The sequence below is a fragment of the Borostomias antarcticus genome, assembly GCF_949987555.1.
Source record: "Borostomias antarcticus genome assembly, chromosome: 14".
NCBI classification, from domain to species: Eukaryota; Metazoa; Chordata; class Actinopteri; order Stomiiformes; family Stomiidae; genus Borostomias; species Borostomias antarcticus.
Window position 1 is genome coordinate 18014006 of NC_140247.1, and position 72089 is coordinate 18086094.

The 72089-nt window shown below is 45.9% G+C and overlaps 1 protein-coding gene and 1 long non-coding RNA gene across 2 annotated transcripts; one reads left to right on the forward strand and one right to left on the reverse strand.

Moving 5' to 3' along the window:
• Positions 1-5565: 5565 nt before the first annotated feature.
• On the forward strand, positions 5566-17165 carry LOC311317463 (EF-hand calcium-binding domain-containing protein 9-like; the record flags this gene model as incomplete). The annotated part of the gene is made up of 8 exons (XM_084448545.1): positions 5566-5701; positions 6646-6744; positions 6880-7028; positions 10099-10275; positions 11090-11169; positions 11271-11301; positions 15512-15519; positions 17081-17165. 8 exons carry the CDS (start codon positions 5566-5568, stop codon positions 17163-17165), a joined length of 765 nt encoding a protein of 254 aa, XP_084304671.1.
• A 16357-nt stretch (positions 17166-33522) lies between these two features.
• LOC311318095 lies at positions 33523-57016 on the reverse strand. Its single transcript, XR_014630790.1, has 6 exons — positions 56913-57016; positions 34276-34346; positions 34091-34147; positions 33915-33986; positions 33738-33790; positions 33523-33561 (listed from the first exon to the last, which is right to left on the reverse strand). It is a non-coding gene; the product is annotated as an uncharacterized lncRNA (long non-coding RNA).
• Positions 57017-72089: the final 15073 nt, after the last annotated feature.

A 72089-nucleotide genomic window follows, 5' to 3' on the forward strand; every position in this document is an offset into this window, starting at 1 on the left:
CGACTACACAGTGTCCACGTGAAAACAAACAAACACATTAAATCAAATACATAGCAGTAAGACTCTGTAGATGGTATAGACATTCCTCCCTAGATTCTTCACTAGGTTCTGGGTAGATTAGCTAGCTAGCTGTGTGAATCTCTAGGTAGGCTAGGTCAGTGGTTCTCAGAGTGAGGGTGGCGACCCCCTGGGGGGTCGCGAGATGGGGATGGGGGGTCCTGAGATGATGCGGGGGGGGGGGGATATTATGGTTAATATCCTATTAACCATAATTGTTACAAAAGGTAAAAACAGTATTTACATGAATAATACAGCTACTGCTATTGTAAAATATTACAATAGATTGTGTTCTTTTGTTGTTGTTGTTATGCCTATTAGTGCGTGTGCGCAGACATTTGCATGCTTCAACCACCTCCGGGTATAGAGGGGGTCGCAAGTCTCTGGCACCGTTATTTTGGGGGTCGCAGGCTGAAAAGTTTGGGGACCCCTGGGCTAGGTTAGAGGTGTAGGGCAGCATAGGGCTGTGTTTTTGTTTGGGGGGGGGGTCAGTTGGGGCAGGCCGAAATGCCACAGCATGGCACTGAGAGTCATATGCACAAAGTTACTGAGTGCATCCAGCAAAAATAACATACTTGTTTGGTAATCTGAAAGTTTGGCGCCATTCATTAGATAATAAGATGAATATAACATGAATGGCAATCGGTTTAATTAATACAATTTTAAATATCTAGTAAAAGTTCAGTTTTACAGTAGAGCATGTTTTACAGTTCTCACATTTTACATAGTACAATTCCATCAATTACCCAAATAAATAAATAAACAAACGCATCAATACATTTGAAATGTAGTTATGATAAGACAATAAATAGTAATAAAATACGTTTAATTTTTCATTCTTTTTTGTCCAACATATATATAAATATAATATAAATATTCAAGTTTAGTCTTTGTCATTGTGGCTGTGCGGCCTGGCTGGAGTGTTGGCAACAGGCCTACTGAGAGACACGCTTGCCCTTCCTCTCTGGATGTTTCCTCTTCTTTCTTTGAAAGAAAAATCACATGAAACTTACAACAGGATTAACTGTAAAATGATCACTGACCAGGCCTCAGAACCCAGTTCAGCAGAAGTATGTTTTAGTACCATTGTCATGCATTGTCATTGCGCTGCTGTACATCTACGGTGTATTTGAGTGAATCCCCTAGAGCTGGATAGCATCGACAATTGTGTGTAACATTGTAACCTAATATGTGATAGTTAAACAGAGACTGATGATAGGTTGTTTCTCACCTGTATTGGCTCCAGTCGCTCCAGTGTGAGTTACAGAGTGCGTCTTGGGCGCGGACACACAACACCACCCTCCGTCTGACTGACCACTGGTTCCTCTCTGTGGTGTGGGTCTGGGGGAACACACACACATTCAGCCCCCCCACCAACACACACACACACACAGCCCCCCCACCAACACACACACACATACAGAGACAGCCCCCCCACCAACACACACACACACACACACACACACATACAGAGACAGCCCCCCCACCAACACACACACACACACACATATACAGAGACAGCCACCCCACCAACACACACACAGACACACACACACACACATACAGAGACAGCCCCCCCACCACCACACGCACACACACACACATACAGAGACAGCCCCCCCACCACCACACGCGCACACAAACACACACACACACACACACACACACACTGAATTTCGGACCCTATCAATTTTATGCAAAAACCAGTGACCGAATATTGCCCAGGGGTCTGAACTAGTTAATGCTACGTTGTTACATACATGTTGGTCGTCTAAAACGGTTTCAGGGTTTCTTGAAAAAAAAAAAAAAAAACCTTTATCAAATATTGAGTAACGTAAGTGTCCTCACCTTGTCTCTTTGTGTGCACGGCGTGTCACACGTGCAGCCTGGCTTGACCTCTCTGACCTGGAAGGTGAGAGGGAAGAAGGACCTGGGGGTGTTCCAGGAGCCGGGGTAGCTCCACTCTACACAACTCTCATTCACCTTCTGGAAGATCACTCTGTCTGGCTTCACTGGAGAGAGAGAGGGAGAGAGACAGAGAGAGAGAGACAGAGAGAGAGCATGCAATTCAAGAAATATTAATATTGAGATAATCAAGGATGTCTATTTGTATGTAAAAGATAAATATGACAAGATGACATGCTCAATTAACCACATACTGTACTCATAGTCACTCTACACCTAGACATAGACATAGACAATCTTCATCATCATCGCCATCATCATCCTCATCCGTCTCAGGCGTTTCTCACCTATCTCTGATAAGTAGAAGCTGTGTTTGTACTCTTCCACGTAGTAATCGTTCCTGAGGTAGACCGTGAGGGCGATGCGCTCTGCCTCCTCCACGAAGAGGCAGTGCGTCCTGTCCAGACAGGAGATCCCGTGTCCAGTGCCGTCTAACCAGCAGCTGACCCCTCCCTTTGCCGAGGAGCACGTCCACTGCTGACCGCTCTCATCCACAGAACAGGAGCCGTCGTCGGCACCACCGCTGCACAAAGCCATCGCTGGGATCACTACGATGTTTCACACACGTTCCGAGGCTAGTGCAGATGTCTGTGGTCAACTCTCTAATTGATTTGTGGTGGGTTTGAGGGGTTGGTCAACGTACCGGGCAGCTCTGACTAGAACGACCTCTCCGACCCGCTTGGGATGCCATTCCCAGGAACAGCGGAACTCCCCGCTGTAGTTCTGGGTGGAGCACTTCAGATAGTCTGGTAATACACACGCACACACACACATGCACAGAGACATGCACGCATGCACACACACATACACACATGGACACACACCCACACACACACGCACGCATGCACACACACGCGCACACACACAGACACACACACGCACACCCACACACAGACAGACACACGCACACACACACACAAGGGAAAATCACATTAGGGTGATGATACTGTAGTTGACGAAAGAGATGATAAATCAGACATTGTTTTTTTTTTTCCTTCGATGTGTGGACAGGGCCAGGTACTCCATGTAGCCAGGTACTTGTAGGGAAATATGTAGATAGATGAGGGTCATTCATTGGATAAGTGGATAAGTTCAGTATTGTACAGTATGGCAGGCAGGAAGGCACAGTGGCGTCTAGCCGTACCTGTGTCTGACTTGAGCAGAATCTTGTTGGCCGCCTGCTCCTTGACCAGCAGCACGGTGTGGTTGAGCAGGGCTCCGCCCGGGCTGTGACAGCTGTAGTTGCCCCCTCCCACCGTCTCCTCCAGCACCACCTCATAGGTGTTCCCCCTCTCTGCCTCCTCCTCCACCCATCCTCCTCCATCGTCTCTCATCCAGACCATGTCCCCGTCTCTCGCCTCGCTCCTCCCCTCCCCTCTTTCAGAGGGGTCCAGGCAGGTCAGAGGATGCCGGACCGTTGAGGAGCCGTCCACCTCCACCACCAAGACTGACAACACACACACACACACGTACGATGTGCACACACACGCACACAGACACAGATACACGCTCACACACACACACACATAAGCAGACACAGGCACACACACGCGTGCGCACACACTTACACACACACACATGCACGCACATACACGCGCGCGCATGCACACACACAAGTAGACACAGGCATACACACACACACACACACACATATATATTATATACAATGCATGAAGCTTCCTCAGATTAATCATATAATAATAATAATAATAATAATGTTAATATTATTACCAGTAGCAGTCATATTATTAGTATTAGTATCATTATTATTATTATTATTGGTATTATTGTTATAGCATTGCCATTTTAATACTGTTCCATAACAAGCAGATACAGACATTCTGACATAAGCTCATACCATTGGGTAGAAGAGTCCAATAGTTCTGAGCCAGCCTAGGGCTTTGTCCTCCAGCCTGTTGGACGAGGACAATAACTGTGACCAGTAAAGAGAGTCTCATCTGAGAGAGAGAGAGAGAGAGAGAGGGAGGGAGGGAGAAGAACATGTGTATTTTTAAAAGCTCTTCCTCATGGATATAAGTGACCTGTGTATAGAAGACAACATACTTAGATAGTGTTAACCTAATGACCCAAGCACACTGTAGGGAATCAGCTCTAGATTTTCAGAGACACATCAATCAATCAATCAATAAATCAATCAATCAAAGCTTTATTTGTATAGCGCATTTCATACACAGAGGCAACACAATGCGCTTTACAGAGAACAAGGGAGGTGGGCGTACATCCCACCCCTACATATTCCAGAGGGAAGCAAAAAACAATATCACCCAGGGGCCAGAAACGTGAGCTGTAAAATTATTCCCTGACCCCTCTCAACAAGGCGATCGAGCAAGCTCCTGGAGTATGTTTGTCTAACGGCTAAGAACATTTATAGAGCAATAAATGACATTAAATTACATTTTCAGAACAAAAAGGGCTAAAAACATCATAGGAGAGACATGGCACTTTTATTACAGCAACAGCTATGCAAGGTGACATCCACTATACACATTGAGCATTTTTTCATCTTACCTTTTCATGAAGTATCCAACACCATAAGAAGAATACCTTCACTTTGAAATGCAGGACTGAAAGTTTTGTGCAGTTTTATATGTGTCTGTTATCTGAGAATCAATGAAATTCCCCTGCGTGAAAAAGTACTGGTGAGGAGAGCTTCCTCAACAAGTAGGAGTGACTGGCCATTCTTTCATTCTTAACAGGAAGTTAGGAATAGTGCTATGGGCTACAAACAATAGCGATACAATAGGTGGGATTGGATCTGTACGTAAACACAATGATGTAACAAGGGCGAACGGGTGAAAATGAGATGCTTCTCCTTTCACTTTGAGGAGGTGTTTGTGTCAGTCCTAGTCTCACATAGCCAGACCTCTCTCCACACTTTCGCTCTGGAGAAGAGTGTGGCTGCACCCCATTATCATTCAGAGATAGGAGAAACAATCACAACCATCCTGGGTGGTGCTAAGCTTCTTATTTCTTTTTCTTTTTTTTCCAACAGTGGCCTTGCAAAACAGTGTCGGGGGATTGAATCTGATTGGCGCTGCTGGAATTGAGCGGGGCCAATGAGAAGCTAATCTCAAAAACATGCATCTGTTGAACCAGACTGTGTCGGTCCTGACCCCAGGAAAGGAGTGGTTTTGCTCACAGCCCCTCCCTCACCTCTGGGGTAACGTGAGACAGACCGCAGTGAAACCCTGATTCAAAAACAAATCCTTGTTTTGTCCTGAGCAATGGTTGAGATTCCCTCTTTAGGTAAGGTAGAAGACTCTAATCATCGATTATCATATAGTCTAGGTGGTTTAAACCTTAACAACAGCACAGGGAGAGAGGTAATGTTTTCAGTGGCGTGTGTTCGTTCGTTTGTTTGTTTATTGGTTTGTTTGTTAGCAGGGTTACGCAAAAACTACCAGACCGATTTTCATGAAACTCGGTGGAGGGGTGTAGCATGGGCAAACTTAGAATCCATTAAACTTTGGTGTGGATCTGAATTACAGGGCCGATTCACAAATGTAAACCAATCTTTGAGCGATGCCAGCTCCCCATGTGGGGGCTCTAGAGACACAAGGTTTGGATTGGGGGTTGCGGGGGGAGAGCTCAGGAGAGCACCGAATTGCCCCCTGCCGGCTGCGACCCAAGGGGGGCATCACAGAGCCGCCCAAACACGGTCACCCTTTCACCTCCATTCATTTATTTATTAATTTTTTCACGAGGTGCCTGTCATTTCGGGAGATATATGCCGGGAGAAGGTTACCGCACATAAAACGGTGGTTGCCCTGTGTGTTTTTAAAATGTCGAGAAGAACATTCATCTTTCTATGAGTTTTAACATCAAATCACATATGATGAGCTGTTCAAAATACATTTAATTGCCTCCATGGCTGGGAGGTGTTCAGAGGTTGTAAAATGTAGTAAAAGAAAAAAAGAAAAAAAAATCACCAAGGTTTCCGCCCAAGAGCGACGACAGGCATTCACAACGGAATTCTGTTGTGGAATCTGGCAGAAACTCATTATTGGTCCATTGTGATGTCACCGTTCTAGCTAGCGCTTTCTGGGGCAGCAGTTTGCCTACTGAATGTCGTTGGCCAACATGAAGCTGAAGAAAGGAACTGTTCTGCATTATCTAGACCAGTGGTTCTTAACCTGGGTTCAATCGAACCCCAGGGGTTCGGTGAGTCAGTCTCAGGGGTTCGGCGGAGGTCAAGACACACACCCGACTCATATGATTTGTGATGACACGCCCCGCTTGGCCATCATTGGCTGCAGGTGATCACGCTACATCGCTTGGCCTATCTGTGCTGCAGGGAATTTGGTGCGCTCAGTAGTCGACTTTCTGAACTGGTCTCTGAAAGGCAACAGCAGAAGTCACACTGATTTGCAGTAAATATTCATTATTATGTTTTTGTTTTTGTGTGAAAATCATGTTTTGATGGTTTTGCTTTGAACACAGTGATGTTGATGCACGGTTCATTTTGTGCACCAGTAAAATATATACCTATGTTTTGAATTTGAAAAAATCATATTTTATTTTTCCAATTAAGGGTTCGGTGAATGCGCATATGAAACTGGTGGGGTTCTGTACCTCCAACAAGGTTAAGAACCACTGATCTAGACTTTGACAGCGTCTACTGTCTACTCTCCTTGCGGAATACCAAAATACTGTCTGATTACTTCAAGCTTCTGGACGTTCACAACAAAAACACTTTGAATGGTAGGCCTATTGTTGATGGTTATGATGGTAGCCTACAAAAAAAAACTTTTATATATATGAATGCTCTGTACTCCTCATGTACCCCCTGTTCTTAGCATGCATCCAATTCATGTACCCCTTATTTATCCTCTCCAGACATCCAGTTTTACCACTTCATGCGGCATGTGACCGACCTGAAGAAGAAGGAGATAGTGCTGACCTTTGACATGCTGGACTGGGACGCCAGCGGAGAGATAGGCTTTGAACAGTTTTACATGCTGGTTTGCATCCTGCTCTGTAGTGAGGTAGGGGCCTGCTGTGTGTCTGTGTGTGTAGAAGAGTGTAAAAGGTATAAGGCACGCACATCCTGCTGTGTGTCTGTGTGTGTAGAAGAGTGTAAAAGGTATAAGGCACACACATCCTGCTGTGTGTCTGTGTGTGTAGAAGAGTGTAAAATTAATAAGGGTTAGGGTAGAAGAGTGTAAAAGGTATAAGGCACGCACATCCTGCTGTGTGTCTGTGTGTGTAGAAGAGTGTAAAAGGTATAAGGCACGCACATCCACACTCAAATCCAGGTGCTGGACAGAGAAACGTCAGCAATAAAGAAGAGATTGTCCTCATCACTGGTATAGCTCCCAATAGCCTGTATTTATTGAGTTAACACCCAAGAGTGTAACGTTTCGAGCCTTCCAGACTCTTCCTCGGACTCCAGAAGAGTGTCACACTGCTCTCATTTGCCCACGCTGGGTTCGAACTCCGGTCCTCCGACTTGCCAACGCATGACTTCCTTTAACACAGCTATAGCGATTGGTTGGCGCAGGTGGGCGGCTATACCGATGAGTGAGTTTATTAAATTGAACTCGGTTACATGAACCGTACATATAAGAGCACACATACTGTAGGCTACCTATATAGCCTATAAAGGGGCGGCTGTAGCTCAGTTGGTAGAGCGGGTCGTTCAATGATCGAAGGGTCAGTGGTTCGAATCCCAGCTCCGACTGTCCACATGTCGAAGTGTCCTTGAGCAAGACACCTAGCCCCAAATTGCTCCCAATGAGCAGGTTAGCACCTTGCATGGCAGCTACCGCCATTGGTGTGTGAATGTATGTGTGAATGGGGAATGAGAGGCCATTGTAAAGCGCTTTGAGTGCCGCTAAGGTGGAAAAGCGCTATATAAGTGCAGTCCATTTACCATATATGTTGCCTATGCTTGAACGTGCGCGTGTATGTGAGTGTGTTTGTGACGCGAGGCTGTTGCTTGTCTATAGTCTACCTATGGAGAAGTGTTAAGGTGAGGTCATCCATTCATACAGTAGCCTGTGCTGATTAATGAAGCGCTGTATCATAGCTGTGTGTGTGTGTGTGCGTGTGTGTGTGCATGCATGCGTGTGTGTATCATAGCTGTGTGTGTGTGTGCGTCAGGCGCGCAGATTGGCTGGGGCAAGGGGGGGCACTGTACCCCCTGGTGGCCAGATGCGCAAACTGTCTGCAACGCGTCCAAAACATGTATTCTAGAGACTGGGTTGCGACCGGATCAGAGAAATGCACTGAACGGCTCCTGCTTGCGTGAGAATTGATTGTGCTGATTCCTCATCCAGTTATGGGTGGATGGAAGACTTTCAACTGAATGTTCATATTGTTCTGATAATTTCGGCTATAGCAACATAAGAGTGGCAGCTTTGACAGCAACCCAAACATGAGCTAATCCCATAGCTGTAGGCCTACCATTGCTAGCCATGAACGAACTGTTGGATACTGCACATCTGTGCAACGTATCCATTGTCCAGTTGTCAAATTGATTATGCACGCACTATTATTCTTTTGGTGATTATTCTTTGATATAAATGCAGATAGGCTACATGTGAAGAGGCAATTGCTGGATTCTAATACGCTGTTTATAATGACACATCCCGACATTGAAGCATGAAAGGCGTAGCATACATTCCGTTTTAGTTTTTGGAAGAATTTATTGGAAAATATTGTTTGAAGTAGGCCTAGGCTATATTGAAACGAATTCCAAATTTTTGTGCTAATGGACGGCGCAGCGGAGGCGCAGTTGAACGAAACGTGGATATTGGAAATAATAAGCACTATGTTTTTAAATGTTGTGAGTCAATCATGCAGCTGTAACAGAATATGCGCATTCCAATGTATTTTACCACTATAATCCCTATTTGATGGGGGGCGGGGGGGGGGGGGGGGGCTGGGACTGACTGCCCCCCCTTATCAAAAAGTCAAACTGCGCGTATGGTGTGCGTGCGTGTGTGTATCATAGCTATGTGTGTGTGTGTGCGTGTGCTGACACCAATGTGGTTAAGCCTCTAAATGTGTAATGTAAAACCACTTCTAATTTCTCTCTCTTATCAAACAAAGCAGTGAAAATCCCATCAAGCTACTGTTACGATTTCCATTTTCATATTATTGTAAACAGGTTGTCTTATGTTCAGACACAACAACAGTTGTTTGTGTGATAATACAGGTGATCAATCAATCAATCAATCAATCAAAACTTTATTTGTATAGCGCATTTCATACCCAGAGGCAACACAATGCGCTTTACAGAGAACAAGGGAGGTGGGTATACAACCCACCCCTACATATTCCAGAGGGAAGCAAAAAAACAGTAATCACCCGGGGGCCAGATAAGTGAGCTGTAAAAATTATTCCCTGACCCCTCTCAACAAGGCGATCGAGCAAGCTCCTGGAGTATGTTTGAGATAAGAACATTTATAAAGCAATAAATTACATTAAATTACATTTTCAGAGTAAGAGAAGCTAAAAAACAACATAGGAGAGACATGGCAAATACTGGTGTGTGTTTGCTATGGCCCAGGCCCAAAGCCGGAAGTGGGCTGGTGTATGTCTGTGTGTATGTGTGGGTGTGTTAACTAAGTGCTACGACATTCACAGCTGGCACGGCGGTATCAATCGAACTCAGGGTGGTTTGCGGGCAACAGTTGGGCATCCACTGGACCTGGTTAGAAGATAGGAGGGAGAGAGAGAGAGAGGCACTAGGGGAGGCAGGGGATTTATAAGAACTGATGGATATAAAGAGGAAATTAAACAGATTGCTGATGGCACATACCTGTACAATAGATTAAACTGTGACAACTGTGATGATTAAACAGCATCCCTTTCTTGAGGCTATTGTAGCCTACTGTATGTTGTTACATGTTGTTATAGGCAATTCATATATACAGTTAAATGTGTGTGTGTGTGTATGCGTGTGTGTGTATGTGTGAGTGTGTGTGTGTGTGTATGTGTGTGTATGTATGTGTGCGTGTGTGTGTGTATGTGTGCGTGTATGTGTGTGTGTGTGTGTGTGTGTGTGTGTATGCATGTGTGTGTGTGTGTGTGTGTCTGGGCCCTCTTCAGTATCATGTTGAGAAGAACTTCATCTTCCGCCACTCGCGGCCTGTGTTTGAGCTGCTGGACATGGATGGCGGTCGAACCATCAGCCCGGCGGAGTTCCAGTCCTCCGGCTTCCTGTTCAACCTCAAGGGCCACGCTCTCAACAAGATCTTCTACGAGTTTGACGTGTCTGGCGATGAGGTGGTTACTAGTCGGGGTTAGGGTAGCACTTCCATTCCCTTTAAATCTGGTCGCCAAATCTCAGCCGTTTCTACAGTACCTTTGTGTGTGTGTATGTGGGCAGGGGGGGCATTTTGGCTAATATTATTTTTGCGCATGACTAGTAACTGGGGCTGCTGTAATGTCGAAGGATTAGCTGTACAGCATGGGCTCAGTCAGAAGTTTATAAATGGTGTTGTTTTTATTTATTTATTAGCTGTACAGCATGGGCTCAGTCAGAAGTTTATAAATGGTGTTGTTTTTATTTATTTAAACAGGAGAGAACCTTTTGAGGCCAGGGTCTCTTTTACAAAGGTGCCATTTGAACATGTATAAAATAAGTAGGGTACTTATGATTTATCTGAAACATTTTAAGAAAGATCAAAGAAAGTTATGCTCTGAATCTGAAGTTAATTGAAACATTGCCATCACTCTGTCTGCCTTACAACAAACAACCACAGACCAATTTAAATGTGCACGACCTCTGTGTCTCAGCTGTCACTTTGCATCATCTCTGCGGCAAGTGTAGTTTGTTTGCCAGTCTCGTTTGTTTATATTTTGTGACGTTTCCATACAGCCAACCTATGCAACAATCTATGACAACCATCTAACCTCTCTGTCTTTCTGTCTGTCTGTGTGTGTGTGCGTCTGTCTGTCTGTCTGTCTCCCTGCTTGTCTGTCTGTCTGTCTCCCTGCTTGTCTGTCTGTCTGTCTGTCTCCCTGCTTGTCTGTCTGTCTGTCTGTCTCCCTGCTTGTCTGTCTGTCTCTGTCTCCCTGCTTGTCTGTCTGTCTCCAGAACCTGAACTATAAGGAGTTTAAGATGTTCACCATGGCCTGCATCGACATGCAGGAGGAAACTAAGAAGAAGAGGAGGAAGTAAGAACAAAAACCCCCAAACAAGACTGGATATTTCAATGTCACATGGGATTGTTCGTGTTGTGTTTTAAATAAAGCTTTATTTTTTGTTTGTCTCTCAGGTGGCAGGTGAAGAGAGTCCAGAACACCAAGGTGAACAACACCGCTGCTGTCACACACACACCCCAGGAATCACACACACACTTCAGGACTCACACACACACCCCAGGACTCACACACACACCCCAGGACTCACACACACACTTCGGACACGACCGGCACAGCATCCAGGACACGCGCGCCAAGGCCTCACGCACGTCCCACAGTGGACGCAGTCGCACTGAATGAGAGAGTTTACCTCAGAAAGAATAAACATGCTTGTTTAAATAATTTAGGGGGCGGCTGTAGCTCAGTTGGTAGAGTGGGTCGTTCAGTGATCGAAGGGTCAGTGGTTCGAATCCCAGCTTGTCCACATGTCGAAGTGTCCTTGAGCAAGACACCTAACCCCAAATTGCTCCCAATGAGCAGGTTAGCACCTTGCATGGCAGCTACCGCCATTGGTGTGTGAATGTGTGTGAATGGGTGAATGAGAGGCCATTGTAAAGCGCTTTGAGCGCCGCTAAGGTGGAAAAGCGCAATATAAGCGTCTGCTAAATGACTGTAATGTAATGTTTAGCGTTCTCTGTGCCTGGGAGTTGAGACATTTGATGTCCATACTAGAGCTTGTGGAGGGGAAGGGGATGCCCATTCCAGAGACATACTGAAACACTGACATCAACCTCACGCTGCCCCTACCTCCAAAACAACTCTCGCCCTGATCCCTCTCCACTTCCTGATTCTCCCTGCTACCTCAATAAGTCACATTTCACTTTAGAGAAGTGGAACGTGTTTCTGTATGACTGTGGGGACGGGGCAGATGGCCGTTTCCTCTCCGAGGGCCCCAGTCTCGCTGACCTTGCACCTCCACACCTCTTTCGTCCACAGTTCACTGCCCTGTCCTCTCTCTCTCTCTCTCTCTCATCCTGCAGTCCCCTCGTGGTGCTCTCCCACCCTCCCTCTCGACAGAAGTGAGACAATAACAGAGGTGATGTTATGATGTTTGTGTATGTCTGCCTGGCGAAGGTTATCTCCCAAACATCACTGTGCACTTGAGAACAAAGAGTGCTACAGTATGTAGAATCATTTGTATCAGCAGAATAACCTTCTGGAAAAAGTTTAGAAAAAAAACATGTTTCAGGTTGAGCACTTTCAGCATTGCGACTGTAAGGTCAAGCTTTGGGAAAATAATGTGTTCAAAACGAAAGAGTTGAATTGAGGGACAAAATTATGAAAATTTAACTGTTGTTGAAAGGTCATACATTACTTCATTTTTTTCAGGTAATGATTTGAATTTTGTAATGTAATAATTACAGAGACACCATTCAACTTCCACTTCCCATGACAAAAAATATGTTTGTCTTTCAAAAATATGATGTTTGTGTGTGTGAGAGAAATGAAGGTGGTGGTCAGGGGAACAGAAGAGAAAGAGATTCATGGTGATCAACGTGCGAAATCGGTGAAACTTTCAATCTCGGTTGGGACACCAGCCATTGTGCCCCTGGTGGTAGTGTAGTATATTTTTATACTGTACCATACTGTATTACAACAATACATTTGTATTACTCTCATGTAGTAATCATTTTATTAAGAATAAGGAATAAACCAAACTAGGAACTGTTAACTTAAGTAGTTTAACATGTGAGCAAAGCAGATGCCCTGAGTCAGCATTCCTTTGTCCTGTCTCTGGGTCAGCGTGACCTAAAGTTCATCTCTGAAGTCAGTAGCCTATAGTTTGTATCCTAGGAGGACACAGGAAGAACTCAAGCAGCCCCATTATCTGAGGAAGGGGGGCAAGAGCTCAGCTGATGCCCTGACCAGTTAGAATATTAGTTCAACCGTTTGTGACCATAACTGGAGTTTATGAACATTGTTTGTATGCAAATTTGTTTGTCATGTGATTCTTGGCCTGACGCCAGGATATAAGCTCGCCACCTCGTATGAGAAAGTAGTATTGCCGAAGATTCGACCCCTGTGGTAGGCTTGCTCAATAAAGTGATGATTCAACGTTTTTGGCCTCCTTGAAGTTCTGTTCCACACGAAGATTGATGCTTTTGAAATACACTGCAGTAGTCAAAGGTTGATTTGTGAAAAGCAGAAGAGATCTGAGCCACATAAAGGCCTTTGTCTGTTTACTCTTCCTCTTCTGCTGTCTCCACCGACTGTGGAATGGGAGTGTGTGTGTGTGTGTGTCTGTCTAGTCATGTATGTGTACAATATGTGTGTGTGTGTCTCTATATGTAGTGTGTATGTGTGTGTGTGTGTGCGTGCATGCATATGTGTGTGTGTGCATGTGTGTGCGTCCGTGTGTGCGTATGTGTGTCCATAAGATGTGTTGACAATTATCCCACCAGAAAAACACTTCCTGTGCCATTTAAACCTCCACAGCTGTGATAATAATACTTGACAACACAATTTGCTACGCTAGACATGTCCACTAGAGGTCGCCAGTAAGTCGCACAGTGAAGTTCTCTCTTCAGACCCCAGAGGGTGCTATGGTTCCGTAGACCGGAGGCTGCGCTATGCAACCATGTTCTCAGTCCAGGCTCCAGTGGACAGCCTGGTTGTGGATTGGAGGAGGGGGTGGAGGGGTGTGTGTGTGGGGGGGGGGGGGGGGGGGGGGGGGGGGGAGTTGATGTTGAGTCAAGTATGAGGAAGAGGATGAGGGTTAGGCTTCAGACTGCAGCTCTTCCCAGATGGGACCTTGGGAGCAGCTGGAATGAAATCACCACGGTGACCATATCATTGTAAGATATGAACGGATTGAGAGAAGGAGCAGAGAGAGAGAGAGAGAGAGAGAGAGAGAGAGAAAGTGGCAGATGCCAGGACAACTATCTACACTTGTCCACTCATTGACAGAGCAACGACCGCTGTGTGTTAGTGTGTGTGTGTGTGGGGGGGGGGGTTAGAGTTGTTGGATGTTTTTTATATGCTATAAGAATACAATTGGTGTTTGCATGAGTGCATGTGGGTGTTTTTGTGCTTGTGTGTGTGTGTGTGTGCGTGTGCATGAGTACATTTGAACATGTGCACAGTGTCAGAAGGAGGGTGTGAATTGGAGAATTGGAGATTACATCTATTCACATGATATTATCAGACGGAATTCTCTGGAATGTACTTCATTATGAACTTGGAATGTGGGACAAAGTTGAAAACCCCTGTAATATAATGCACTGTACCATTATTGTAAAGCCCAAAACGCACTGGAAGAGTCGATTGACGCGCTCCATTTGACGCTCCTATGGCGCACTGCAGGCGTCATCTTTGATAGGGAGCTGATTTAATTTAGATTATTTTGTCCCCATTTGACGCTCCAAAATGTAAACAAGTTCGGAGTAGAAGCGTCAAGGCAGTTTGACTCGCCTTAAAACGCTTTTGGTGCGTGATGGGCCATTTAAAACAATTGGTGTACCTCAAAACGCTAGCATCAGACTCTTCCAGTGCGTCTGGGGATTAAGTCACGTTGGATAAAAGCGCCTGCTAAATGACTGTAATGTAAAAAAAGGCGGTAATACCACATCATGTCCAAAACGTCCCTGTTTTTTTATGAAACACTCCTCCTCCGATCCCATAACATAACCCTGCAGCTTCTGGCCTCGTGACATAACCCCGATCTCAGGTTACACAGTTTCTGTCCAAGTCACACAATGTAGGATCAGTATCAGATCACCCCTGGCAACAGACACCCTATACAGTAGAGTGGAATGTCCGTTACATGTCAGTTTGTTTGTGGCAGCTAACGGGCATCCTTGCGAATAAAATAAAAGTCACACTCAGACGGTGAAGTAAGCGATGCTTTAGGTTTATGAGCGATCTCGACGGCCCTCTACTGAGTCAAGCAAAGACTTCTTGATTTGATTAAACATCTGTATATCATTTTTTTGCATCAACCTCTGGAGATTGTCCAGAAAACTGCTGCTTGTCTGGTGTCACCCCAAATTCTCCCACACAACTTCCCTTCTCCGTTCTCTACACTTGCCTGCATGGGAATGAAAGTAGCAGCTCTCTCCTACCTATGTAATTTGTGCAGTGTAGAATACTAGAATGTCCACTGCACACACCAAGTTACTGTAGAGACAACTACTAAAAATGGAGGATTTGTTTTTCCACTGTCCTTAAATGGCCTTTGATCGATTTCCTTCGTGCCCCAAAGGTGATTGGGTTCTCAGTTTGCTAGGAATGTCTCACCTACTGTATTGATCCCTCTCTGGCATGACAAGAATAAACATTCTATATTATCTTTGAAATGACCCTGATTTATTTGAAGGCTGTCCTGTAAGTATAGTATAGAGCATGTCTGTTGTGTACCCAAATGGATTGGAAAATGTATTTTGTGTTGTCGGGTTGAACACCCATTTGTGTGACAGATTTGGCAGCCATACACAGACGTCATGGCTCTTCTGAATATGAAAGACAGCAGCACAAATGCTAAGTACCCATAGTAGAAAGTAACCCATAATCATCGTGCTTTACCACATTTTACAGAAATATCCCAGAGAAAACCCCACAGGTTTGGATAATTGGAGGTAATCTTGCTGGATTAGGAGCAATAAGGATGTGTCCACCGTCAAACTGTACTGCATGTAGCTGAACAGTTTAGAGCTGGCTAGGCTACCAATGTATTGCACCTACGTTAGCAATGAGTACTGTGTTTTTACAGACTGCAGATCAACTAGCAAAGTTAAGATTGCTAGCTAATGTTAGCTAGTGCTTAACGTTTGCTGTCTCTGTGGTCTTGTCAAAAACCGACTGTTGTCGTCATCAGAACAGTCCTTTACAGCCTGCGCTCTAGCCCAAAAAGTTCAACTTTTTTCAACTGCAAAAAAAAGATGATGCATGCAGAATTCTGTAGGTCCATATTAAGCATCCAAAGAAAAACTCCAACCAATGCATGCAGGGCAGAATTAGCCTGTTATCCACTGATTATTAACATAAAAAAATAACTCTTAAATTCTGGTTACATCTCAAATTGAGCCCCCAAAACACACTGAGATTTCAGGCACTACAAACCCAAGAACTGAACTCCCATGAGAGTCCCTTCTGTCAGCTGGTCCTGAGACTTACTGATCACATAACACCCGATACTGTACAATCTCAACATCAGACCAGCACTGCTTCACAACCACTTATTAGAATCAACCAAATTATTAAATTAACAAAAGACGCCTCTCTGGAACATTGGACGACTCAAACCAAAAGAGTGACCACAGTCTAGCCATAGAGAAAGAACGACACAAGAAGTCCTGGCTACCAACAGCGGAAAGAGTCTGTGGTCACTGTTGGACAGGTGAGGTAGAGACAGAGATGCACTTCCATCTACACTGTAACAAGTTCAGTGAAATTAGGAACATCTACTTTAACCAGTTCAATTTATTTTATGACCTATCTTTCTATCTATCTGTTAGTTTACTTACAGTAATTGTATACTTAATTTGTTTTCTCATTTTATTATTGAATTGTATTCTTGACGCTTTGGCAATATTTTTCACCTGACATTCATGCCAATAAAGCATGTTGAGTTGAAATTGAAAATTGAATTGAAAAGCCTAGAGCTCATGACGCTAAAAAGCGCTTGGAACACATCTCTCGTCTCTATAGCGCCATAGAGTTCATTTCCCATTGTAAACAGCAAGAAAACAGCGCCAGCTCAAATACTGTTCAGCTTGTTTGTGGACACGCACCCTAAGAGGTATATCTTGTGATCTATATGCTATATCCTGGCGGGGATATCATGCTCTGGGAAGAGCCCACAAAGTTTCACAGCAAAGCGAAAAACAGGAAGAGTTAGTTATGCTAATGTCCCTGTGGTGTCGCGTCTCTTATCGTCCCCTGCCAGGGAAGACGGGTCCTGGTGTTGCGCTCTTTATCGCACCCCCCTCGGAGGCGCAGAGCTGCTGAGGGGTGTCCAGCAGGCGCCCTAGAGGAGGATGTATTTTGATATCACTTCCTGCCAGACCGAAGACAAGACCCCAGAGAGAGCTCTCATACTGTACCTGGAGGGGAAAATAACTCCCCTATCTCAACCAAAAAGAAACACGCACAGTACTGGGAGGATGACTACACTTCAGGCCTTATGTGAGCGGTCAAAGCAGGATTATCTGGGATTAAAGTGATGAATGAAGTCATCGCCACACCAGTTAGAGGTGGACAGGAGGTCAGATGCAAACTGGGCCTGATGACATCATGTGATTACTCTAAAGTCAACTTTCCCACATCAGATTTTGCTCTTGCCCGGCTGGCTGGGTTCTGGATTATTCCACAAAGCCTCTCTCTAACTGGCACTGCTCTTTCTCTGAATTAATTGTCAGAGAACAATTACTTAATTGATGAATTAGACTAATGACAGGTAAGTGATTGAGGTATTCAGATGTGCCTGCCTGGATTTGACAGTGATATTGATTGGCTCTATTGTTGTCTTAGAACTGCAGATGATTATAGAGAATGACATTACATTCAAAAGCAGCTTTGTCTTACAGAGCAGAGGGTGGGGGGAGAGAAGGAGGGAGGTACTGTAGATGGAAGGAGAGTGGGAGAGGAATGAGAGAGAGAGGGAGGGAGAGAGGGAGAGAGAGAGAGATGCCAATTACATTGCTATCAATATCCCATTGAAGAAAAGGTGAATAGAAAGGCTTGAATGAATAGGAAAGATGAATAGAACGGATGGATATAATCTTGCTTAGCAGAGGAACACTGTCTGCATCCGGGATGGAAATGATCATCTTCATCTAACCCATAGTTACTCTGCAGTCTGGCTGTCTAAAGAAAAAAAAGTCATGGTACACAAGCTTGATCTGATCATTAATTCACTGTACTGTTTATTAGGTGGGCTAGCCTGTAAAAGCTTGTGATATTCCCACTATTTCTTTCTTTCTTTCTTTCTTTCTTTCTTTCTTTCTTTCTTTCTTTCTTTCTTTCTTTCTTTCTTTCTTTCTTTCTTTCTTTCTTATTATTCTCCTCAGTCTTTTGGCCCTTAACTACTTCTTCATACTTTGTGCTAGAAACTTAATTCAAACTTTAAAATGTTCATCATATTTAGCTGTTTCCCGGATGTATTCAGACTTTAGATATTCTTTTTTATAGTTTTTTAGTAATTTAAATTTTAATAGTATTTTTTGTTACATTGAAACTGCTGGTGGAATGTTCAGTATCATTATGTTCTTAGAGTGGTGGCAGCTGTTGCTTTGAAAATATTCACACATTTTGTAAACTGCTGGCACTCCTACAGTTTTGAAAGCTCACACACATATTATACATCAAAACATTCACACAACTGTGCTTATTCGTACAATGTAAGTAGCTAAGCTGTGTGAATTATAGTTTTAACGGTATGATGATTTGTTCGGCAACTGCGCTCCCCATTGAAACGTATGGTGCCGCACTCTAACTTTTGAGCAGCTTATTTTGCATTTTTACCCTTTTTCTAACTTGTCGCCATGCCTACAGTTTTAACAGCTCATACACATATTATACATCAAAACGTTCACACAACTGTGCTGATTCGTGCAATGTAAGTATCTAAGTTGTGTGACATACCGTTTTTGAGGTATGACGATTTGTTCGGCATCTGCGCTCCCCATTGAAACATATGGTGCCGGACTAACTTTTGAGCTGCTAATTTAGCATTTTTACCCTTTTTCTAACTTGTCACCATGCCTACAGTGTTTAAGCATGAATGTATTAATAGAACTGGATGCGGTGCAAGGTTATAATAGTTTTGCTTTTTTCACTAGTTTTTATTTTGATATCGTTTTAACTTTTTGTTTTCAATTTCAGTTTAGTTTTGATTAGTTTTAAAGCAGGTTTGCTAGTTTAGTTTAATTTTTATTTTTTGAAAATGCGTAGTTTTAGTTTAGTTTTTATTAGTTTCAGTATTAGTTCTAGTTTTTTTCTTCTTCTGTGCTAGCCTTGTCAGACCATCCTGATCTCGTGAACTCACGTTGTTTCACTCCGTGTGAAACAAACCATCTGGCGCACGTCAGGTTACTTCTGCGCAAGGGCACAGCTAAATAAAATGGAGGATAGATTTCATATCCACTCAAAATACTAGGCTTATGTATGAAATGAAGAAGACTAAAACTAAGGACATTTTCTCTATAATTTATTTATAAAGTTTATTTTAGTTAGTTTTGTAAACACACAATGCAGTTTTAGTTAGTTATCGTTTTTTTGTAAAGTCTAGTTTTTATTTTTATTTCAGTTAACTAAAATGTTTTTCCCACCTAGTTTTCGTTTTTTCGTTAACTATAATAACCTTGATGTGGTGACTACGTTGACGTAGTAGATCATGGCATGTGAAAACCACAACAGGCCTATGCTCTATGTAAGCACAACTAGCGATTTTTAGAAACTGCATTCTAAGTGCCCCGACCACCGCCATTACATGGATATACTGGCTCGCGCTGGATTTTAAATTTCTTCTACATGCCTCCGAACTACACCAAAGTAATCTCGGTGAGTCAAACGTCTTATAATATGTCGTAAATAAGGTCCAGGTTGTCAAAAACGAGCATTGTCCTTTAAGGTGATGTACAGTATGAGGGCATTGAGAGCATGCTGAAAATCAATGGAGTGTTGAGTAGGCCTTTTAGGGTGTATAGCGGGGTGCTCCAAGGCTGTTCAGTGTCTGGTATGTTATATGCACTATCAATTGAGCCAATGTTGCACAATAACAGATCCTGTATTAATGGTTTGGTTTTGCCTGGCCTTGATACACCCATTGTGTTGTCTGCATATGCAGATGATATTGTTGTTATGGTAAAACACCAACAGGATGTGAATTGTGTGAGGGAGATTGTATGGAGGTTTGGTGTTTTGTCTTCTGCTAAAGTAAACTGGGCGAAGAGTGAAGCCCTTGTGGTTGGGAGGTGGTCCCTCGGGCTCCCCAAGCTCCCGGGAGGGCTTCAGTGGAAGAGGAGAGAGTCTCAAGTACTTAGGGGGGTTTTAAGGTGATGATCAGACTGTGGGGAAGAATTGGGAGGGAATGGTAGAGAAGGTGGAAGGCAGGTTAGCTAAGTGGAAATGGTTACTGCCAAAGTTATTATATAGAGGAAGAGTTTTGATCGTTAACAATTTGGCAGCATCCACCCTTTGGCACAAGTTATCATGTATGGAGCCCCCTGCTAGTTTGTTGAGGAAATTACTATAGTCTATTTTGGTAAATTTTTTGTGGGAGCAGATGCACTGGGTACCGCGGTGTGTGTTATACCTGCCAAAGGAGGAAGGAGGACAGGGCTTAGTGCATTTAGAAAGCAGAGTATCAACTTTTAGACTGCAGTTTATACAACGTTATCTCTGTGGGAGGGGGGATGTGCTATGGAGACCTCTTGTGAGCAGTATTCTTAGGAAGGTTCAGGGCTGGGATATGAGTGGATCCTTCTTTTTGACGGAATGTGTTGCCAAGAGTACCAATGATTTACCACCATTCTATAAGGGACTGGTCAGAGCCTGGAAGTTGTTTAGGTGGCACAGATTGGAGCCTACAGCATCACTGTTTTGGCTCTTGGAGGAACCCTTGATACATGGGGCCAGGTTGGACATTCAGGGTAGTTCTACGCCTGGCCTCACTCAGAGACTGTGCTCAGTTGGAGCTGTCCAGCTGAAGCACATATTGGACGCTGCGGGACCAGCTCTTCAAGACACGCAGGCAGTGGCGTCGCTGCTGGGTTTGCGGTCGCATCGGCTTACTAAGACTATTCTGAGCGCGTGGCTGAGCAGACTCACTTCTGATGAACTGAGCATGTTGACGGAGTACGCCACAGGACTGGAGGTTCCTGACAGCGGGGACCCTTTCCCTGAGTTGGGTCTTGAGATAGACTTCACTGGCTGCACAGGACCTTTGTTGAACACTAGGCCACCTGCTCAAATGGATCTTTATGTGTTGACTGGAAAAATGCTGTACAAGTGCTGTGTTGTTGCTTTGAATAAAGGTGGGCTGAATGAGAGACAGGACACAGTATGGAGAGCAACATTCCAGGTGGTGAATGAGTGGTGTGGAGGGTGTGGAGGGTCCTGTACAAGGGTCCGCTGAGCAAGAGGACAGGTGACCTGCAGGGGAGAATCTTGCAGGGGGCGCTAGCCGTTAATAGTTTTCTGTCCAGAATCAATCCAGCTGTCTCCATTGAATGTCCTTTCTGTCAGTGTCCAGAGACAGGTTTTCATTGTTACATTGAGTCGGAAAGATTGGGGGTGTTGGTAGACGCCCTTAAAACGATTTTCTTGCACTGTCAGGAGACGTGGTCAGAGAGGGTTTTTTTGGGGGGGGCTGGGTACCGGAAAGTTAATGCGGCCAAGTGGCAACTGTTGAATTTTGTGGTGGGGCAAGCAAAGTTGTCTATTTACAAGACTACGAAATGCAAAATTGAGGAGGGTCGGGGGCAAGACTTACTCTAGTTGTTTATTGCTCTGGTGAAAGCGAGAGTCCGGGTTGATTTTAGGTTTTTCTCCTTGATGAGCAATGTGGACAAGTTTGTATTGCAGTGGTATTTTAATGAAGTGGTTTGTTCGGTTATTGAGGGGGGGCTGGTTTTTAATACTATCTTTGCATAGTTTTATTTTTTATTTTTAAGGGTATGTGATTTATATTTTTTTGGTGTGATTGTATGTGGATTGTGACATCCATGAGCATGTGATTTGTTGAATATTGTTAATTAAAGGTTTGTTAAAAATCAAAAATCTCTCTCTCCCTCTCCTATTGTACAGTATGTGTTAATGTGAGCATGTGTAGCATAGGTCAGGTGATGAGAACTCACAGACGAGGCCTAGGGTTAACCTGTGGTGTGTTTTTTTCTGGAGTGATGACATCTTAAAATGTATAAAACAATCTTGACGGTTAACTGCATCCAAAGCCGCCAACATGGAAAAAACTATTTTATCAAATAACTATTTTCTTTCTTCTTGAATGAATAAAACAATGAGGTAGTGATAGTAATCATTTTTTTACAATAAGAATGTGAAATGCAGTGGAGCGGTTCTACACTGCTTCAAGTAAAAACATGACATGAAAAAAATCTGCACAGACCCCAACATGTTTGCAGGGAAAAGTGTGAAGGACACATGCTGACAGCAAGCACCACAATTGCTAATCCCGTTAGAAGATTGCGACTGCGTATTGGTTCTGTTGCCGTCTCTGATTTAGTTTGATGTAGTTTTCTGGGCCGCAGTCAGTGTCATTTTAGTAGTGACCACACCAACTCCTTCAGCACCTTTTTCTGCCATGTCTGTTATTGGTTGTGTGTGACAGACTGTACAAGAACCCTCTGGCTGCACTTCTTTGGGGTCTGGTGCCCGATACACATGTGATGTGCAGTTCAGCACCAGAGCACACATGCTCAGAGATGCAGTTGCACAAGCTGCCCACCAGGCAACTCTAAAAACAATATAATAATATAGATTTATTGTTTGTTTAATTTTGGTGGAAGTCACATTTCTAACGTGTTACACGTGTGCGTGCGTGCGTTTGTGTGTGCGCGTGTGTGTGCGTGTGTGTGCTCATGCATGCATGTTTTGAAAGGAAATCTAATCCTCAGACCGGATACTTTCTGTGTGACACACTGGCCACCTCCCCTCTGCATTTGTTAAAGACATCAGAACAATATGTCCCCTTCCCTTTCCCTCCCACACTAACCTTCCTGGGATCTAAACATGGGATCTAAACCTCTGGCCTGCCGGACCCACTCCTGGAGGTCTCGCGGGTACTGGGATCAACGCCAAACTCCCCTAGAGCTGTGCAAACGGGCTCGTCTTAATTCAGAGGGCCTCTCAGCGGCATGGCAAGATTGTTCCGGAGCCTCTGTATCCAGAGATCATGGAACTCTGCCTGAAAGGCTAAAGTACACTGAAAATGGTACCGGAGGAATGCTGAGCCAAAAGACATAAGATGTACCTTACTTTGGCATCCGAAAACTCAAAACGGTCAGGCAACTTTCCACTCCACAAAAGTTATCAAGGGGAGTAGAACTGTTTTTGTTAGATATTTCCTATGATATTTTCAGTTTTTACAAGACAGCTGGTTTCAGGATGCAATCTCTCTGCAATCCTTAAATTTTTTATGGCTTCATAAACTGTAAAAGAGCTTATCCTAGAGAGGCAGGGGATGTAAGAGTATCTGCAATAGGGGATAACCTCCCGTTTGGTTCCTGCCATACACACACACACACGCGCGCGCGGTCTGCATTAGCAGGCTACGTACTGAGTTAATCTGAGTTCTCTCAGTCAGATGTGTTGAGTGATAGAAGTGTTTCTCAACACTCAGCTTCATTCTGCATGTGTGTTTGTGTGTGTGTGCGTGTGTGTGTGTGTGCAGTCTAGTCTATCATCATAGTCCACGGCCAATTGAACATCTAGATCTGATTCACAGTCAGAGCAAGAAGATCATAAGATTATCAAACATAAGTCGTTGGAGACTACTGAAATCTAGAGATTCTATTGGTTGAGTGGAGATCTAACACATAAATGAGATACCCTTGTCTGTCTGTCCCTCTATCCAGACTTTCTACGGATAACTGATTAGACTGACGACACTAAACGCAATTGACATCACCCTCGCACCCTAGCTTGATGAGTATAATATGTAACCACAGCCTGGTCGCACTTGGCAGACTTCAGAATTCGACATTTGTCCATTGCCTCCAAACATCATTTCTAGACGGCATCATACAGTTATAAACGTCAGCAGACGACGACGAGATTGGCCTAAGTTTTTGATTGGTTGTTCTCAGAGTTTTGTGGTTGGTTGTTCACATTGGAACACGTGATAGAAGAGGGTTATACATTTGCTAGCGATTTTGAGGGTGGGTTGGTGGGTCAAACAACTTTGGTGAGACAACACCGAGTGCAACACTAGCTGGTGAAATTAGCAAACAACACTACTAGCTAGCTAACTAGCTCACATTCTTACTGTCATTATAATTAGCTAGCATTAGCTACTGTTCTTAAAGCTACTGTTGGCATTAGCTAGCTAGCGTTAGCTAGCTCGTATTCTAACGCTAGCTAATGCTAGGATGCTAGCTTACTAGCTATTCACAGTGTACACATGCACCATCCACAACAACACAGGGATCAGGCTAATTTACGAAACTGGACCCAGGAGTGGAGCTACTCAGACGGCGCTTAGTGGGCAAGCTCCGCATACGGAGCGCGGGCCTGGAGGCGTGCAGGGGAATTGCTCAATGCTCGCTGCCCGAGCGCCTCCTGTAACTGTTATGTTGTATGAAGCCGTTTAGAAATGACATTTGGAGTTGTATGATGCCGTCTAGAAATGACGTTTGGGGGCGATGGACAAACGTCGAATTCTGAAGTCTGCCGAATGAGACCAGGTTGGTAACCAATGGCATTTCCTCCTATAAGCCAGGGTAAGCCTATGTTACAACAGCAATAACAATATAATAATAATAATAATACATAAATACTACTACTACTACAGTACCACCACTATTATATTATTATTATTATTATTAGAATTAGTAGTAGTAGTAGTATTAATAATAATAATACTACTACTAATAATAATAATAGTAATAATAATCTCAATAAAAATATGAATTCCTTTATTTCAGATTGTGCTGTTTTTACTTAACTGCATGATAGAGTGTTCTATTCTTCTCTCAGTTTTGTCAGCACTCATGATCCCCCCTCTGGGCCTTGGCCATGTTAAGAGCTCAATGGGAAAACCAATTTCTGTAAACCAGGCCTGATTCTGGCTTACAAAATAAAATAAATATAAGTCAATCAGGTGACACTACATTCACCAAACTGTGAACAAACCCTGAAATAAACTCAACTGTGATTAGTCAAGATGCCTGAAAAGGGAGCAGATATCAGTCCAAACGGATTTGACTTCCCAATCAAATCTGCCAGAAGCCAGCTTTCAAATTTCCTTTCCGATCAAATCTTGTCATGTTTAATGTTCCCAAAACGTCCATCTGCCGTCAGTATCACGTTATACTTGGCAGCAACAGGGAGCAAGTCAGAAAACTATAGAAAGACTATAGAAAAAAACGATATAGAGACTATAGAAAATGGAGACGGAAAAAATACCACACCGATTTTCATGAAACTCGGTGGAGTGATGTAGCATCGGCCAAGGAAGATACCATTACATTATGGAGTGGATCTGAATCACGGGGTGGATCCATGAATTGAAACAAAACTCTGAGCGAAGCCAGATCCGTGTGTGGTGGTACTAGAAACACAGGGTTGGGACTGGAAGGGGTGGGCAGATCTCATATACAGTAGACGGCATTTGTCTTCAGATAAGGATTAATGATATAGAGCTACCCCTAAAGCTACACACCTGCAGCCTTGGGATGAGGAAAACATTCCACTTATTCAATCTATTCATACTCCCTCCAGCACACCCAGGTTCCCTCAAGACCTGCGTCCTCAAACTCCCCTCATCCATACGAGGGAGGGGAGGACACGCTAGTCAGTCCATTATCCTGGACATCCATATTTCATAAACAGTACATCACGACCACTGTGGAGAGGGTGGTGAATGAGGATCTATAATTACATGAACGGCTTCTGGAGAACGTCAGAAAGAATGAGAGTCTTTGGGATAATGCATCCTCCAGTCAGAATTAAAATGCAGTATTATTTATTTATCGTCTGAAATATTGGCACCAACACTGACTGGAACATATCATTGGCTTTCCACACTTCCTGTTGTTGTTTTAATGGGCCCAACAGAAAAGTTTTAGATGTTTATTGAAGACTTGCTTGACTTTTATGAAGAAGACCTCTTCTCCTCCTACTTCATCATGGTGAGGAACCATGTCACATTTTCTCACCTTTGCTTTGCTCTAAATCTTAGTCCCTGACGACAGGCAGTTTCCTGTTCCCAAAGTATGCAAACAGATCGTCCTCCTCCAGTGGTCCTCATAGATCTGTATATACCTCTCTGTAAACATACCATAATATACCTGCAAGTATGGTGTGGGGAGCATGCAGCAGTCAGCAAGGCAAATTCCATGGCAACTTGATGTGATCCTGTTAAAAGCTTGGCTGTAAACACTGATAGCAAGATTTATGTGAACTGAGCAAAGATTGATCTTAACTGAATTATGACCCCACTTCATTTCGCTGTGACTGGCGAACGATTTTGAAAATCAAAAATCTATGATAACTTTTGCATGGGAGGGTTGAGGGAAAGGTGGGTGTGAACGGGCAGAAAACTTGGAGGAGATGCGCGAGGAGAAAGTGATTCATAAACCGTCGTATGGATGAAAACTGCGGGGTAAAGCGCAAGTCTTTTTTGCGGTTAAATTGATCAGCCTTTGAAAAATCCCACCCACCCAACCCACTAGCCTACACACAATCATAACCCACTAGCCTACACACAATCATAACCCACTAGCCTACACACAATCATAACCCACCAGCCTACACACAATCATAACCCACTAGCCTACACACAATCATAACCCACTAGCCTACACACAATCATAACCCACCAGCCTACACACAATCATAACCCACTAGCCTACACACAATCATAACCCACTAGCCTACACAAACATATCCCCTGTTAATTATGAACATACAGTTTTATGAACTGCATGCATGGGGGGGGGGGGGCAATTATTAAAAGCATAGCTGTAAACACTGATAGCAAGATTTATGTGAACTGAGCAAAGATTGGTCTTAACTGAATTATGACCCCACTTCAATTGGCGTTGACTGGCAAAGGCTTTTGAAAATCAAAAATCTATGATAACTTTTGATGCTTGGTCTGAAGAGCATCTGTCCCGATTTTGGTGAAGATTGGAGAAAAATTGATGCCTATAATTTTTTTTGTGCACTTTTTCATAAAATCCAAAACGGTGGACAATCCAGTATGGTGGAACTGAAGTCATAGGGTGTGTTGAACTCATCTTGAGCCAAAGAATCCAATGGTACCTATTTTTTGAGAATCAGGCATACAGGTCAACTATCATAAATGCACGTCTAGCTTTAACACGTTCAAGGTCAAAAGTGTTTGAGGTGTCGAGGTGAGACTTGGTGACATGGGACTGTCCCGAATGAGTGAACCACATTTCACAACTTTCGTCCAGATGGTTCTATGGGCTGCCACAGTCTGCAATGGCAGAGGAAGATTAAGAGGATTATGTAATAAGAAAAGGTGCGGTGACCTTCACAGCTTAGCTGCTAGGCCCCCAATTAACATTTTGCACAGGCTACAAAAAAAGAAGAAAAAGTTCTGAAGGCAGTTGTGGATTATAGAGTGTGCTATGGTATTTCCAGGATTGATCAGTTGTTAATTACTCTGAATCCATCAACCATAGCCTGGCTTTGTTTGTGCTCCCTCAGCTCCATAGCGTCATTCATCTCATAATGTCACCATTAGTAGGCTGATCACTTCAACTGTATCATCAATACCAGAGAGGAGGACAAAGGCTATAATACAATATTAATATTGCCTCAGACAATCCCCACAATCCAGTGCAATGCATTTTCCCCCAAGCACTACGGATAGCGTAGGCAGACAGACAGCCGTCTCAGCCTGCATGCGTGAGTGCGCCCTACACTCTCCGAAAAAAAAGGGGTCTTAAAGGGTTCTTCACTTTAAAGAAGAAGAATTGGTGAAATGTTTTTTGTTGGAGCCTTTGTTTGGCAGTAGACCATGAGCCTGCCGGTGAGTACAGGCCTCCCAGATGATTCAACCTGGGCCCAGTAGTCAGATCACACTGGTCCCATCAATCACTCTGCCTGCCAGGTGGTGTATTAATATTCCCCAGATAATTGATGTTATCTGAAGAGTAAAACAGTCTCTCTCTCTCTCTCTCTTTTCCTGAAAAACATGAACTATCTTTATGACTGCACTGCACTAACCCCTGACTTGCCCCAAGTTATTTAGCGGTGATAATCTTCCCCACACCACCCCTTACAGACCCTTTCCTGCTCCATAACTCCCCAGCCCTGGCATGTTTATGAGGGGCAGTAGAGTAGAGGGGAAGTAGAGCACTCCTCTGGGTTTGGCCTCGGGTTTTCCTAGCTCTTTCTGATCCTGGGGGTGGCCTACCGGGGGCCGCTGTAGCTCAGTTGGTAGAGCGGGTCGTTCAGTGATCGAAGGGTCAGTGGTTCGAATCCCAGCTCCGACTGTCCACATGTTGAAGTGTCCTTGAGCAAGACACCTAACCCCAAATTGATCCCAATGAGCAGGTTAGCTACCGCCATTGGTGTGTGAATGTGTGTGAATGGGTGAATGAAAGGCCATTGTAAAGCGCTTTGAGTGCCGCTAAGGTGGAAAAGCGCTATATAAGTGCAGTCCATTTACCATTTACCGCAGGCCGACTGCACTACGAGATAGACTCATGTTTTGTTGGACTATGGTTCAAGCTGGTCCTTACGCAGTAATAACATAGTGACCATGGGCACTGACCCCCATTAGCTCATCGGAACTATTATTACCTGCCAGGCAATGGGACCGAAATATACAGGTGTTCAAGGAAACCTTCTTTAACAATGTGATTGTCAGGAAATAACCATTTACCATGCAATTCCTGAGCAAATGATCCACAATTAGTGGACTGTAAAATGAAAGGTTTGTGAAGATAGCTTTAGCCACAAAGTCATTAGCCCCCACTTATTTAACAAGGCAAGTTGACTTAGAATATTACATTGCAGGACATGCAACGCTACTGCAGTACCACTGGGTACCACATGGAGCAGTGTAGGGGTTAAGGGGCAGATTCACTAATATGTTATCACCCGTTTTTGGTGTTATTTCATCGCACTGTGTGCCTGACAAGATGGCGTGGTATGTACGAACAGCCCGCACATGGGTCAAACCACATTCTGCCTGGCGCAGTCCCACAAAAAGGCTTTCCTACTCATGCATATGTACTCATGGGAGGGTCGAGGGAAAGGTGGGTGTGAACGGGCAGAAAACGTGGAGGAGATGCGCGAGGAGAGAGTGATTAATATCCCATCGTATGGATGAAAATTGCGGGGTAAAGCGCAAGTCTGTTTTGTGGTGAAATGTATCCCTTTGAAAAGTAGGTGGAATCCAGTTGCGCATAACCCACCAGCCTACACATAATATCCCATAACCATATCCCCTGTTAATTATGAACTGCATGCATGGGGGGGGGGGTTATTATTCAATATTTTTGTTAGTCCGATATTCGTGCAACACGGATATTTACGAGGTTGCATAGCCCACTAACTGGATCATTCACAATGCAGACATTCACTGATTACAATAAGCACCATTCAGGGCGACGAGGTTTTGTAAAGAATTGCCATTAGAAAATGAACAGATGCCAGGGATAGCCTGCAATGCACTCGCAAATACAAGTAACCTGTAAGATACGAAGCGATCATTGCATTAAACCATCAACAGCAATGACCAGCCTAAAGATGTCAGATGTTAGCCTAAAGATTAAGATGAAATCCCACCATGTCAGTCCTCATAATTTAAAGCAATCAGTTACACAGAGGTGGCCTCATTATGGACAAAGCAAGACTGCGTAGTGCTGCAAGTCACAATTTTCCCTGCGCACGTTACGGTTTGAGGGCGGGGTCATGCGCTGGTTGCGCACTGAGGCGCAGGCTTTGTACATCCAACGCAAACTGAAGATGCACATCCTTGCTCAAGGGCACAACAGCAGCAATGGTAACATGGGCTAGTGAAACCAGCAACTGTCTAGCAGAACACAACCCCAATTTATGTTGCCGGCCATCTTGCTGGCCATCGTCTTTGACCACAGGACTACCTTGACCTCCTTCGTCATGTTTTCTTCTTTGGGAACAGACAGTGGTGGTGTTTTGGTATAACTGAATCACTGGGGGGGTTATTGTAATGTTCTCTTCTCGAAACAGAGAACCCAGTGTTCAGGACTAGTGACTAACTCTGTTAGAGCAAACATTTCAGACGTTAGCTCTATTAGAAAAAAAAAACATGTACGACATTAGATCTATTAGAACAAACATGTCAGACGTTAGCTCTATTAGAAGAAAAAAAAACATGTCTGGCATTAGATCTATTAGAACAAACATGTCCGACATTAGATCTATTAGAACAAACATGTCCGACATTAGCTGGGATGTTTATAGAACATGCTCTAATGAGAACTGGGTGGAGGTCCAAACCGAGACTTGTCCATCTGATAGGCTCACTAGAGAACGAGCTGATACTGTACCTCTCTGTGTGTTCAAAAGCCTCCAAAAGCTCATTATCGGCAGAAGAGTAACGATGTCGCAGGTACACTTCAAGGAGCCTCGTCTGTCATAATTTAATGTTCTTTGCACTTTCTCAAAATACTCATAAAAATTGTCTGTATGGAAAAAAATGTATAGACGTGACTTGCATGAATACATCCTTTGTAAATGAATTCTTTATCAATAATAGTCCAGCAGAAAAGTGTATGCCACTCTCGAGCAGATCTGCAAATGGACACATTTACACTTTTTTTTTATAAGCCTGATACAATATGGGGCAATTTTGTGCTTTTGCCACACTGCCTGTAGCAGCCTGTTTAGTTGTGTATTTCAATGGAGAACATGTGAGTTCTAAGAGAGGCCAGCTGACAGCTCAACATTGGGAAGGGTTAACATGTTGATGATTCTACTATGACCAACCATTAGAGTGAGTGATGATTTGGGAAAATTAAAACCTTGGTGTTTTTAAACACAAAGAAATTGACGCGTCAAGTTGTTTTTCCTACGTGAATCATTGTGCAAGTATGGCCATGTTCATGTTTTACAGGTTGTTCAGGTTCAACCGGATCCTAATCTAGTTCTGCACCAACAGTGTGTTGATGCATGATTGACAGAATAGACAACCTCCACTTCTTTTATCCCTTCAACCCAGCAGCTGACTGAAAGCCTAGCCTCCCACTTCTAACCACGGAGAATGTTTCTAGAAACATCCGGTTGAGCAGTGGGGGGTGAGGTTGGAGCACCTCTCCAAGTGACAGTGAGTGACAGCAAGGATAATTAATTAGTTACCCCCCAGAGGTTATTTACAAATAAAATGTAATTGTGCCTGTTCAATTTTCCACACTTTCGTATCTTCATTCTGGGGGTGAGTCATTTTCCTTTCTGTCATCTGTCACCTTGTTCGTGTCTATGCTAAACATCCACACACACACACACACACAACACACGCATGTGCGCACGCGCACACACACAGACACACACACACACACTTGGTAGATAGACCTCTACTTTAGACCAAGTAACTTCAAACCTTCTGTGCTGACAGGATCGATTCAAACCCAGTTTCTATCACTGCTCGCTCATCCAGCCCTTTTTGTAAATTAACAAAATCACTCCTGAGTTGGTGTGTGTGTGTGTGTGTGTGTGTGTGTGTTGTCATAGAAATTGTAGTCTCATCACCTCCCTCAACCTTTCACATAGCTGTGCTAATCTAATTCATGACAGGATGACCTCCAGGAGGTCAACACACCTAGACGTTGTCTACTACAGAATAACCATCCTTTGTCCCATTGTCCCTGCAAGAATTAACGCCTTTTCTCATGTCACGTGTCTGTATTCTCGACCACTGTTGATGACGCCTGCCATTTAATATGACGTGTACAATGGGTTAGCCAATCACATCCTGGAAGCGCCATACCTGTGTATTGCTTGAATATAAGTCCGCGCAAGACCAGACTGGGGCACTTCTCTTGGATGAACCACTCACGTGCGTTGTCCTGAAGTCCTTGTGCTAGTATGTTTTCTCAATAAACCAGACTTAACCTGTTTGAGCAAATCTTGGCAAATCCTTTTTGACTAGATCAGTTAAAAATCTTCTACAGTGTGTGTGTGTGTGTGTGTGTGTCAAAGTCAGTGACATGGTCTTTCCAGTAATTAAGCCTCATAATTTGAAAATGACTGAAATTCCTTGTCTCATATCGAGCAATGCAAACAAAATGCCTTAATTCTTATCAAGACAGAGAATGCATTAGAATCTGGAGGGCTAATGTTAAGCTAATGCTAATTTGATGCTTCCCCACAGGCACAGACCTGCGCTACATTAGCTACCTGGCTTACTGGATACACAGAATTAATTAAAGCTACTGTTCTAAGGAAGATGGAGTAGGAATGCTTTCAGACTACCACCGCACACACACACACACACACACACACACACACACACACACACACACACACACACACAAACACAGTGTTTTCCAAGTCACTGTAGAAAGTCTGTTCCCATCGGCCTCTGGGCTACATAAAAATCAAGACTATCATCTATCATCCCTGTATCCATTTTCCAAATACTGAGAAGAATAGGGAGAAAACACACACGCACACACACACACACACACACACACACACACACATACACCTGTGTCCCATCCTCAGAAGCATTAGTGTAGGGTTGGTGCTAATGTGTGCTTGGGGATGTGTGTACCAGGAGCTGGCTTTTATCAGCATGCATTATCTGTAATAAGAGGGAGAGAACACGGTGAATAGGATGCACTCATCATCCCTCCAGCAGGCCTTCATTTGAGTCCCTGATGCATTAGGACATTAGGGCACTTCCTTTGATTGATAAGGACACCAAAAAGACATAGATAAGCATCTTAAGTGATACTCGAAATCCTGCATTAAAACAAATCCTATCCTCAGTGGTCTGTCTGGGTAGTAGTAGTAGTAGTAGTAGTAGTCGTACTGTAGCAGTAGTAGTAGCAGTAGTCGTAGTCGCAGTCAGGGCTGGACTGGGACAAAAAATCGGCCCTGGCATTTTTGGCCCAGACCGGCCCACCACAATCGGTCGGACACCACCCACCAGTACGAAATCCTTGCGGCCCCTTTAAATATGCAATACCACCGTACTATTTCCCCAAACCACTACAAAGATGAGTAAGTTCCGTGGACAAGTGTACCAGTGCAAATGGACGAGTGTACTCACTCACTCTTGACTCCCTGGTGGTCAGACGTGGCCGTGGAGTACACAATCTCCATACTCAAGTAACAGTTACAGTAGAAGTACAAGAAATTGTCAAAGAAGAAGCTCTGATAGAAGTCAAAGTATAATTTCAAATTATTTATTAAATGATTATTATTATTATTCAAATGTAAGTATAGAAATATATGTACAAAGTATACAAGTAACTCAAAATGTTGCCTGTGAACTCCACTGGGCTGAAAAGATCTCCTCCTCAAACAAGGCAACCTTTAAAAGAGTGAGAGGGAGAGACAAAGAGAGAAAGGTGAGAATGATAATTGATGGAGTTAAATGATCACAGTACTGTTCCAGTATCTTCAATTGAGAACAATGTAGAGAGATAGTTGCATGTATTTGATACTTACTTAGTAATAAAGGCTGCATGGCCCTCTGGATACCCTCAACAATAATGGCATCTCCTGAGAGAGAGAGAGAGAGAGAGAGAGAGAGAGAGAGAGAGAGAGAGAGAGAGAGAGAGAGAGAGAAAGAGAGAGATAGAGAGGGGGGGGAGAGAGATGAGACATGATCAATGATAAGTCATACATGATTAAATGACAGATTCAGATGATCAGAGTTGCATGAATTGTATACTTACTTACTGGAAAAAGGCTGCATGGACCTCTGAATACCCTCATCAACAATGGCATCCTGAGTGAGAAAGAGGGAGGAAGAGAGATGAGACACGATAAGTGAGATAAACTATAGATTCAGATAGTAACAATATCTTCTAGAAAATGTAAGTAGTTGCATAGATTGTAAACTCACTACTTACATAAAAAAGGATGCCTGGGAAGTCCACTCCAGTTAAAAGCAAAGTGCTTCTTTTCAAACAAATGAGGGCAACCTTTGATAGAGAGGGAGAAAAGGGGAGACAGAGAGAAAGGTGAGACTGAGACATTATAATTGATTGAGTTGATCACAGTACTGGTAATTACATGATCATAATACCTTTATCTTTACTGGAAAAGGCTGCATGACCCTCTGGATACCCTCAACAATAATATCCTGACAGAGAAAGAGGGGGGGGGTGAGAGAAAGATGAGACATGATCAATGATCATTTTTAAATTATAAATGATTAAATGACAGATTCTAGAAAATATAAAAACATAGTTGCATGTATTGTATACTTACTTAGTGGAAAAGGCTGCATGGCCCTCTGAATACCCTCATCAACAATGGACAATGAACCACACCCGGGCATCCTTTGAGAGACAGGGGAGGGGGGGTAATAATGAGTTACATGATCACACTATCTTCAGTCTAAAAAGCTGCTACATTATTATGAATAATTTTATAATAATAACAATTTCATATCAACTTACTATGAGTTTCCTCAGTAGCTTACTCTTCTCTGACACTTTGTCAATGACAGTGTCTGTGTCCAATTTGCTCTTATTATTATTTAGCATGTTATCTTGGTCTCACATGTGATCCTCAATCAATATTATAGTGTGTGCATAACAGTAGTAATGTACTAGCAGGGTCCAAAACGAACTTTTTTAACCTAGCCCCTTAGTAACAGTCCTGAAAGGAGCTAGGCTTACCAGTCAACTAGCTGGTAAATTATCCATTACCAATAGATTTTTAGCAGCCAGCCATTGGCTAGTAAATGGCTAGGGTTAATTTTGGACCATGGCCACACACAGCTAACGTTAGCCTGCTCCTCTTTTTCTTCGAAGATATAACGTTAAGTAGCCCAGCAGCAGCAACACTGCTAGGCTAGGCCAGAATAGATAACGTTAGTAAAAGCGCTAGTGCTAATTGCCAAGCTAACGTGCTAACGTTAGCACTACTAGTACTGACGTTATCTGGCTGGCCTAGACAAACAGTGTTAACGCAGTGTTGTTGCAGCATCCGCCTCAAGACTTTTAATCTTTTTAGCTCGTAATTTCTCTGCGCCCCCCTTGCGCTTTGGTTTACTATACTTGTCCTTATCCATCTTTCTCCATCCACTGACTTTTGGCTCTCTAACGGCCCACGCAAATGACACCTGGAACCAACAGAGGGAGGGGTGGGGCCTACATATGATTACGCCAGCCCAGTGTCAGTATAGAAAATGGACCAATGGGCCGCTGTCCCTGCTCTATGGGCCGTTCGTTAGCCCCCAAAGAAAAAAAAAAATATATTTTTTTTTAGATCGGCCCACAAGTAGGTCCGGCCCACCTGGCATTTGCCCGGTACGCCACATGGCCAGTCCAGCCGTGACTCAACATGACTTTGTTTGTTCCTCTTCTTCCATGTGCTAAACCACGAGTGATAAGCCTCAGGCACCAACTCATCAGCTTTTAAAACTGCTTCCTTAACTTTCACAAAAGTGAGACCAGGATCTGCACCTCTAGCACAATAAGCCTCCAGGGGTTCACCAGTTAGGACATATTGAAACAAATTCCGGTTAGAGACTGCCAGTCGTTCAAACAATGAAAAAAATATGTCTGGATCCTGCTCATTAAACTTAGGCAACAGTCGACAACTCTTACCAACATCAAAAGAGTTAGGCAGAACCATAGAGAAACAGGACCAGGTAACGTAGCCTCACCGCTAAGCTTACCATCTTTAATCAAACCTCAGAGCAACACTGCATGCGCAACGGACCATCCTCCCCCGCCCCTGCAATCAGAAGTGCTTTTGTAACCACAGGAGGTGGGGTAACATCCCCCCACACATGCCCACCAGCCGGATCATTTCCTGAAGCCATGGTCACCCCTTCAACAGCCAGCGCGGCACGCACCCCAACAACAACCTCTCCCTGCACCAGGTCTGAATGAAGCACCAGGGTATGAAGAGGCACTAACAAGGCACTTAACCCCATCCCCCAGATCAGGACACTCTCCCCCGTATGTGACTCATGGGAAAAGGGCAACACCGACTCCAGCATGAAAGAACAGTATGCACCAGTATCTCTCAATATTCTAACGGAGACCTTCCTATCCTAACCAGCCAACGACACAGCCCTCAGTAATGAAAGAACAGTATGCACCAGTATCTCTCAATATTCTAACGGGGACCTTCCTATCCTAACCAGCCAACGACACAGCCCTCAGTAATGAAAGAACAGTATGCACCAGTATCTCTCAATATTCTAACGGAGACCTTCCTATTCTAATCAGCCAACGACACAGCCCTCAGTAATGAAAGGAGAAAAGGCACCACCTGAGGGGCACACATTAGGTAGCCCCCGGTCAACAGGCAGGAACACAGGGGTAGACAACAAAGTCAAAGTCAATTTTATTTATAATTTATGTTCATTCAAGCAAGTGTAGCACACAGTGCTTTACAGAATAAATAAAAACATAACAAAAGTAAAATAAGAAAATAAAACAGCATGGAACATATATGGTAAAAGAGAAATAGAACATGAGAAACATTTAAAAAATAAAATAATAATATATTAAAATTGAGCAACTGCATGATGAAAGTGAAATTAAAAAGGTATGTCTTAAGATCTCGCTTAAAAGTTCCCACAGTTTCAGACATTCGTAGGTTTTCCGGCAGGGTATTCCAAAGGCAGGGGGCATAAAAACTGCCTCCCTCATGTCTTTTGGGCCTGGCTCCAGGCATATGGTTAAAAGTTCAGTGCCAGAGGTCCTCAGGTACTAGGGATGGGTTTCGGGAACTGGTATTTTTTATACCGGTATGTCATTGGGTCAGTACCGAAATATCAATAAGCTTATGGACAAACGGTGCTGCTATCGGTAGGCAATTTAACACATTCGTTTCATAAATCACCCAATGCAGCTGGCACCGGCTCCTTATCATGACAAAGCTGCTGGTGACAGGCGATGGGGAGGGCACATGCGTCACCTGTCAGAGCGGCTAGTCGAGCTGCGTTGCGCGGATGTTTGAACAGCTTGGAACTGCTTGCCTGTTTAGAGATTGTTGGTGGGGAGGGTTTGTAGGTCTGGTATCCTTGAGGCATGTCCTCTCGGGGTGGCGGGTGGGGGGGGTAGTTCGGGGAAGAGGGGTAGATCGTTGGATGGTAGGGGACCGGGAAGTGGAGGTCCGCCCGAAGTGAAACTGCTTAGACGAGAGTCGGTGGATAGGGACGGGTGGCAGCTGATTATCAGGTTCAAGGATGGATTGGGTGGGTCCGTGAAGGTGTCCAAGGATCTCACCCAGAAAATCGGTTCGATCTTGCACGCCAGGTCTTTGTCCGATGGCAATCTGTTGGTTTTCTGTAAAACGGAGGCCCAGAGGAAGAAAGGATTGGCGATGTCAACGCTGCTCGGGAGACAGGTGGAGTGCGTGGTTCCGGGTAGTGTATCTGGCCGTGGGTTGCAGGGGGTGATATATGGGGTGGATGTGGAGGTAACTGACGACGAGATCATGCAGTATCTCAAGGGGGCGGAGTTTGTAGGGGTTCGGAGGTTTGGGACTGTGCGTGGGGGGGTAAGGCAGGCTAGCACGGCCGTGTTGGTCTCCTTTGCGGAGGAGGCTTTACCGGAGCGGGCTAGCCTGGGGTTTGTGTCCTATTTGGTCAAGCCCTACCAGCGCCCTCCCTTGCGCTGTTATAAGTGTCAGAGGTATGGTCATGTTGCTGCGGTCTGTAGGGGGGTGAGGAGGTGCGGCCGGTGTGGGGGGGAGCATGAGCTGGGGGAGTGTGTGAGCGAGGTGGTTAAGTGTTGTAACTGCGGTGGGGCTCATGCAGTGTTAATTTCGTTGATGAGAACTATGACGAAAACTATTCGTCAATGACATTTTTTGGGTTATCGTCACGAGAAATACGAAATAAAAATTAATGTATGATGACAAAAACTATGACTATATCTATTCACATTTTCGTCTAAAAACTAGACTAAAATGGTTATGGAGGGACGTATGGGAAAAGTTCAAATCAGAATGTCGAGGTTCGGGATGTGCGCAGTTGGATCATGGATGTATTAATAGAATGAGTTGGATGCAACCTACAGGTAGCCTGTTGTTTGTAGGCCTACATTTGAATAGTACCGTTGCTACAGCCGGCGGGAAGTCAACTAACAGCATACGACTGCTGCGCCTGAACTGTTCAGTAAATGACCACAGTTCAGAAATGTCTTTGTCAACGTTCGCACACACCGGGAGAAAGAGGAGAGCAGACATCTGGATAAACTTCATATTTGATGCAAAGGAAAACAAAACCATTTGTAAACCGTGTGGGGTGAAAATTACTGGCAACAATACAACAAACTTAAAGCGACATTTGGAGAACAGTCATCCCGAAATTCACGAGAAGGTAAGCACCCCCCCACCCCCGGCTAACGTTACTGTATTAGCTAAACCCAAGCTGGTGTGTTTCTGAAATACTTCAAATACAATACAATCTAAAAGAAACCAGTGCTTCACGTAGGTTTGTGGCGGGGGAGAACTGAAGTGTCTGATCATTGCAACGCTAACGTTAGTGGCTAGCTAATGTTAGGCACAGGTTAGCTAGCAACAAGTGGGGCTATGCTTGTGGCGGCTGTCGGGGGTATCTAGCGTTAGCTAGTCTGGGTAAGATAGCTAAGAAACTACTGCTGCTGTCTAATGTTATACTGTAGCTAGATGGATAAGACACGAACAGTTAGCTACATGGCGCCGCCATAGCCCCTCTCCTCCGGTGTGACGTTAGCTAGCCTGTGCCTGATGTTAGCTAGCCTGTGCCTGATGTTAGCTAGCCTGACTAGCCAACTAGTGCTGACATGATAATGTTATAGCTTGCTATATCAGGCAAAAAACACAGTTAGCATCAGACTGGGGGAGAGGAATGCTTCATTATGAAACTGTCTGACAGAAGCAGCCACGCTTCTGTCAGTCTGCCCCAGGGTAGCTGTAGCTATGTATCTTACCACCACCGGTATGACTGTGTCTGAATGAATACTGGACTCTGTAAAGCGCTCTGGGTTTCATGAAGGGCGCTATATAAATCCAACTTGATTGATTGATTGAACTAAGCCTGTTAAATTTGAGTTGTCTAAATCTATGGTAGATTTTGTCGACTAAAATCGTAATGATATTTAGTCAACTAAAACTAGACTAAAACTAAAACAAGTCAGATGACTAAAATATGACTAAAACTAAATGGCATTTTAGTCAAAAGACTATGACTAAAACAAAATCATAATTTGCTGTCAAAATTAACACTGGGCTCATGTGACGGCTTTCCGTGGGTGTGGGCTTCATGTGAGGGCTCAGCAGGTGGAACGGGTGAGGAATGAGGGGAAGATGTCGTATGCTGAGGCGGTCAGGAAGGTGGCTGCGGCGGAGGTAGGGGGGGTGGTAGCGGGGGAGGGGGCGGGTAGGCCTGTCCAAGGGGGTGTGGCGGTCCCGGCAGGCTCATTGGTAGTGGACTGGAATGCTTTTCTGGCATTTTTGGTGGAGGTGTTGTGGGCTGCTAAGCAGGTGTCGAGGTCGACTGATATTAGGGGGGCGGTGGCGAAGGTGGCGGAGCGGTTTCTGGGCATCGTGGTGCCCCCAGAGCGTCTGCAGATTGGTGTTCATGGTGGGATGCCCTCGGGTGGGGGGAGGGGGGAGGTAGGGGCGGGTCTGTCTTGGAGTCAGCAGAGTGTGGGTGATGAGGGGATGGGGGTGGGTTGATGGATAGGTTCCATGTTCTCCAGTGGAACGCCCGGAGTCTGATTGCTAATAGCCAGGAGTTTAAGAAATTTGTAAGTTATTTTAAGGAGAAGCCTGAGCTGGTATGTGTTCAGGAGACGTGGCTGAAGCCTTGTCTTGATTTTGTTCTTCCTGGGTATGAGTGTGAGCGGCTGGATCGGGTGGATAGGTTGGGTGTTGGGTGTGCAATATTTGTTAGGACTGGGGTGCAGTATCAGAGGGTGGTCCTATTAGCACGGGTTTGGAGTATGTGGCGGTGCGTGTGTGGGGGAAGCAGGGGCCGTTGTCGGTGGTAAATTTGTACAACCCTTGTCTGCAGTTGGAGAGTTGGTGGGGGTGATGGTGGTGGGGTCCCCTGTGTTGTAAATGGGGGACTTCAATGCACATAACCCGTTGTGGGGTAGCAGGGGTATGGACCGTAATGGGGTGGTTGTAGAGGAGTTAAGCGGGATTGTTGGAGGAGGTATTGTGGGACGCTGGGAGCGGAAACCTCGGTGGGGGAGGTGTGGGCTGCGGTCTGGCGCATGTCGGGGGTTGGTAGGCGTAGGGCTATGCCAGTATTGGAGGAGGGGGGTGTGGTGGCTGTGTGTGATGCCCAGAAGCCAGCATGTGTGTCCGGACGTTTCAGGAAGTCCATAGTCTAGAGAATGTGAGGGTAGATGGAGTTAGGAGGAGGGAGTAGGTGTTGAGGGGGCAGCGGGTTAAGTTGGAGGTGAGTGGGGATAATGGGGACCCCTGTACTCTGTTCTTCACCATGGGGGAGCTGCATAGGGCTATACGGCATGGGGGCAGGTCGGCTCCAGGAAAGGATGGGCTGGGGTATGAGGTGTTTCAGCACCTGGGGGATGTGGTGTTGGAAGAGGTTTAGTCCCTCATTAATGCGGTGTTGGCGGAGGGGGTCCTCCCGGCGGCATGGAAGCAGGCAGTGGTTATCCCCATCCTGAAGCCAGGGAAGGAGGCTACGCGGCCTGGGTCGTATAGGCTGATTGCCCTGACAGCGGTCTTGTGTAAGATTATGGAAAGGATGGTGACTGACCGGTTGGTGTACAAGCTGGAGAGGGGTGGTTGGTTTACACCAGTCCAGAGTGGCTTTAGGGTGGGGAGGAGTACTATGGACGCGGTTCCGGCTCTTGACCTGGATATCAGGAAGGCCATGGCGTGTAAGGAGTGCCTGGTGGCAGTGTCCCTGGACATTGAGAGGGCCTATGACATGTTGTGGAAGGAGGGGCTTCTTGTGAAGTTGTATGATGCGGGGGTCAGGGGGCGCATGTTGAACTGGATTGGGGCATTTCTGAGGGACCGGGAGATTCAGTTTAGGATTGGGGGGCGTTGTCTGGTGAGGTGGGGATTGAGAATGGCACCCCGCAGGGGAGTGTGATCAGCCCGGTGCTCTTTAATGTCATGGTGAATGATATGTTCCAGGGGGTGGGGCCAGGGGTGGGATGTTCCCTGTTTGCGGATGCTGGGGCGGTTTGGAAGCGGGGGGGGAATGTTGGGTTTGTGATGAGGAAGATGCAGGAGGTTCTGGGGCAGGTGGAGGAGTGGGCAGGGAGGTGGGGGTTTAGGTTGTCGGTGGAGAAGTCCAAGATGGTGGTGTTTGGGCACAAGCGGAAGGGGGGAGGGCTGGGGTTGTCCCTGTATGGGCAGCCACTGGAGAGGGTTAAGGTATTTCAGTTTCTGGGGGTGTACTTTGATGAGAGGCTGACCTGGAGGGTGCATGTGGATAGAACGGTGGAGAGGTGTGAGAAGGTGGTGAATGTGTTGAGGTGCCTTGCGGGGAGTGATTGGGGGGCTGTCAGGGGGACTATGCTTATGGTGTATCAGGCTTTGATCCGGTCTGTCCTGGACTATGGTAGCCTCGCGTATGGGAGTGCGGCACCGACTACCTTGGCAAGGTTGGATGTGGTGCAGGCGAAGGCGCTGAGGGTGTGCTGTGGGGCGTTTTGCATGACGGCCATCCTGGCTTTGTTGGTTGAGGTGAGGAGAGGTTGCGGAGAGTTAAGCTGGCTCTGCATTATATTGCGAAGGTTGTTGGCCAGGGGCCTGGTCACCCAGGGAAGGCGTTGGTGGAGGGGTGCTGGGAGTGGGGGAGTAGTAGGAGGGAAGTGGAGCTTTGTGAACCAGGTCTGGATGGAGGAGGCGGGGCTTGGCCTGGGTGTGGTGGCGCCGGTGGTGGTCTGGCCGTGTGTGCCCCCGTGGCTCTTGCCTACGCCGGAGGTCTCTCTGCTGGGGTCGGTGAGGGTGGGGGGAGGGGGTGAGGGCCCCGATGGGCTGGGAAAGTTTGCGGAGTGTGTGGGCGGCGCATTTTCAGATCTTCACAGATGGTTCGGTGGACCCCCGGAGTGGGAAGGCTGGTTTTGCCATCCATATTCCCCAGTTGCGTTTTACCAAGGGCAGGCGGCTGCCTGATGGGCTGTCGATGTTCACTGCTGAGGTGATGGCACTGGTGTGGGCGCCGGACTGGGTCGAGCATGCGCGCCCGCAGCGGGTGGTTGTGTGTTCCGACTCAGCGGCTGCTCTGGGGGGCCTGAGCGAGGTTCACGGGTTAGGCCCGATCTCATCCTTGAACTGGTGATGGCTCTGTACAGGGTGGAGAGGGTGGGGTGTAGGGTGGGGTTTATGTGGGTCCCGGCTCATGTGGGGGTGGAGGGGAATGAGGCTGTGGATGCAGCTGCTAAGGGGGCTTTAGGGCAGGAGGTGGTAGAGGTGGGGGTGGATCTGGGGGTAGCTGAGTGGAGAGGTAGGATACGGGGGGTGCTGATGGAGAGGTGGCAGGCTGAGTGGGAGGTAGAGGCGAGAGGGAGGCATTTCCATGGGATCCAGGGGAGTGTTAGGGGGGAGAGGGGCGCCCAGGGAAGGAGTAGAAGGGAACAGGTCATGATGACCAGGCTTCGGCTTGGTCATTGTGGCCTGGGACCTGGCCCGGATGGGGAAACATGTGGATGGTCTGTGAAGCTGTGGGGGGAGGGAGACGGTGAGGCATGTCATGTTGGAGTGCGGGAGGTACAGGAGGGAGAGGGCAGATATGTATGCTCATGTAGTGAGGGTGGGGGAGCCAGTTGTGTCTCTGAGGGTCCTTTTGGGCCATGGGAGTCACCAGTATGAGGTGGGGAGGGCGGTGGCAAGCTTTATGTTCGCTACTGGCCTACATCTTAGGGTGTGAGGGTCTGGGAGGGGTGTAGTACCGTGTCTGGCCAGGGAAAGGCAGTAAAACGCCACGTCGGCGTCTAGCCTGCCAGAAATCAAATGAAGAAGAAGAAGACAGGCGATGACGTTGCATTGTTATTGTTTGCCTCTCTCTAGTACAGTAGGCCACTTGAGAAAGTAGGCATGGCAGACAGGGCAAAACGGTACTTTGCCAAATCTACCGACGGTGCTAAATGCAATTTATGTAAAAAGTCAGTTGTGTCCAAAGGGGGTAGCACCAGTAACACGTTTCACATTCGGTAAATTCGGTGAAGCAGTGCAGTGTGTTTGACTGCTTTAGTGAAGCAACTAATGCTAACGCTGGTGGCTCCGATAGAAATGCTGCAGTAGCAGATGAGCCAGGCTAAAGATGCAGGTAACACTCATTATCATTAATATTAATAAGACTGCACACTGTTTCTCCTACCATTGCCTTGGAGGCAGCCTGCCCCATAAAAGGGACCTTCCCCCTCCTGAATAACCCCCCAGAAATGAATGCCAACAATCATGGACTTTTAGATCGCTAACATTTTTAAGCATACGTCAATGGAGTTTAACATAGCGGAAATTAGCATCGCGATTAGCGGACCTCTTCTGACTGGGAGTGAGAGATGATGAAATGAACATATTGTGTTGGTTGCTGTTCCTAGCTACATAGGTAATGTAGCCACAATTTAGTCTGTGTCTTCTGGTGTTAGTTAACTTACTGTTAACAGCTAATGATATTTCCACAGCCCTTAACCCCAGTTACCACCCCCTTCCAGAGGCACATTATCAGACACCCTCATACTTGCTTGGCTTGCAGTTGAAAAGAGAAACATCATAGGCATAGGTGAGCTTGCCAGTGTGTCAAAGGTAGCCATAAGCAGCGATGGCTGGACAAGTATCACACAGGATCACTATATAACAGTGACAGTCCACTAAGTCCGAAAGTGGTAGGGTAGTATCGATAAGAGTATTGTTAAGTATCGGTATCGATAACAATACCCCTCCCTATTTGTTTATCGCCATTGACTACTGTACATATTTTTTCAAAACTAAGGTCCAATGGGACGGCTTTTCCTGCTTCCGCTTAGGCACTCTATTACAACCACCACTGGGAACAAATCCCCCATGTGAGCCACGATCAACTGGGTTTGCATTAGGCTCCCTACCAGGCCCAAACCTCCCACATGAGCCACGATTCCCATCATACGAGTCATACTCCGACTGAGACCCCTTATCATGCTGGACCGGACCCCAGAGTCCGTCCCCCTATGAGGAAACTCCTCACGAGCGCAGGGTTCACCAAAACTGACTTCATGAGTCAGTACATGTTAATCTGCTAGTGCAGCCACCTCCATCACAGTTGTCACCTTGCGCTCTATTATAAAAGTAGCAATACGACCAGGCACCGAGTCAGTAAACTGCTCCAACATGATCAGGTTACATAACCTCTCAAAAGTGAAAACATCTAATGCTGAACGCCAGCGATTGAAGTGGGCCAACAACTCCTAGGAAAACTTTAATTTACATGTATTTATTCATCAGGGACAAACACATTAATCAGCCACAGGGTAAATGTGCCAGTGCCAAACTCAACATGACTTTGTTTGTTCCTCTTCTTCCATGTGCTAAACCGTGAGTGATAAGCCTCAGGTACCAACTCATCAGCTTGAATGCCAACAATCGTGGACTTTTAGATTGCTGTACCTAGCTACATAAGTAATGTAGCCACAGTTTAGTCTGTGTCTTCTCATGTTAGTAACTGTAACTATTAACAGTTAGTTGTTACAGTAGTGATATGACCACAGCCCTTAACCCCAGTTACCACCTGTGATGGTTCGGTGTGGGACCCAGGCGCAACAGGAATGGAGGAGGCAAGGAACGGTTAAGCCCGGAGGGGCGATTTAATAAGGTAACACAAAGGGGGAGCCACAAAAAGGGATGCCACAAAATATAAGGGGAGAGAAAAAATAGGAGCCACCAAACTGCCACTAAACAATAAAAATGTTCTTGGCTCAAGGGAGCCATAGGGATCCGGAGGTGGAGCAGGGTGAGGGCTCTGCTAGCTGGTACAACACAGCAGAGGGGGTCCGGGATACTGGAGAGACGAGGAGGAGAGGCAGGGTGAGTGATAGTAATCACGAGCAGGGAACGAGAAAGCACTACAAAAACACAGGTAAGTATAATCGTAGGCTAGGCTATACTTTACCACATATGTTATGGTAAGATCTGGCGATGAGTGGAGTGTAGACCAGGTTCTTGTAGGGGTTGAAGGTGATTGCAGAACGAGGGACAGGTGTGGTGATGATGAATGGGAAACCGGTGAGTAGAGCCGCGCCCGCGTCATCGTCGGAGACGAGCGCGCCGTTCTTGTCGTTGCGCACGGGCCGATGTGCTGGGCATGTCGGGATCCGACTCTTCGTCACCGGAGTGGGAGGAGACTGCCGAGTCCGCGGAGCTGGCCGGAGATGGGGAACGCCCGGTAGTGGGGGGAAACTCCGGAGAGCCAGAGCATCGCATGCCTGGGCCGATGCGACGTGCGGTAGAGCGCGTAGGACGCCCCGAGCGTGCAGCGGGCCCAGAGGGGAGAGAGGGAGGCGGTTGTGGAGGCGAGGGCATGCGAGCCGTAACAGGACCCCCCCCCCCCGAGGGGAGCCACCTGGCGACCGACCGGGGGCGTCAGGATGGGCCCGGTAGAAGTCCCGGAGGAGAGACGGGTCCATAATGAGCTGCCTGGAGATCCAGCTGCACTCCTCGGTGCCGTACCCCTCCCAATCCACCAGGTATTTGAACCCCCGACCCCGGCGGCGCACCTTCAGCAGCCGCCGAACCGTCCACTGGGGATGCCCGTCGACCATCTGGGGAGGCGGAGGAGCTGGGGCAGAAGGCATGAGGGGACTCGAGGAGACAGGTTTGATCTTGGATACATGGAACACAGGGTGTACCCGCATGGAAGCAGGGAGCTTAAGACGTACCGCAGCCGGGTTCAGGACACGGTCGATCTCGAAGGGCCCAACGAAGCGCGGAGCCAGCTTCCTGGAGGGGACCTGGAGCGGAAGGTCAGCGGTGGAGAGGTAGACTCGTTGACCGGGCCGGTACGCCGGAGCAGGAGTGCGGCGGCGGTTGGCCCCGCGGCAGGAGCGCTCGTTGGAGCGGAGCAGGGCCCTGCGGACCTCCCTCCAGACACGGCGACAGCGGCGGAGGTGGGCCTGGACGGAGGGGACGGAGGCCTCCGACTCCTGGAGAGAGAACAGCGGGGGCTGGTACCCGAGGGATGACTCGAACGGAGACCTGCCAGTGGCAGCGCTGGTCAGGGCATTGAGGGAGTATTCGACCCAGGGCAGGTCCTTGCTCCAGGAGGTGGGGTGGAGAGCCGACACACAGCGGAGAGCGGACTCCAGGCTCTGGTTGGCCCGTTCGGCCTGGCCGTTGGTCTGCGGGTGGTAGCCAGAGGAGAGGCTGATGGTGGCGCCTATCTCCCTGCAGAAGGCCCTCCAGACCTGGGAGGTGAATTGAGGCCCACGGTCTGAGACAATGTCTCCGGGGAGACCGTGGAGCCGGTAGACGTGCTGGACGAGGAGCTCAGCTGTCTCCGCAGAGGACGGGAGCTTGGGGAGCGCCAGCAGATGGACCGCCTTGGAGAACCGGTCCACCACGGTGAGAATGACCGTGTTGCCCCTGGAGGGGGGAAGACCGGTGATGAAGTCCAGGGCGATGTGGGACCAGGGACGGCTGGGGACCGGGAGAGGACGCAGGAGGCCAGCCGGGGGCTGGTGGGACGCCTTGCTGCGGGAGCAGACGGGACAGGCGACAACAAACTCCCGGACGTCGGACCTCATGGAGGGCCACCAGAACCGTCGGCTCAGGAAGGAGAGGGTGCGGTGAACCCCGGGATGGCACGCAAACTGGCTGGCATGGCCCCACTGGAGCACCCGGGACCGGACCGAGTCAGGCACGAAGAGCCGGCGAGGAGGGACGTTGGCCGGACTGGGTTGGGCGCGTTGGGCCTGCCTCACCACTGCCTCGATGTTCATGGTGACCACCCCTATGACACGCGAGGCCGGCAGGATGGTCTCAGGCTCCGCGGGGGGCGCCTCGGGCGCGTGGAGGCGGGACAGCGCGTCGGCCTTGGCGTTGCGGGACCCGGGCCGGAAGGTGAGGGTAAAATCGAACCTCCCGAGGAACTGTGACCACCGCGCCTGGCGGGAGTTGAGGCGCTTGGCCGCCCGGATGAAGGTCAGGTTCTTGTGGTCTGACCAGACGAGGGTGGTGTGTTCCGCGCCCTCAAGCCAGTGGCGCCACTCCTCCAAGGCCCCCACCACCGCCAATAACTCCCTGTTCCCGATGTCATAATTCACCTCAGCTGGGGTGAACCGGCGGGAGAGGAAGGCACAGGGGTGCAACTTCTGGTCCTCCACTGACCGCTGGGACAGAACAGCAGCGATGCCTGTGTCCGATGCGTCCACCTCGACCACGAACTGCCTGGAGGGGTCAGGATGGAGAAGGACCGGGGCGGTGGTGAAGCGCTCCTTGAGCGCGGAGAAGGCGGCGCTGGCAGCCGGTGTCCAGACGAACGGACGCAGGGATGAGGTGAGGTGGGTGAGGGGAGCTGCTACCCGGCTGTAGTCCCGTATGAAACGGCGGTAAAAGTTAGCGAAGCCAAGGAAGCTCTGAAGTTGCCTCCGGGTCGTGGGTTGAGGCCATTCGACCACGGTCTTGATTTTGCGGGGGTCGGGTCGCGTCAGGCCTCCCTCCACAATGAGCCCCAGGAACTCGACTGATGAGGAGTGAAAGGTGCACTTCTCCGCCTTAATGTACAGGCGGTTCTCCCGGAGACGCTGGATGACCATGCGGACGTGTTGGACGTGCTCCTCAGCGCTCCTGGAGAATACCAGGATGTCGTCCAGGTAGAGGACCACAAAAACGTCCAGCATGTCCCTGAGCACGTCGTTCATAAGCGCCTGGAAGACGGCGGGGGCGTTGGTGAGGCCGAAGGGCATGACAAGGTACTCGTAGTGGCCACGGGAGGTCTTGAAGGCGGTCTTCCATTCGTCCCCCTCACGGATACGCACCAGATGATACGCCTTCATGAGGTCCAACTTGGTGAAGATGGTGGCACTGATGAGGGGTTCAAAGTTGGAACTCATGAGGGGGAGTGGGTATTTGTTTTTCACCGTGATGTTGTTGAGCAGCCTGTAGTCGATGCACGGCCTCAGATCTCCTCCCTTCTTCTTTACGAAGAAGAACCCCGCTGCCACCTGGGATCGAGATGGTCGGATGAGACCCTCGGCCAAGCACTCGGAGATGTAGGTGTCCATGGCTGCTTTCTCCGGGAGGGAGAGGTTATAGAGACGACTGGCTGGGAGAGGGGCGCCAGGGTCGAGCTCGATGGCGCAGTCGTAGGGTCGATGAGGGGGGAGTGTGCGGGCGCGCTCCTTACTGAAGGCCTCCCCGAGGTCGTGGTACATCAAAGGGACCGTGGAGAGGTCAGGAGGAGCGGGACGGGGCCGGTCAACCCGAGTGGAGGTCTGAGCAGCTCGGAGGCAGCGGGCGTGGCAGGTGGTGCTCCAGCTGAGGATGCGCCCCGAGCTCCAGCAGACATGAGGGGTGTGGAGTTCCAGCCAGGGCCTCCCTAGGATGAATGGAGCGTCGGGAGAGTGGATGACGAAGGGGCGGACGTCCTCCACGTGGTTACCCGAGACTGTGAGGGTGAGGGGCAGGGTCCGGTGCGTAATGGGGCCCATGGGATGGCCATCCAGAGCGAAAGCCGAGAGGGGCTTCTCCAGAGGGGAGAGAGGGAGCGCCGCTTTGTGGGCGAACTGGACGTCCACGAAGCTCTCGTCGGCACCGGAGTCGATGAGGGCAGGAACGGAGAGCGTGTGCCCCTGCCAGGCGAGGGTGACAGTGAACCTGGCGGCACGGGTCCGGGATTGGGGATGGATGAGCCGGCTTACTCGGTACCCCCTGGCGAGTGAGCCTACTCTTTTTGCCGCCCTGGGAGGTGCAGAGGGACAGGAGTCGACGGCGTGCGCTGGGCTAGCGCAGTATATGCACAGTCCGTTCAGTCTCCGGCGCTCACGCTCTGCAGGGGTCAGTCGGGTCCGGCCCAGTTGCATGGGTTCCTCTCCAGCGGTGTTTGGGGGGGCGAGGGAGGCCGGGGCAGGCCGAGAGAGACCGGTAGAGGGAGGCGGAGACGGTCTGGGTGCGCTGTGGTGTTGGTGCGCCCGCTCGCGCCTGCGTTCCCGGTGGCGCTCGTCTATGGCTATGGAGAGGGAGACGAGTTGGTTCAGGGTCGCTGGTTTGTCTCTTCCAGCCAGGCTGTCCTTCATGGCGTCCCCCAGACCCCGTCGGAAGGCGCTGTACAGGGCAGACTCGTTCCAGGAGCAACGGGCAGCGAGGATGCGGAACTCCGTGGCGTAGTCCGCTACTGAACTGGAACCCTGGGTAAGGGCGGAGAGAGCAGCGTCCGCGTCCTGTCCGTGGACGTCGTGGTCAAACACGGTCCTGAATTCTGTCACGAAGGCAGTGTAGTCCCGCATGTAGGCAGCTGCGCCCTCGCGACCCGCCATGACCCAACGGCGAGCCCGTCCCGTGGTGAGGTTGGCGATGTAGGCTATACGAGCAGACGCAGTGGAGTACATGCTTGGCTGGAGATCAAACACATACTCACACTGCATGAGGAACTCCCGGCAGAGGGTGAATGTCCCGTCGTAGGGGGCCGGGGAGGCGAGATGGGGCTCCCGGTTTGGTGGAGCGGTGGGGTTCAGGAACGGAGCCAGGCGGGCACTGAGCGCGGTGACCTGGTCGGACAGGGTGCTGACCAGAGTAGCGAGGCCCCTCAGTCGCTCGTCCTGGGCTTGCTGTTGGGCGGATACCTGTTGCAGTTGCTCAGCTTGGGTCTGTTGGAGGGCTTGGAGTAGTCCGGGAGGTGCAGGTCTCTCCTCCATGTTGGCTGGGTCCAAACTGGCCAGATCTTACTGTGATGGTTCGGTGTGGGACCCAGGCGCAACAGGAATGGAGGAGGCAAGGAACGGTTAAGCCCGGAGGGGCGATTTAATAAGGTAACACAAAGGGGGAGCCACAAAAAGGGATGCCACAAAATATAAGGGGAGAGAAAAAATAGGAGCCACTAAACAATAAAAAATGTTCTTGGCTCAAGGGAGCCAGAGGGATCCGGAGGTGGAGCAGGGTGAGGGCTCTGCTAGCTGGTACAACACAGCAGAGGGGGTCCGGGATACTGGAGAGACGAGGAGGAGAGGTAGGGTGAGTGATAGTAATCACGAGCAGGGAACGAGAAAGCACTACAAAAACACAGGTAAGTATAATCGTAGGCTAGGCTATACTTTACCACATATGTTATGGTAAGATCTGGCGATGAGTGGAGTGTAGACCAGGTTCTTGTAGGGGTTGAAGGTGATTGCAGAACGAGGGACAGGTGTGGTGATGATGAATGGGAAACCGGTGAGTAGAGCCGCGCCCGCGTCATCGTCGGAGACGAGCGCGCCGTTCTTGTCGTTGCGCACGGGCCGATGTGCTGGGCATGTCGGGATCCGACTCTTCGTCACCGGAGTGGGAGGAGACTGCCGAGTCCGCGGAGCTGGCCGGAGATGGGGAACGCCCGGTAGTGGGGGGAAACTCCGGAGAGCCAGAGCATCGCATGCCTGGGCCGATGCGACGTGCGGTAGAGCGCGTAGGACGCCCCGAGCGTGCAGCGGGCCCAGAGGGGAGAGAGGGAGGCGGTTGTGGAGGCAAGGGCATGCGAGCCGTAACACCACCCCCCTTTCAAAGGCACATTATCAGACACCCTCATACTTGCTTGGCTTGCAGTTGAAAAGAGAAACATCATAGGCATAGGTGAGCTTGCCAATGTGTCAAAGGTAGCCATAAGCAGCAATGGCTGGACAAGTATCACACAGGATCACTATATAACAGTGACAGTCCACTAAGTAAATGAAGGCCAACTGAGACAGAAACATCGAGCCAGGCAGGGTATGAGTCCCAAAGTGGTAGGGTAGTATCGATAAGAGTGTTATTAAGTATCGGTATCGATAAGCAGTATCGGTATCGATACCGGTATGGATAAAATCCTAACAATACACCTCCGTATCAGGGTATCAGTATATCACCTACTTAGTGTATATTGTAAAAGCTTGCCTGACATGTATTCAGGTGCATGACTAAGGAGTGCTTTGTAAACTAATAACAGTATATTAAAATCTATTCTAAAACTGAAAGGTAATAGTGTAGTGATTATAAAACTACACTGGCACAAGGGCTGCGAGACCAACAGCCTCCACCTTCCCACTCATATGGCCCCATTTACCCCTTAAAAACAAGACACTTAGCTTTCCAGTGACCAGGCTCAGACCTCCCACGTGAGCCACGATCCCCATCATACGAGTCATACGAGTCATGCTCCGACTGAGACCCCTCGTCACGCTGGACCGGACCCCAGAGTCCGTCCCCCTATGAGGAAACTCAAAATGTATTTGTTTATCGCCATTGACTACCGTACATATTTTTTCAAAATTAAGGTCCCATAGGACAGCTCTTCCTGCTTCCGCTTAGGCACGCTATTACAACCACCACTGGGAAAAAATCCGGCATGTGAGCCACGATCAACTGGGTTTGCATTAGGCTCCCTACCAGGCCCAAACCTCCCACATGAGCCACGATCCCCATCATACGAGTCATACTCCGACTGAGACCCCTTATCATGCTGGACTGAACCCCAGAGTCTGCCTCCCTATGAGGAAACTCCTCACGAGCGCAGGGTTCACCAAAACTGACTTCATGAGTCAGTACATGTTAATCTGCTAGTGCAGCCACCTCCATCACAGTTGTCACCTTGCGCTCTCTTATAAAAGTAGCAATACGACCAGGCACCGAGTCAGTAAACTGCTCCAACATGATCAGGTTACATAACCTCTCAAAAGTGAAAACATCTAATGCTGAACGCCAGCGATTGAAGTGGGCCAACAACTCCTAGGGAAACTTTAATTTACATGTATTTATTCATCAGGGACAAACACATTAATCAGCCACAGGATAAATGTGCCAGTGCCAAACTCAACATGACTTTGTTTGTTCCTCTTCTTCCATGTGCTAAACCGTGAGTGATAAGCCTCAGGTACCAACTAATCAGCTTGAATGCCAACAATCGTGGACTTTTAGATTGCTTTACCTAGCTACATAAGTAATGTAGCCACAGTTTAGTCTGTGTCTTCTGATGTTAGTAACTGTAACTATTAACAGTTAGTTGTTACAGTAGTGATATGACCACAGCCCTTAACCCCAGTTACCACCCCCCTTTCAAAGGCACATTATCAGACACCCTCATACTTGCTTGGCTTGCAGTTGAAAAGAGAAACATCATAGGCATAGGTGAGCTTGCCAGTGTGTCAAAGGTAGCCATAAGCAGCAATGGCTGGACAAGTATCACACAGGATCACTACAGTATATAACAGTGACAGTCCACTAAGTAAATGAAGGCCAACTGAGACAGAAACATCGAGCCAGGCAGGGTATGAGTCCCAAAGTGGTAGGGTAGTATCGATAAGAGTGTTATTAAGTATCGGTATCGATAAGCAGTATCGGTATCGATACCGGTATGGATAAAATCCTAACAATACCCCTCCCTATCAGGGACCTACTTAGTGTATATTGTAAAAGCTTGCCTGACATGTATTCAGGTGCATGACTAAGGAGTGCTTTGTAAACTAATAACAGTATATTAAAATCTATTCTAAAACTGAAAGGTAATAGTGTAGTGATTATAAAACCACACTGGCACAAGGGCTGCGAGACCAACAGCCTCCACCTTCCCACTCATATGGCCCCATTTACCCCTTAAAAACAAGACACTTAGCTTTCCAGTGACCAGGCTCAGACCTCCCACGTGAGCCACGATCCCCATCATACGAGTCATGCTCCGACTGAGACCCCTCGTCACGCTGGACAAGACCCCAGAGTCCGTCCCCCTATGAGGAAACTCAAAATGTATTTGTTTATCGCCATTGACTACCGTACATATTTTTTCAAAATTAAGGTCCCATAGGACAGCTCTTCCTGCTTCCGCTTAGGCACGCTATTACAACCACCACTGGGAACAAATCCGGCATGTGAGCCACGATCAACTGGGTTTGCATTAGGCTCCCTACCAGGCCCAAACCTCCCACATGAGCCACGATCCCCATCATACGAGTCATACTCCGACTGAGACCCCTTATCATGCTGGACTGGACCCCAGAGTCTGCCTCCCTATGAGGAAACTCCTCACGAGCGCAGGGTTCACCAAAACTGACTTCATGAGTCAGTACATGTTAATCTGCTAGTGCAGCCACCTCCATCACAGTTGTCACCTTGCGCTCTCTTATAAAAGTAGCAATACGACCAGGCACCGAGTCAGTAAACTGCTCCAACATGATCAGGTTACATAACCTCTCAAAAGTGAAAACATCTAATGCTGAACGCCAGCGATTGAAGTGGGCCAACAACTCCTAGGGAAACTTTAATTTACATGTATTTATTCATCAGGGACAAACACATTAATCAGCCACAGGATAAATGTGCCAGTGCCAAACTCAACATGACTTTGTTTGTTCCTCTTCTTCCATGTGCTAAACCGTGAGTGATAAGCCTCAGGTACCAACTGATCAGCTTGAATGCCAACAATCGTGGACTTTTAGATTGCTTTACCTAGCTACATAAGTAATGTAGCCACAGTTTAGTCTGTGTCTTCTGATGTTAGTAACTGTAACTATTAACAGTTAGTTGTTACAGTAGTGATATGACCACAGCCCTTAACCCCAGTTACCACCCCCCTTTCAAAGGCACATTATCAGACACCCTCATACTTGCTTGGCTTGCAGTTGAAAAGAGAAACATCATAGGCATAGGTGAGCTTGCCAGTGTGTCAAAGGTAGCCATAAGCAGCAATGGCTGGACAAGTATCACACAGGATCACTACAGTATATAACAGTGACAGTCCACTAAGTAAATGAAGGCCAACTGAGACAGAAACATCGAGCCAGGCAGGGTATGAGTCCCAAAGTGGTAGGGTAGTATCGATAAGAGTGTTATTAAGTATCGGTATCGATAAGCAGTATCGGTATCGATACCGGTATGGATAAAATCCTAACAATACCCCTCCCTATCAGGGACCTACTTAGTGTATATTGTAAAAGCTTGCCTGACATGTATTCAGGTGCATGACTAAGGAGTGCTTTGTAAACTAATAACAGTATATTAAAATCTATTCTAAAACTGAAAGGTAATAGTGTAGTGATTATAAAACTACACTGGCACAAGGGCTGCGAGACCAACAGCCTCCACCTTCCCACTCATATGGCCCCATTTACCCCTTAAAAACAAGACACTTAGCTTTCCAGTGACCAGGCTCAGACCTCCCACGTGAGCCACGATCCCCATCATACGAGTCATACGAGTCATGCTCCGACTGAGACCCCTCGTCACCCTGGACCGGACCCCAGAGTCCGTCCCCCTATGAGGAAACTCAAAATGTATTTGTTTATTGCCATTGACTACTGTACATATTTTTTCAAAATTAAGGTCCCATAGGACAGCTCTTCCTGCTTCCGCTTAGGCACACTATTACAACCACCACTGGGAACAAATCCGGCATGTGAGCCACGATCAACTGGGTTTGCATTAGGCTCCCTACCAGGCCCAAACCTCCCACATGAGCCACGATCCCCATCATACGAGTCATGCTCCGACTGAGACCCCTTATCATGCTGGACTGGACCCCAGAGTCTGCCTCCCTATGAGGAAACTCCTCACGAGCGCAGGGTTCACCAAAACTGACTTCATGAGTCAGTACATGTTAATCTGCTAGTGCAGCCACCTCCATCACAGTTGTCACCTTGCGCTCACTTATAAAAGTAGCAATACGACCAGGCACCGAATCAGTAAACTGCTCCAACATGATCAGGTTACACAACCTCTCACAAGTGGAAACATCTAACGCCAGCGATTGAAGTGGGTCAACAACTCCTAGGGCAACTCCTCGCTATATAAGTGCAGTCCATTTACCATTTAGGGAAACTTTAATTTACATGTATTTATTCATCAGGGACAAACACATTAATCAGCCACAGGTTAAATGTGCCAGTGCCAAACTCAACATGACTTTGTTTGTTCCTCTTCTTCCATGTGCTAAACCCGATCGATAAGCCTCAGGTACCAACTCATCAGCTTGAATGCCAACAATCGTGGACTTTTAGATCACTAACGTTTTTAGCATACGTCAATGGAGTTTAACATAGCGGAAATTAGCATCATGATTAGCGGACATTTTCTGACTGGGAGTGAGAGATGATGAAATGAACATATTTTTGGTTGCTGTACCTAGCTACATAAGTAATGTAGCCACAGTTTAGTCTATGTCTTCTGATGTTAGTAACTGTTACTATTAACAGTTAGTTGTTACAGTAGTGATATGACCACAGCCCTTAACCCCAGTTACCACCCCCCTTCCAGAGGCACATTATCAGATACCCTCATACTTGCTTGGCTTGCAGTTGAAAAGAGAAACATCATAGGCATAGGTGAGCTTGCCAGTGTGTCAAAGGTAGCCATAAGCAGCGATGGCTGGACAAGTATCACACAGGATCACTATATAACAGTGACAGTCCACTAAGTAAATGAAGGCCAACTGAGACAGAAACATCGAGCCAGGCAGGGTATGAGTCCCAAAGTGGTAGGGTAGTATCGATAAGAGTGTTGTTAAGTATCGGTATCGATAAGCAGTATCGGAATCGATACCGGTATCGATAAAATCCTAACAATACCCCTCCCTATCAGGGACCTACTTAGTGTATATCATAAAAGCTTGCCTGACATGTATTCAGGTGCATGACTAAGGAGTGCTTTGTAAACTAATAACAGTATATTAAAATCTATTATAAAACTGAAAGGTAATAGTGTAGTGATTATAAAACTACACTGGCACAAGGGCTGCGAGACCAACAGCCTCCACCTTCCCACTCATATGCCCCCATTTACCCCTTAAAAACAAGACACTTAGCTTTCCAGTGACCAGGCTCAGACCTCCCACGTGAGCCACGATCCCCATCATACGAGTCATACGAGTCATGCTCCGACTGAGACCCCTCGTCACGCTGGACCGGACCCCAGAGTCCGTCCCCCTATGAGGAAACTCAAAATTTATTTGTTTATCGCCATTGACTACCGTACATATTTTTTCAAAATTAAGGTCCCATAGGACAGCTCTTCCTGCTTCCGCTTAGGCACTCTATTACAACCACCACTGGGAACAAATCCCCCATGTGAGCCACGATCAACTGGGTTTGAAGGGTTTGAAACTCAGTTACTTTTGAAAGAAGCAACTAGTAACTGCAACTAGTAACTAGGGCTGCTCGATTATGGCAAAAATCATAATCATGATTATTTTTATTGATATTGAGATCCCGATTATTCAACACAATTATTCATTGTTTTGTTTTTTTCATCAAAAGTTTTGACATTTTCTTAACAAATCAAATTATACATTGACTTCGATAACAATTAATTTATTAAATGTTGACAGTGGCTTTTCTTTTTAACAATGTTCTTTGGATTAGATACATGTCTCCCATGGGAGACAAAAAGTGAACCTTGATAAATAAATAAATTAATAAAAGTGCCAAAACTGATAAATAAAGAAGCTTGAAAGCACCGCCACCACCACAGAAGAAGACTACCTCGGAAAAATAATTTCACTAGGACAGAACGTGTCTAAATAAGTTATTTAATGGTAGCGCCGAGGCTTCAAAACCCAGCATTTGTTAAAATAGACCGTTTTGCTTAGGTAAGTTAAGTTTCATCTTTAACTGACACTTGTAAATATGAGCGCCTCTCCTAAATAGGCCGACACCGATTTATTTTGACTGCTTAGTGAATGGACCAGCAAAGGACTGTTGTCTGGCATGAGCGAGCGGAATGCGACAACGGGACTGAGAAGGGCTACTTTGAGGGGCAGCTACGACTGCGTAGCAAATTTTACACACCGTGTCAACTTGGTCCAAATCTGTCTCCGCGAACCCATAGTGTTTCCACACCACTGACGTTGTTTTAGCTCTCTTGTCCACCTCTCTTTCTGCTGCCATAATCTTCTTCTTGTTGTGTTTTGTACGAGAGGAGCATGCGTGCGCCTCGCTTGACAACTCGTCTCGCTTTGAACTACAGTGTTTGTTTTGGGGCTTTGGGGGAGGGGTCAAGCACAGTATAGCTCTGCAGTGTAGGGTGCACTTGATTTGTGCTAAATCGTTTTATGGCGATTATTTTGTTTTAATGATCGTTGACAGCCCAAATCTTAATCTAGATTTAAATCCGATTAATCGAGCAGCCCTACTAGTAACTAGTTTTCAGTAACTTGACCAACACTACACATATATGATATACAAATAAAGGAGCTGTGTTCAAATCACATGGAAAATAAGATGACCAAATAACGAGTTGTTATTCCTAACAAGTGGTAGTTGAGCTTTAACAATCCCCACAGGAACTTCCAAATACCAACTGCTTGCATCAATGAAAGCCTGATTTGAGCTGTGTGACATGCATCATGGGAGGAGATATTTATCAGTATGTCTTTATAACAGACATGTCTCATGGATACATGAGTTAGGGATAGTGGAGCTTTGGCACAGTGGTTAAGAGTGTCAGACCAGTAATTAATTGAAAGGTCTCTGTGCCACTGAGCTATCGACCCCCAGGGGTGCGGGACATGCTGGTAGACCCTGTGCTTGACTCAACCCAACCCAAAAAGACAATGATCTCTTGGTGATATTATAATACAGAACAAAATCTATATTTTATTTTAATATATTTGATTTAAAATAAACTACTAACATTATATAAAAAAAAAAAAGTAAAACATAATTTGTTATGCCCTTACAAACAACATCTCTCTCTCTAGGTCATCCTCCGAGGAGCCTCCATCAGTGCTTCCAGTCATCCCGATCCTCCGTACATTTGCCTACGGTAGCTCACCGCTACTTTCTGCTGCATACAGGAATTTTACTTGATTCATACTTAATTCTTATATCCAAATTATGTTGTATGAAAACAATGCGAAAAGGGCCATTTCAGGAGTGAGTAAATCATATTGTAAGATCTAAGTCTGAGTACAAATAAAACAAGCATTTACTATTGGAGACAATGGGAAATCCTTGTATGTTTTTCCTATTTCTTTTCCATATGGGATACAAAAACAAACATTCGTTTTTCATCTGTTGGTAGACCATATGCATGTCTATACTGTAGCATCCATCTTCAATGTAGAACATCTGAGCTATTAATAATATTAACTCTTCCACAATGTATTCAAATCAGTCTATCCCCCACTTTCTGCCTCGATCCATCTCTGATCCAATTATCAGTTTCAATCATGTGATATGTTCAAGTTTAGCACTGTTTACTGAGATCATGTGGCTGGCTTTGTGACCTAGAGCAGACCCTCAGGTGTGATCTTCTTCTAAATATTGAATGTTGTTTGATTAGTTGATGATGTAGTACATTTTTACCCCACCATACTCCATAAATACAGAGTATGTCAGGTCATTTTAGTACTGCAGCCTCAACAGTAGCCTACCTACCCTCAACAGTAGCCTACCTACCCTCAACAGCAGCCTACCTGTAGTACCTTCAACAGCTGACAACATGCTTCCTCTGAGACTTGCCATCCTTGTCTGTGAGTATACCAGATATCAGAGATTGGCAGCATGTGTTATATAGTACTCTGATATTCATCTTGCTGTACAGTACTATGTGGAACTGTGTGACAGTACTGTTTCTCCATTGATTTGTCACATTTCCAGGGCCGTGTAGAGTCATTCAGACAAACTAAATGTATGTTTTCATTGTTTTCATCCAACCTAAAAAATTTAACACATAATGTAGTTTCGTAAATCTAAAGAAAAAAAAAACTCATACTGATGTAAAATGGTTTACTCGAGCACACAGAAAACATTGCTAAACTGTTTCCTAATCAATGCAATGGTTATGTTAAGAAACATATTTGCCTCCGCCTCAGCGTTTGGTGCCGTGTGTTTGTGCGTTTGTTTGTTATTTAAAGGGATTACAGAAAAACTACAATTTTCACAAACTCGAAACTCGGTGGAGGGGTGTAGCATTTTTGTGTAATCCTGCTAAAGAAGGAAAGAAAAAATGAAATGGCACACCCAACAGAAAATATGTACCTCCATCGACCATCCTTCCATCCATCGTCGTCCACTTATCCGGGGTCGGGTCGCGGAGGCAGCAGTTCCAGCAGTGGGCCCCAAACATCCCTTTCCCTAGCAGCATCAACCAGCTCTGCCTGGGGAATCTTTAGCCGCTCCCAGGCCAGTGCGGAGATGTAATCCCGCCACCTAGTCCTGGGTCTACCCCGCGGCCTCCTCCCAGCCGGACACTCCTGGAACACCTCCCTAGGGAGGCGCCCAGGAGGCATCCTCACTAGATGCCCGAACCACCTCAACTGGCTCCCTTCGACGCAAAGGAGCAGCGGCTCTACTCCGAGTCTCTCCCGGATGACTGAACTTCTCACCCGATCTCTCAGGGAGACCCCAGCCACCCTCCGGAGAAAACATTTCGGCCGCTTGTATCCGTGATCTCGTTCTTTCAGTCATTACCCATCCTTCATGACCATAGGTGAGGGTGGGGACGAAGATAGACCGGTAGATCGAGAGCTTTGCCTTTTGGCTCAGCTCTCTTTTCGTCACAACAGTGCAGTAAAGTGACTGCAGAACCGCACCAGCTGCTCCGATTCTCCGGCCAACCTCCCTCTCCATGGTTCCCTCACTCGTGAACAAGACCCCCAGATACTTGAACTCCTTCACTTGGGGTAAGGACTCATTTCCTACTCGGAGCGGACAGACCACCGGTTTCCTGCTGAGAACCATGGCCTCAGACTTAGAAGTGCTGATTCTCATCCCGGCCGCTTCACACTCAGTTGCGAACCTATCCAGAGAGTGCTGGAGGTCGCAGGCAGATGATGCCATCAGGACCACATCATCTGCAAATAGCAGCGACGTGATCCCCAGCTCATCGAACTGCAAACCCACCTCCGCACGACTACGCCTCGATATCCTGTCCATGAAAATCACAAACAGGATTGGTGACAAAGCGCAGCCCTGGCGGAGGCCAACTCCCACCGGAAAGGAAGACGACTTACTGCCGAGGACACGGACACAGCTCTCGCTCTGGGTGTACAGGGATTCCACTCATCGATGCACAGATGAGGCTTGGCATCCTGTGTGGCGTGCAAGTGTGGCACTGAGGAACAAACCGCAGAACATGTCATCCAGGACTGTCCAATATATCAGACACCGAACAGAACACGTGGCTTGACGGTTGTGAATGATGAAACGGTGACATGGCTCCTGGAGGTGTGCCTGGATATATAGCCCACATGACCCCCTCACCCATTCTCGGGGTGGTAAAAGGATAGCCTGTCGGCCCCGAGAGGACAACTACACCATGCCAAGACCCTGAGCAAATATTACCGGCACGGCAAGATCCCTAGAGGCCTGAGAATACGCCTGCAACTGACCATCGGGAGTGAAAGCCAGGACTTCTGCAAAAGATGGTTTGAAATTCTCAATCATTGCTCAAAGGACCTGATGCTACTCATCATTGCGCACACCAAAGATGAACTGCTCGCCGTAAAAAGCTCAATTGATCGGCTATTGGATGATTCAAAAGACGCCTGCAGGACAGCTGACCATGATAAACTGATTGAAGATATCCAGATTCCAGATAGATTCTTCAGAAATGTCAAACTAAAAGGTGTCTTTGCTAATTCTGAAACTAGTGATATTCCCTCTAATGTTAAAGGAGAAGGACCTTTTTTGACAACCTGGACCTTATCTACGGCATATTATAAGACGTTTGACTCACTGAGATAACTTTGGTGTAATTCGGAGGCCTATAGAAGAAATTTAAAATCCAGCGCGAGCCAAGTATATCCATGTAATGGCGGCAGACGGGGCACCGAGAATGCAGCTTCTAAAAAATTTATTTTTTGCCGTGAAACGGTTGTTTTCATCAATCTATGTTCATGAATCGCTAGTTGTGCTTCCATAGAGCGAGGGATTGTTGTTGTTTTCACATGCCTCTGTAATATGATCTTTGATCATTTTAAATTTTTTCTACAGGCCTCCGAATTACACTAAAGTTATCTCGGTGAGTCAAACGTATTATAATATGCCGTAAATAAGGTCCAGGTTGTCGAAAAAGAGCCTTCTTCTTTAAAGTGTTTAAACCCAAGAGTCAACCCAGCAATGTTTGGTATAAATCTAAGGCTAAAATCATGAATCAGTTGACGATGCATGTTGGAGAAATGTAATATGCATGTTGAAACCATAACCATTTGATGATTCCAGACTCCTAAGAGAATATTAGCTCTCTCGTACTGGACCAACCTTGGTACAAGGACACCCGGTGCTAGACAGCAATCGGTTTACATCAAACAGAAAAGGCTAGAGAACCCACACCCAATTATATCAGTGGCGGCTGGTGACTCAAAAAACTGAGGAGGACAGGAGGAAGAGAAGCGAACCGCCAATGGGCGCCGGGGGGCACTTTCCCTCCCTCAGTCAGTTATTATTTGAAATATCAGCTTTAAAGTGGATTTACAGTCAATTTTAGCATATGAAAAACTGAATAACACTTTCTTTAACTACATGCAGCATTTATTTATCATATTCATGATAAAATATTACAAAACAACAATAAAACATTGTAAGCAATAGATGGATTGTAGGCTACTCTTCTCTAAAGAGAGAAAATAATTGATATTGGTGAGGTGCTGGAGAGGTTAGGTGATATATGAAAAATGTTGATTAGGGGACACTTGAGGTGTGCTGGCTCTCAGTCGTGCTTGAGGTGTGCTGGCTCCCAACAGTTTGTTGGCAAATAGATTTGACAACTGGACAATGGAATACGTTGCACAGCAAAATGCAGTATCCAACAGTTCGCTCATGGCTAGCTAGCAATGATACAGCTATGGGGGTCGCTGTCAAAGCTGCCACTCTTGTGTTGCTATAGCCTACAATTATCAGAACAATATGAACATTCATTTGAAAGTTTTCCATCCACCGATCCATCACTGGATGAGGAATAAGCACCGCAAAGCGATTAATTCTCACCCAAGCAGAAGCCAGGCTGTGGATTTCTCCGATCCGGTGTTGCGATCCAGTCTCTAGAAATGTTTTGGACGAGTTGCCGACAGTTTGCGCCTCCAGCCAATCTGCGCGCCTGCCTATGCCGTAACCTGATGTGCACCTCGTAGCTAACGTTACCGGCTATAGCCAGCCAATGGAACTGTCGTGTTCAGACGGCTCTAGCTCAAAAAGTATTTATGTCAGCCTAGATATTTAGATGGGTAGAATCAAGACCAATAGACAAACAGTTTGATGTATAATAATAATGTCCTATAATAGCCTACTTTCGGATTATATTATGGCGCTACGAACACACAAAAAGTCTCCAATGGCACAGGAAAGAGAAACACAGACATCAACGCCGACCCAATCGGCCTTCACTGTGGTAAATCTGGAATCTGGAATGTGATTGGACTAACAAAATGTCAATATCTGAATCCTGTTCAGACAGGGCCGGAGTACTTTTTCAGCGTTTTGGCCAATCACAAATTAGCAAGAAAAAAGGCATTACATTGATTTAAGAGAAAAGAACCCGCCCTAAGGGAGGCTAGCCTCCCTTCCATAGATATCTATGGGTCCTCCAGCTGCATGTTATAGACTGTTGGAGCTTTAGAATTTCAATAATGGGTTTTTATCCATAGGGAAAACCTGCTTTATGAACAAAACTGAGATAATATTAATTATGAATAAATAAATTCATATATTTATATTTTAATCCCTCTCCTCTCCAAAAACTGAGGAGGACTGTCCTCCCCTGCCTCAATGGACGAGCCTCCACTGAATTATACTGTATGTAGAGCGCACAACCACCAACCATGGTGCAAGGACACCCAGTGTAAGACAGCAATGCTGTCAGTTTGTGAATGCGGGGGGCATTGTGAGAGGAACAACCCAGGAGAGAGGAGTGAATACTGGAACAATCAGTGAAATGATGGTCTCTATACTTCAGGTTCATAGTAGACAGATCACAAATAGGGATGAATGTCCAAAATAGTACACTACTCCTTTAAGCAAAAAATTACATTTTTAAAATCTGTATTATAAATGTTTGCTTGCATGTCTGCTTAATACAAAACAAAATGTTCATATTTATGTCTGTTTATGACAAAGTAAATACTGTTGATATAAATAACCCCAAAATTCCCAATTTATTCCTGTTACTTCCCATAAATTCCTGTTAATTCACATGGAAAGTTTCGAACTTTGAATATTCCCAGAATTTTGCAACCCTATTCTCTATACATTTGCTGTATCAGAGAAGTAACAGAATTGGATAAGATAATAGTGTCAATGTGTGTGTTGCAGTGCTCGTTGCAGCTTGGTGTTTGCCATCAGATGCTAATGGTGAGTATTTGTGTGTGTGTGTGTGTGTGAGAGAGAGAGAGATAGAGAGAGAGAGTGTGTTTAACACTGAATTAATGTAGTAAAATGTCAAATGTAACAAATAATATTATCTTTCTTCTGTTTTAGAAAAAAACTTACCTCCTGATAAATCGAGTACGCTTAAGTGTGGTACAGGTATGTATCTATTTCTATTTCTCACCTCAAAACCTTTTCCTTCAATCTCATTTTTCACTGCACTCATCTTTCCCTACCTCTAGTTATCAGTGTCCTCGCACCTCATGGCAAAATAAAATAGATTAAAATAGTAAAAGGCCACAAGGCATAAATAAGATACATAAATAAATAGTAACCATAATAATAAAAATGACACTGAGGGTAGATGTTCAAACCTTGAAATGTTAAGAATACAAACTTGCAGTATTATACTTTAGAATCTCACCTCGACTCCAATTTTGACCTTGAAATGTTCAGAATACAAACTTGCAGTATTATACTTTAGAATCTCACCTCGACTCCTATTTTGATATCATACTTTTTGAACTAAATAGAAATATAAAACACATTAGTCAGTAAGATATGCCTACAGTCTATGCACTTTAAAGCTAGATATTTCCTTTCAATGCTGTTGAAAATCTTGTTACTCTTTCAACTACCCTTCAATTGAAAGCACAAACATTTTCAGAAAATGTACTTTTACTAATTCATGTTTTGTTGATGTTATAGGGTCTAAGATCAAGATAACACACATTCTGTGGGGCTATTTTGACAAAAAAGGAACCTGCACTGAAACTAAAAAAGGAGGCTGCCTTTATAATATGGAAGCCAAGAGGTATGGTTTTTAAGTATTACTTTAAAACTACATATTGACCGGTGGTCCGTGGTGGTGTCTAATGCATTGTGTTCAGGGGACCTCCGGTTCCTTTGGAAGTCCACCACCAGCTCATTGGTTCTGCTGATGTTGAGTTGGAGCTGGTTCTCCTCAGACCAGTTACTTCTGAAGATACAAACCATCAAACTAGAATATGTCTCTGTTTTTGTGTGATTTATGCAACACTGTTTCATGACGGCTTGCTGGATCATTATTTTGCCTTATTCCTTCAAGCCATTTCCCCTCAGGGAAGTACTACCTACCTACCTACCTTCAGTGGCTTATATTCCTTCTTCTGCACACTGAACTGCATTGTTGTTTGTATTGACTTCATGATTTTGAGAGTGGGTTTCCTTGGTTTTGTTGTTTGTTGTTTTGTTGTTGAAGTCTAATTGGCATCAGAACTGCTTGATATTGAGTAAAATGTGATGCTCTGTAGAATGTCCTAGTATACATTGTTTTCTCTAAATCCTGTTGAATGGTACTTTCAAACTCAAACTGTTTATATAGTAACTGTGGCACTTGACTGAATATTATCTGGCTTCTCTCAGAACACATCATGATTGCAATGGGAAGAACTCATGTCCAGTGAGACTCAGTAACAACGTGAGGTTCGGGTACTGTAAAACGCATAAGGACATTGTTTGTTTCAACATAGCTTACAAGTGTGTTGGGAGTAAGTATGCACACGTGAGTGTCTAAATATATCTTTCTGATTGTGCAAATGTTTTGTTCACATTTGTCTACAATATTGACTAGCCAGCTAGTCCCTGTCTGTCTTTATTTCTACCTGTCTATCTTTCAGCCATCCAGATAGTCTCTGTCTGTCTGTATGTTAATAATTCTACCTGTCTGTCTATATATTTTGGCCATACAGATAGTCCCCGTCTGTCTGTCTATTTCTACTGTACCTGTCTATCTATCTTTCAGCCATCCAGATAGTCTCTGTCTATCTGCCTTTCTCTGTCTGTCTGTCTGTCTGTCTGTCTGTCTGTCTGTCTGTCTGTCTGTCTGTCTGTCTTTATGCCAACTAGGGTTGCAAAATTGTGGGATATTCACAAACTTCCCATGGAAATTGACAGGAATTTATGGGAATTAACCTGAATAAACTGGAAAATAGATTTTATTCCTGTCAATTCCCTTTGGGAATTGTAAAGTTTGATACTATTCCTTTAATTTTGCAACTCCAATGCCAACTGATCATAATACTGTAGTTAATGGTGACATGTCCTCAAAGCACAGTTTTTCTGTGCTTATACAATTTATTTGTATATTAGTGTGTCCTGCTCCATTGTGTGGTCTAACATCATCCATTTTGTTTTAAGACAAGCCGGTGAAAGAGATCAGCACATTCGCTTGTGAAGATTACAGTCTCATCCTCCGGTGTTGTAAGTTGATTTAAATTGAAAGACTTAAAGACAAGGATGCGAACGATTGGTATACTGACCTAGCCTGGTAAACCAGATTCATCAAAGAGAAAAAAAGGACATTTTCACGATAAGTCTGGACTTATCGCCCAGAGCGATTTCAGTAGGGGGGAGTATTTGCCTTGACAGATTAACTCCTTCAGCCAATCAGCATAATACAAACATAGTTTGTTGCCAAATACACTCGTAAAAATGCAGAAAATGTTTTTTCTGCAGAGAAACTCACATTATTGCATACTCTTGTGAGTCTATTTTTGCAATAACTGCACTTATGGCTGTTTATTCTTCCAACGTTAGAGTTAGTGCTCGTTGCTTCATTCTACTAGTGGACTCCTGTTGTATTTCTTGTGATCTACTGGAACCAATCAGGGACTGGGGGCGGATGAGCAGTTAAAATGCAGTCCTTGATCGATGCACCATTTTCCGGGAAAAGTCGAATCGCTCTGGGCTGGTGGGAAAAAAAATGTATGTTAGTAAGTAGTTTCAATGCCAGACCCATAAGAGTTATTTTTCTGATGTACTATGTACTACTGTACTACTGTACGCTAATAACATTACTGCTTACTGCAGATCTGTCGATGGATCTGGGACACTTCATGCAAAAATCTGGTGTTCAAATCATGGCAATTCATTGATTGTGCCTGAATCCCGGCGACACCAATCAGTAATGACTTTTGCGATGAGGCGTTCCCACCCATAGATATGCCCCGCCCATCTAACCTAGGCTAGTGTCTCTCATTTGCTGCTACGACCTGTCACTCTCAATTTTGACCCGTCGATACACCCTCAGAACACCAGTTTGGGTGGCGAAGTGGCACTAACTCTTTTATGTAGTATGCGGAGCGCAGCGATTGAGCGTAATATTTCAGTCTGGAGAGAGACTATTACGTAAGTTGCCTTGAGAACCAATGGTCCTCAAGCCTAGTGGCCCTTTGGAGCAGGAACCTATCTCCTGATTCCTTAGCGTGAGGAAGTTTGATGTACAAGTACACTCCCTGGACGGTAGTATGTTGCAGGGGCTTACCCCCAATCCAACCCTTGATGCTGAGTGCCAAGTGCCATACACCTGTATGTACTGTATGTAATGCGCTACCCTAAACATATGCAGAGGCCTGCTCGATCTGATTCAACATTTACTATTCAGTCTTGTCTGCTGCTTGATCCTCATCAGTGCCAAGAGTGACCTTTCACCTGCCTCTCTCATCCCACTTCTCTGCCCTCTCCCTGTTTCAGCAACCGGTACAGTTAAAATGATCAAGGCCAACTACGGCCGCTTGGACAAAACAACATGTGTCAAGAAGGAAAACCAGGAGAATGCAAGCAACACAAAATGCTCTCAAGCCGGGTCCACTGGCATAATGAAAACTAGGTAACAATTTTGGCATCAATATTTACAATGTCAGGTTATCTATACTACTTTCTTCTTGGCAATCTGAAACAATAAGTGTGATCAAGCTCAAAATAATTCTTTTATTTATTATATTTAAACTCCATTTCACCAGACAAGTATGTTATTCTTATTTAACAGCCTGTCAAGAGGAAACGGCTTTGTGTGGGGACAGGGGTTGACTAGCAGAAGGCATATCTACTATTTGTATTATTATCTTCATACACAGGTGTAATGGAAAGAAGTTCTGTGTGACTGTGGCATCCAATAACGTCTTTAAGGACCCCTGCATGTACACACGCAAGTACCTGAATGTGACTTACAAATGTGAGTGATCAGATCCTCACAATCAGTGGACACTCACACCATCACTGGTAAGCAGAGTACACCGCTGCACACACACTCTCACAAACTGGCTCAACCACACTCACACAACTGAGCTAAAGTATTGTTAATGTGCAGTGGTTTTGTGTTGCAGGATTATGTCTGAAGACTGTCCTGTCCAGAGGGAAGTCTGAGATCTTCTCCTTGTGATCATCTATCTATTCTGAGGGATCTTCTTCTCTTTCCTGTCCTCTTCCTCCCCTTTCAGGTGTCAGGGTCAAAGGTCCCTGTATCGTACTCTCTTAACCAACACATCCACATGTACTTGCTATCCAAATGTATGCTGTACTCATATTCACATGTACTCTATATCATATTCTGTATGTCATGTTTGTGCAAGGTTAGGCCTTGCCACAAAGCCATCAAAAACAGAAGTGTCACAGAAAAGTTAAGAACTTGTTTTATAACTTTTGTTATTTGTCATTGCTTGGGTTTCACTGGCCTCGCAGAAGCACTTGCAGAGTGAGATTTGGGCTGCAATTTCAAACTACTTGATATAAAATAAATTTTCTCTATAATATTTTGCATGATGATTATATCCAAACTGTCTTATATGGCATTCTCTGCTTAACTGTACAACAACCTGATTTCTGAGCTATGGGATTCTGGTGGGCTTTTTCCCTTTGATTAAATTTGAGCATTCCAAAAGACAATTCACCATTGTTGTCATTTGTTCCATGTTGCAGAACACGCACGCACGCACACACGCTATCAACAACGGTCTCTCTCACACTCAGATGTTTTCACACTAGGTCCCTTTCAGCCCCCCAAATGAGCTGAGCGGTAAGTCAGCATTTTCTGCACTTTATGTGAACACTCCACTCAGATCTCTGGAGGTGGTCTAAGTACGGTTCGTTTACAGTCTGCGTTGCGGTTCACTTAATCGCTTCAGGTTCTCTTCACCCTTTGGCACTGTATTTTAGCTCTCTAGGCTTGCCGTAGACAGATCACATGTTATTACAGTGGGATGCTCAAAAACTAGATGGATCCATGGCTACTGGCAATGCTAGAGGTGGAGCTGGTCCTAGGAAAAAAATGACTGCCCTTCTCCAGATATGCAACTCTGGCGCACTCCCAAAACAAACCTGAAGTGAATTTTACAGTCTGAAGAGGAGAGTCTGCTACTGCATTCCTTTTAAGAATCATTGTGTGCAGTTTCTGCGTAAGGTTGACATGCATTACACTGCCTAGCCGACAGCGGGTGCTGCCATTAAAACAGCTATATCTCCACGTGGGAAGGTCACAGAGCCAGGCATAAAGGTATTGACGTAACGGACACAGAAAGACCAAACATAGGACAGAGAAAGAGCCCTGCATTTGTCTTATGAAAACAGCATTTGTCATAACTCTCACAACTATTACATTTGAGAAATAATCCTCTTAATTTGTCATAATTATTAATGAACATGATTTTGAACTAGGATGATGTGAGTCTGCTAAGCATTTCTTGCAGTTGAGCTGAAGCCTTTGCTACTCGCATCTAGATATCACGTGGTGGCGGTGAAGGGAAAGATGGAAAGTGGACTGAGACCCCAGGTTAGGACTGAGGTTTTTTTTAAGTTTAGTTAGGCGTCCATCCCCCACACATACCTAAAAATACATACACACACTCATACACTTGCATCCCGAATCGCATACGTATACTTTTTACTACCAGTACAGCTGCCCCTGGAAAGAAGTACTTTGCATGCAGTACGCATACAATTGTGACATACCATTTTGTCAACATCATTGCGCCTTTAAATTGGCCCACATCCATCGCAGTCTATTAAAGAAAGGGGGAGCAGAGACGTGGTTTCCAGTTTTTTTCAAAACACCATATATTTATTAGCTCTCATATATAAAAAGAACCAGTAGGTGGCAACAAAGTTAAGATCCTGATGTATTACAAAACTCTAAAAACATTTATAGGCTACCGATAGGCAAATTACCATCAGTACAGGGGTAGGGTGTCAGGGAGACCGAGGGAGGAAGGGAGTGAAGGGAAAAGTCACCACCACCAGCAGGCTTGGCTAGAATCACTGCACACACACACTGCAAATGAGAACACAATTAGTTCAGATACACTCACTATAACTCACACTGCAAATCTGATCACACAAGGATTAGTTAGTTTTTATAGAATACAGCATGCAAGAAGAAGCCAAGGGGGAGGCCTCCACCCTGTGACCAACCACTTGTAGACCTATAGCCACCCAACACCCTGTTACTGGCAATAAACTAATAGCCACAGCTGGTAAGAAAAATACATAAACACAATTGATAATTGGTAAAGTTAACATATGAAAATGAATAAAACACAGGATTACTAAGGGTCAAAATAAGACAGCTAATCAAAGCAAAATAATAAGCACCAACCACAAATAAGGAAAGTAACAAAACTAAGTAAGGGACAAAAACAGCAGAGGCACAAAGCTCCTCCTAATGGGGCAAAAAGACAAAATTAAAACCAAACAAACAAACATGGGAAACAATAGCTTGTTACTAGCTACAGCAGCCTCATCAGGGTCCTCGTCCAAATATCTTGCAAATATCTCATTCAAAACCTCTGCTCTCACCAGAGGTGGATCTTTGATGAGTTGGTTGAAATTCCTAAGCCCTGTGTCGACTCAGAGTTCTTAGATAGCGGTTAAGCATTCCACAGATACAGGCTGATTTTATCAACCAGGCACACACTTGAAGTTACTGGAGAGTTGAGAGAGAGAGCACACGAGAGAGAGAGATAGAGTCCTTGTCTGATCGCTTTTAAAGGAGCAGAGGTGAGGTGTGTCCTGTGGGCATAGACAGGCATCCAATTGGTCACCGGGATCACCCAGTGGGCCCCGCTCCCATCGTAAAATGAGGGCTCAGATACTGTACTCACTCTGGAATCTTAAAATATCCCGGTTATGGTTTCAATATGACATTTCCACAACATGCATAATCAACTGATTCATGATTTTAGCCAAAGATGGATACCAAACTTGACTATGGTAGACTTAGCATAGAATCAGTTATTTATAACACACAGTACAGTTGCATTACAAATACAGTGCATCACACAATAACTTTGTTCACCGGGCTTATTCACGTAGTGTTTGCATCACATGGTGGAGATGGAGCAATTTGACTTTTTGTTGTTATTAAAGAAACAAGGCAAAGAGGTTCACTCCTTTGTCTCACTGTGTGAGTGTCTGTGGGTGTGGAATGTGCCTGGCCTGTCGCAGGGGGATGGGGGAGCACAGAGTGTGTCTCTGAGCATCTCTTATCAAGATCCCACATTCCAACCTGAGGGAGAGTGTCCCACAATATCACAATTGCTTTGTGTTCAGTAGACAATGGTCAGTAGAACTGTGTTGTCATCAGTAGGCAATGGTCAGTAGAACGGCGTCATGTCCTACACTACTACAATAGGCTCCTAGACCACTGACCACTAATGATCTCTAACATGTCATCCACTATTCCATGTGATCAGCAGTTGTTCCTTTCACAACCTTGGAATCAGAGAAGAAAGTCATTATTTGTAATTTGTTAAACTACAGTTCTGCAGTGAAGCAGAGTAATGTTTGTAAGTAATTTTTTTTATGAGAATTTATCTTTCAGCTTGGTAAAATAGTCACATCCCAGAAGCTGAGCCAGAATAAGTAGGTAGTTGGGATAACTGGTGTGATGGGCAGACTCATCATCAGCATCATCATCAACCTTTATTTTGCTAGGCAAGTTAATTAAGAGCAACTCTTATTTACAATAATGGCCTAGGTGGGGGTAAAAGCCCACTAGGGGATGGGGATGGGGAATACAATAAAAAAGAGGTAGAACAAGGAACAGGATTGAAAAAAAAGACAAGTACACAAATATAGGCATCACAATCAGTGGCAGGATTAAGACAGACACAGCACATAACATTCATGGCAACAACAAGCGGCGGCCGAAAACCATGGGCAGACCAAACAGAATTACAGAAACAACAAACACTCATGGAGGAGATACGTATGTAGCGCAGTGAAAAATAGCGCTAAAGATAAATAGATTTATAAGTTGATAAAGTTTATTACATTACATTACAGTCATTTAGCAGATGCTTTTATCCAAAGCGACTAACAATAATTGCATTTAACGTAGGAAGAGCCAATGTACTACTACTTGCCAGAACTCACAAGTGCATCTTCTTCCTAAAACAAGTGACTAAGAGCATAATCTAGTGCTGAAGGCAAAGTGCAAGAATCGCAATCTAAATTACAGTGCAATATAATATAATACAATAAGTGCTTAGGTGGGAGGATTGTTGTAGTACTTCTTGAAGAGATGAGTTTTGAGCCTGCGACGAAAGATGGGCAGCGACTCTACTGTCCTGACATCAGTGGGCAGTTCATTCCACCACTGCGGGGCCAGGACAGAGAAGAGCTGTGACCGTGTCGATCGACCGCAGGAGCCTCGGAGTGACGGGGCAACCAGTCGCCCTGAGGTAGCAGAGCGTAGCGGTCAGGAGGGGGTGTAGGGTTTGACCATGGCCTGGAGGTAGGAGGGGGCTGTTCCTTTCATTGCCCTGTAGGTTAGTGCCAGAGTTTTAAACTGGATGCGAGCCGCTACAGGGAGCCAGTGTAGGGAACGGAGGAGGGAAGTTGTGTGGG